The 72,089-nt window shown below is 32.2% G+C and overlaps 2 protein-coding genes across 15 annotated transcripts; one reads left to right on the forward strand and one right to left on the reverse strand.

Moving 5' to 3' along the window:
• Window positions 1–8,640: 8,640 nt before the first annotated feature.
• On the forward strand, window positions 8,641–20,735 carry LOC131150343 (protein FAR1-RELATED SEQUENCE 5-like). Of its 14 annotated transcripts, none has more exons than XR_009135522.1 (5): window positions 8,641–8,800; window positions 12,609–13,036; window positions 19,346–19,555; window positions 19,695–19,758; window positions 20,310–20,735. XR_009135522.1 is itself a non-coding variant. In XM_058100992.1 (5 exons), coding segments are annotated over exons 2-4 (633 nt in total). In that variant the 5' UTR covers window positions 8,719–8,800; window positions 12,425–12,509; the 3' UTR covers window positions 19,550–19,555; window positions 20,310–20,735. The 14 variants fall into 14 exon arrangements, 10 of the variants coding, with proteins under 10 accessions (XP_057956972.1, XP_057956978.1, XP_057956981.1 ...); XR_009135521.1 differs by having other exon boundaries at window positions 19,709–19,758; XM_058100992.1 differs by lacking the exon at window positions 19,695–19,758 and adding an exon at window positions 12,425–12,510 and having other exon boundaries at window positions 8,719–8,800.
• A 3,686-nt stretch (window positions 20,736–24,421) lies between these two features.
• On the reverse strand, window positions 24,422–39,242 carry LOC131150344 (pectin acetylesterase 12-like). Its single transcript, XM_058101001.1, has 12 exons — window positions 38,574–39,242; window positions 36,831–36,913; window positions 35,353–35,482; window positions 32,766–32,839; window positions 32,000–32,086; window positions 31,750–31,874; window positions 31,589–31,649; window positions 30,486–30,539; window positions 30,322–30,399; window positions 29,161–29,266; window positions 28,924–29,069; window positions 24,422–24,756 (listed from the first exon to the last, which is right to left on the reverse strand). The coding sequence occupies exons 1-12, from the start codon at window positions 38,812–38,814 to the stop codon at window positions 24,634–24,636; spliced, it is 1,308 nt and encodes a 435-aa protein (XP_057956984.1). The 5' UTR covers window positions 38,815–39,242; the 3' UTR covers window positions 24,422–24,633.
• Window positions 39,243–72,089: the final 32,847 nt, after the last annotated feature.

A 72,089-nucleotide genomic window follows, 5' to 3' on the forward strand; every position in this document is an offset into this window, starting at 1 on the left:
GACTCATACACAGGCCACCAATAACTCAGGAAGAGGGCAACTCTTCCTCCTTCGCCGAACAAACGAGCGTTCTCTCCCTTTTTCCGACCCAAGCCGACGACATTATAAGAGGTCAACTCTGCCAAGAAAGAACCTAGGCAGTTAGCAGTGACATCGCTAGTACTGCGATAGATGTTGACGTTGATCTAAGACTCTAAAGGCCAGATCTCGTATATTTTTAATTTATAGGACATGTATAATATATATACATATATATAATTATCCTTTTCTACATCTTCTGAATTTCTTTTCTATTTCAAACTCTATTAGACCGACGATTCACACTTCAATTCTCAAAATAAAATACTTCGTCAAATTAACCTTCAATCTATTCTAAGACTTAGTCAAATCGTTAATCAATGTACTCTTTTAAATAGCGCAACCAATTATACAGTACTCATTTTAAATTAGCAAATTTTGAGGACGAAATTTTTATAAGGAGGGGAGATTATGATGACCCAAAATATATATATATATATATATATATATATATATATATATGATTAAAGTACAATAATAATAAAATAATAAAAATGGTCATTGAGTTAATATCAATACAGAAGTGTTTTTCTGTAGGATCCTTGATTCCATGTTTGATGCCTAAAAAAGACCTTGTCTAAGCAAGTGCTCAGAGACCATTGCGGCTCAGTCGCTCCCTGAAAGTCGGCCTGGTCAAAATGAAATTTCATAGGATAAACAGGATAGATACTGTTTGTACACGTATATAAGTATATATACATAAAATAGTGTTTTGACAAACATAATTTGTAAAAATACATAATAAAATGATAATAATATAGCTATCATATGTGGGGCCCACAAGACTATGTGGAGTCCACATGAGTCTCGGAACCACAAGATAATGTTTATATACGTAAATAAGTACATAAAATAATGTTTTGACTGATATAATTTGTACAAATATATGATAAAATAATAATAATATAGGTATCCTACGGGAGGCCCACAAGATTGTGTGGGGCCCACATGAGTCCCAAAGCCGTATGGAGGTTTACACGAGTCTCAAAGTTATATAGGATGCATAAAATCGTATAAGAGTTATTCGAATTACGTAGGATCCATTCGAGTTTCGAAGTTGTGTGAGGCCCACAAGACCATGTGGGGCTCACATGAGTTTTCAAAATTTTAAATTTAATTTTTGTTCAAAAATAAATAATAAAATAAATAAATACTAAAAATAGTTTAAAAGTAAAAACAATGATAATGATGATTAAGAAAAATAATAAAATAATAAAATAATTAATTAACTAATTGATTAATTAATTAGGTAAGTAGTTAATTAAAATTTCATTTAATGGGAAAGGTGGCAAACACTCCCACATGGCCTCCATTCTCATCCCATACTGAACCCATACCTTACCCATCCCTTGCCCATTCTTTAATTTTAAAAAAATTATAATTTCACCAATCTCCCCACACTTTTATAAATTTCATTTTTCTTCCCAAAATTTTCCTATAAATAGGGAGCTCTCAACCTTCATTTTTCACAACAATTTTCCAAGGAAGAGAAAGATTAGTGAGTGAAAGAATTTGTGGTGGAGAGAATTTTTAAATAAGTTCTCAATCACCCACTATTTCCGATCTCATTTCTTAGAGATAGTTACAGTATTCGTAAGGAAGAAGGTAAGTAAATTTTGATTATGTTAGTTTTTTTTTATTTAAAATTCATACCCGAGTTTATTTTATAAGTAAATTTCAATTATATTAATTAGTTCCACAAAATTTTCATGAGTTTATTTTTACGCATATTTAATTATACAAATTCTATCTTTAATATACTTGCATCTATTTTTAGGTTACGAAATGTTCTAATCCCCTCGGGTAAATTTTCAGTATTTCTTTCTATTCAAAAATAAAATTATATATATTTTTAAAACAAAAATTATGTAGCATGAGTTTATTTTTACGTTGCATTTTTTTTATGAAAATATGAGTAAATATGAGATTTTTACGATATTATTTTAAATTACATAAATTATAATAAGATGATTTTAAAACCCCTTATGGCAACGAAAGTTCAAAATTACAGATGCTCGATTCCGCAGCTTAAAGTTTATACGGATCAGAGTGCACCTACACTGTTTACAGAGTGGTTATTTATATTAGTGAATTTCTCCTGAGTGCACACCTGGTTCCGGATCAGGACTTAATAAGGAAAATCTTACTTAAAGTTTATGTATGTTGATTTAATTTGGTCGGCCAGCCAGCTAAGTCCAGTCTTCGGACCACACAACCCAGTCATGGGGGTAAACATGACTTACGGCAAAAAGGCCTAAGGGTGATTTTTTTTTATAATATATGTTTATACATATTTAATTACGTGTACAAAGTTACTGATGATTTGAAGGAAAAGTGTAAGTTTACGTGAAAATGATCATTCTGGTACTTAAATGACGATCTAAGGAAAACGTATAAGGAAAAGTATATGTATGTTTATCATTAAATATTTTTACAGTTTTAAAGTTAAAAGTTTAATTTCGCAGTTATAGTATATGATTATAAAAATTTACTGTTGAGATTGATGACAAAAGTTTTATGTAGAAATTTTTAAATTTATATTTATTCTAAAAATAGTATTGAAGTTATAGTATTAAATATTGTTTTACAAAATTCTTTAAAAGCTCATTTTGGCCACACACTAATAATAATCTTATTTACTTATTGAGCGTCGTCTCACCCCAATTATATTTTATTTCAGATAACTCTGAAAGACATGTCGGAAATCAAGCTTAACAAGCATGCGGGTGGGGATTAGAAAAATAAAGATTGATTAGAAATATTAGTATGATTTTAGATATTTATGTTAGTGTAATTTTTCTTCTTTTGAAATAAATGATTGTAATATGGATGATTAGCGCTCTGGTTTAATAATAATTGAGTTTATTTGCTTCCGCTGTAAATTAATGGTATAAAGTTAATATCCCAGACCCCTCGGGGTTGGGGTGTTACATCTTTGGCAGCACTTTGACAAGAACCAGATCTCCAGCTTCAAATTGTTGTGGTCGTCTCCTTTTGTCAGCCAATTTCTTCATGCGTTTCGATGCTTTTTCTAACTGAGCTCGAGTGACTTTGATGTTTTGCAACCAATTTTTCATGAATTGGTATGCTTTCGGACAATTTCCTTTGTATGGACCATCTAGAGTGTGCGAGAGAGTCGGTTGTTGACCTGTCACGATCTCAAAAGGACTTTTATTAGTTGCAGAAGATTTCATGGAGTTAAAACAGAATTGTGCCGTGTCTAGTAAAATAACCCAATTTTTCTAATTGGAGTTAACAAAATGTCGCAAGTATTCTTCTAACATCCCATTAAAACGTTCGGTCTGACCATCTGTTTGTGGGTGATAGCTGGTGGACAGATTAAGGTTTGAACCCATCGAGCGAAAGAGTTCACCCCAAAATCCCCCCGTGAATCTAACATCCCTATCACTGATTAGGCTTTCTACAACACCCCAATATTTCACCACATGCTTGAAGAATAGCTGAGCTGTCTTTTCTGCTGAACATGGCTTCGAGACTGGTACGAAAGTAACATACTTTGAGAACCGGTCAATCACCACCAAAATTGTGTTATACTCCTCTACTTTTGGCAACGAGAAAATGAAGTCCAAAGAGACACTCTCCCATGGTTTGGCAGGAACTAGCAATGGCTCTAATAAACCTGAGGTCTTCTTTCTTTCTACCTTGTCTTGTTGACAAATCAAGCAAGTTTTGGTATAACTCATCACATCATCTTGCATATTCGACCAATAGTACCCCTGTGTAATCAATGCATGGGTTCTTCGCCATCCCGGATGACCAGCCCACAATGTATCATGGCACTCTTTTAGTAAGGTTTTGCTCAAGTTTCTAGCTTTGGGCACATAGACTCTCCTGCCTTTAGTCATTATCAGTCTATCTTCTACCCAAAATTGTCGTGTCTTCCCTTCTTCCATTAGTTTGCTCAGGGACTGCGCCTGCTGGTCTGTACTTAAATGTTCCCTGATAAGATTCTTCAAAGGTAATGCCACCCTACTAGTTGATAGATGACTAATGAGTTTCAATGCTGCCAATTCGGTTTTTCTACTTAAAGCATCGGCCACTTCATTCGTCTTCCCTACTTTATATTCAAAATCAAAATTAAATTCAGCTAGCTTCTCCTACCAACGGGCTTGTTTTGACGTTAGTCCAGGTTGTGACAAAAAGTGAGTAATTGCCACATTATTGGTTTTTACCACAAATTTGGACCCAAAGAGATAATGCCTCCACACCTAAAGATAGTGTACCACCGCGAGAAGCTCCTTTTCCTGTGTTGTATAGTTCCTTTCAACACCCGATAATTTTCTACTTTCAAAAGCAACAGGATGCCTTTCTTGCAAGAGAACTCCCCCTAATGCAAAGTTTGAGGCATCTATTTGCACTTCAAACGACTTTGTCACATCAGGAAGGATTAGCATAGGGTCTCCTACAATCTTTTGCTTTAATTCAACGAATGCTGATTGACACTCTTCTAACGACTCCCATGGTACCCCCTTCTTCAGTAAATTTATTAACAATACAACTCTTCTGGAGTACCCCTTTATAAACTTTCGATAGTAGTTGGCTAGGCCCAAGAAAGATCGCAGCTCTCTAACGAATGTAAGTGCTCGCCACTCCTTGATGGTTTCTACTTTAGCTGAATCCATCCGTATATGGCCCTCCTCAATGATATGCCCCAAGAATTTAATACGCTTTTGAGTGAAAGCACACTTCTCCTCTTTTACATATAACTGATTTTCTTTGAGTTTTTGAAAAACCTTCCGAAGATGATCTTTATGTTCTTCTAAGGATGCGCTGAAAACCATTATGTCATCAAGGTAAATAACCACAAATTGATCAAGGTAGTCCCGAAAAACCTGATTCATTACAGAACAAAAGGTAGCGGGTGCATTTGTTAGCCCAAAAGGCATGACAAGGAATTCAAATGCTCCATACCGGGTGACACAAGTGGTCTTTAGTTGATCTCCCTCTACAATGCGCACTTGAAGATATCCTGATCTCAAGTCCAGTTTAGTGAAATATATAGTTGTACTTAACTGGTCAAAAATATCAGCAATCAGTGGAATTGGATACTTGTTGCGAACCGTCACCTTATTAAGAGCCCGATAATCTACACATAAGCACAAACTACCATCTTGTTTCTTTTGGAATAACACTGGGGCCCCAAAAGGTGCTTTTGAAGGACAAATAAACCCTTCTGCAATTAGATCATTCAGTTGCCTTCTAAGTTCAGCTAACTCCGGCAGCACCATTCGATAAGGGGCACGTGCTGGCAGCTTTACTCCTGGTAAAAGCTTAATTTCATGGTCAATCTGTCGTCGAGGTGGTAAAACCCTAGGTAGCTGATCCAGGTTCACCTCCTTGAACTCTTCTAAAACTTCCTTAGTCTCAACTAAATATTTAGCTATCTCTGCATCTTTTGAGACTATTGGTAGAACCACGAAAGAAGATTCTCCCCTTTTTACTCCCTTTTTGAATTGGAGGGCTGAAAGCAACTTCCTCTCATCAAAATTGTTGTAGGCTGTGGGGACCGCACAAGGTGTACTTCCCATTATCACAAGACAATCCGCAACTGGGATCGGCATTAAATGTATCACTTTAAGAAAATTCATCCTCAATACCACATCAAAGTCATCGAGGGGTGCCACGGTGAAATCAACTGTTCCAAACCATGACCCCATTTAACAAGCCACTTTAGGTGCCACCGCCACTGTGGTTAACGCTTGAGAATTCACTGCTTTTAACTTGCCCACATCCTTATCTACTTGCAATTCTAACCGTTGAACTTCAAAATCAGCAATGAAATTATGGGTGGTCCTTGTATCAATCATGACCTTGATTTTCTTTCCATTTAAAAGTAGATCAACATACAGTAATCCCTTCTCCTGAGACTTGTTGTGAACTACTTGGCGCTCTAATGCCCCCAAAAATCTCAATACTCCCACCATATTCTGTTGTTCTTCTGGGGTTGCTGTCGGGGTTTCAATTTCCCCTCGAAGGGCCTTTAAAGCATTCAAAGCCTTACGTTCAGGGCACTCCGTCACTCGATGCGGACCCATGCAAAGAAAACATGAGATCGGCACTCGACGCTATCCACCCCCCGTTTGTCTACCCTTTCACTCTCTATTCATGGGTGCTCTTTTATCTTTTCAAGAACTATTTGTTTCCCTATCCCTTCCCCCATATGTGGGCTTATACACTTTACTGAGTCGAGAATCATTATTGGCAGACGTAGGGAAATTTCGCTTCCCATAATTGTCTGAAAAATCATCTAGCCATTTAGCAGCAACGAGGGCAGAAGAGAGATCACCAGCACCTTGTCGACATAGTTCATTCCTTGGTCATGTCTTCAAACCCCGAAGAAAATGAATCAGTTTATCCGATTCGGTCATGTCTATAATATCCAACATCAAGGCTTGGTATTCTCGTACATAACTCCTTATTGAGCTGGTTTGTTTCAATTCCATTACTTTGCACTTTGCTATGTACTCCACATTTTCTAGATGGAATTGGGTCTTCAATGCATGTTTCAACCCCTCCCACCTGTTAATGACACATCTATTATGCTGAATATCATTCCATTTAGTTCTCCACCACAATTTTGCATCCCCAACCAAGTATACCGTTGCCATATTTACCCGGTCCATTTCTAGATCCACTCGTGAGCACGTGAAATAGTGCTCCATATTAAAGAAAAAATTGTCCAGCTCCTTTGCATCTCGCGTACCCCCAAAACTTTTAGGTTCCGGTACCTTCAATCGAAAACCCTCACTTGGATCTGCAACCGACCTTTGAGCTATCTGTGCCACTGCATTCACTTTCACCATCAACTCTTGTAAATCCCTCTGCACCTGATCCACGGCACTTTGGACATTGCCCATCTCCTTCAAATCTTCTTTCAAAGCAGTAATAGACTCCTTAACATCTTCTGCAAGGAAATCAAAATTATCTGTTAACTCCCGTAAGGAGGCCTCAAGCTCTATTGGCTCTCCCCGTTGGGACGAAAGAGATGGCAATATGCCCTCAATATGTTCCAGCTTAGTCTCAAAGACTTCCAACTGCTCAATATTCTTCTAGAAGGCCTCAAGCTCTCTTGACCTTTTCTCTACGGATTTCACACGTGGAATGAATTTTTCAAGTCCCTCAAAGTCTCTCTCCAATTTTTGATACCCCATAAAGATTTTCTCTAGGGCTTTGTTCAACAGCCTCAAGCTCTGTTGGCACGCTTTTCTCCTTTATCAATGTTGCCACCAACCCTTGGAGCTTACCGCACGTTGTCTCTAGGGTTACAAGCTTTGTCTCAAGCGCCTCAATGCACTCCACTTTTCCTGACTTGTTTCTCATATAACCCCTCATGGTGCTCGCACACATTGTGCTCTGATACCAACTGTCACGAACCCCCAAAACTGGGACTCAAGTAAGGGCCGTGTGGCACTTGTTGAGAGCTCTCCCTCGACAAGTCAGCCAAATCTCACTTGTTCAAGCCTGCAAGCACGAGCACCAGGTGAGTCTCAATACTCAAGGAAAACAAGGAACAATAGGATTTCACACGAGCAATATATTCTTATACACCGAATAAGTCTATAACAATCAGAGACATCACAATCCAAGACAACAAAATACCACAATGAAAATAACTATTTGTGTTATTCAACTACAAGAGAATCACCATACAAATGATAACACAAATAATAATATATTCATTCTAAATTCCTGGAGAATACAATTATAGCAGTATCTCTCTCCCCTTTTTCCTCATTACATTGTCACTCCCTAACACAAAGCTTTATTCAATGTTCAATATTTAATGTATAATTTTATTATTTTTTTTCTAGGGTTCACTTAGCTTGCATTTAATTTATATTGAATAATTTATAATAATTAATAACTAACCATTTTTTTAGAAGCTTTGTGATGGGGAACTAAAGTTAGGGCTTTTTGTTTGAATTGCGTATTTGTAAAGAAGGATATTTTTTAGAAAAAATAATAATACAAGAAAAAACATATTGAAAATTATACCACCTCAATTTTATTCATAGTAGGGGTAATCGTATTTTAGTAAAGTTTTTTCTTGTGAAATTTTGGTTATATTCATTAAACCAATGGGTATATATAAATTTTACTTTTTGATCTATCATGGGCTCATTGAGTTTAGGTATATTTAATATTAATATATGATTTAAACTATATCTAAGAAGTTTATTAAATCAATTATACTTATGATTCGTCGTAGCATTTATACCTGATAATGCAAATCTACTCAAATAATTCATGACGTTTAAGATAGATAATCAAATGAATGAATTGTGACTCATATTCAACTTGTTGATTATGTTATTAGATGTGAATAAGTTTAGATGGATCAAAAATTCGATTTGAATAAACAAAATTTCTCTACTTTTTTTGTAAAATTTCGTTGATCATATTATGAAAAAATTATATAAGAATTATAGAAAGCCCATTTAGACAAATTTTGAGAAGAGGCCTAATGGGCTTGATTGGGCTGGGCCTATTCGAGTACCGGCCCAACTTCACAAGTAACCTTACAAAATGCTTATGCAACGTGGCGATCGCTGAGGAATCCATGCGTGCGGGCCATCTCACCTGCCGCCACTCTAACAGGATCCGTCCTCTTCCGTTCTTCCCGAAACCTAGAAGCAGCTCACCCTCTCTCTCTCTCTCTCTCTCTCTCTCTCTCTCTCTAACTGTTTAAGCTTCAATCTCAGTGAGTTCGTTCTCTCTCTGTCTCCATATTTTCGTACAATTGTTGAATTTCTTTGAAAATCAGTGCACTGTTTGAGCGTTTGAAGTCTTCGATTGGCATTTGGTTTGAGCTTCAACGCAGATTTACATTCGCGAAAAATAACTGTTTACGCTCTCTCTTAGGGTATCTCATGGAAATGAATAATGATAAACCGTGGAACATACACACGGAGACGGTCACACAAGTATATGTGGTCTGGAATTTGGAATTCGATTCTAAATTTTTTTATTGGTCTGAACATGGGTTGAGGCGGTAAGAATATATTTGTGGCGTGTAGGAATACGAATTTGGGATTGTGAATTGGAAATTACGTCAATTTGGGCAAATTTTTTATATATAATTGTTTGAAATTTTGTCCAAATTCACACAATATCAGTTCATAGACCCAGAATAGTGTTTCCAGATGCAACTTCCATAGAACTTGATTCATTTAAATGGAATTGAATGAAGAAAAACAGTGTGAGAGATTTTTTTTTTTCCGTTATTATTGTTATTATTTCATATATTTGGTTGCTTGAAATTTGAACTCTGTATGTAAACGCCATCTTGCTAAATTACCTGCATAGTTGCACCTTCCTTTTTGCAATTTTTCTTAACACTGCTCTTGGGAGCATGGAGTCCAAAGCCTGAACTCCATGCTCCCAAACACTGCATCACGGACTTCTTTTTCACAGTTGTAAGTTGTAACAAATTTCACTGGTCCGAAAGTAACTCGACATGGCAATGTAGCATTTGTGTTCATGACCTTAGACTGGCCAGGGTTTAAGTGTCCATGGTCAAATTCGTTCATGGGGTTTGCCTCTTTCTATGCATATTTGGATTTGAATTATAGGAAAAATTGTGGACTGAGTTTAATAGCCCAAATCTGAGGATTTGAAATTATGATGAGGAATTGTGATGTTGGGTTTATACCACAGTCCACATCACAGTGGGATTTAGGCATTCATATTCCAAAATTAAATCCTGGTATTCAAAATGTACTCTGAATAGAAAATGGTATAAAGTTTTTAATTGTATGAGCTGCTCCCTAGTGTTCCACAAATAAACTGAATTATTAATCTTATAAACCTTTTGAACCTCGTATATTACAATTTTTTTGTTATCGAACAACTGTATAATCTGTGGTTTAAATTATTTTCACTTATCTCTATTTTGTCCTTTTTAATGTTATCCACTATCCTTTATTATTTTGTCTTTCTTTCTTGTGTTGTTTTTTCCCACTTCAAACATCAGTTCCTTAATGATATAGAAGACTAGTGTATGTGGTAAAGATTTGTTACATTGACATATGGCCAAAGGTGCTTAAATGGTTGCCCTCAATGTTGAAACAAGATTGACTCGGAAAATGATTTAGATTTTGAGTGTTTGTCCATACTGTAACTTGTTGAAACTTAATTTATTATTGAAAATGAATTTGCTTTGGAAAAAGTGCAAGAAGAAATATTTTTATTATTCTTATTTTATGTAAATATGAGCAAGCAAAAAGATTTTAAACAAAACTGAATTGAACTGAAAGGATAGCCTTGAATTGGACCAAATAGAGAAAAAGATCCATCCACAAATAATTGGGATAAAGGCTTTGTTGTTGTTGTGATCGTTTACAAATGAATTGGTGAAGCATTCGCCGCTTATCATAAACAATTTATCTCTATGAAGTAAAGGCAAAGTGTTTATTGTATAATTCTAAACAAGATATTTATATCATATTAATTAAATACTTAACAAAGATCTTCTTTAAGTGATTGTTTAAACAAAGTTGAATATAATGGATACTATTGTTAATCAGTTAGGATGTTTACCAATATTTCTTAAAAAGAGAACAACAAACAACAACTACTACTACAAGAAGCCTAAGCCCCACCAGGTGGAGCAGGCTACATGAATCCTCTTGAATTGATTTATGTTGCTCTTTTTCTTCTATTTTTTAGTGTACATATCTAATACTAGGACTTTGAATTGTAGTCAAACTTTCACTTAGGATTACTATACAATTTTTGCATGATAGACGATCCCCTTTCCTAGTTAAGAAGAAATTTATTTGGCTTTTATTTAAACCATTTTTGAAAGTTAAAATATGTTCTTCTCTTTTTATGAAATAGGTATTTTAATATAACCAAATCTTATGACATAGCTAAATTTAAAATTGTATCACCAGTCTCATTTCTTAAGCAACATTCTTATAAATGTTTCTAAAACATGCTTGTTAGTTTCGCTGAACCTATTTGTTAATAGTCTTGCAAGTTAAGAATGCTTTTTCAATATCATAAAATGAATTGGGAAAGTTAATGGGGTGTCAGGCGACCAAAAATGACCTTTAAACAAACTGAAATTACCAATTTATGGATAAAGACATCCTGCCACTTCAATTTAGTATACTGAAGTTATATTCTTTTTATTTATTTTCTGTGGCAAGTGTAAAATTTTTATTGAGAATAAAGGAAAATAGTGCAATTAGTCTTATCTTCTTCCTTCTTAGAACTTATGGGGACAATCATCAATAGAATCAACATAAGACAATGGTCTATATTTGTATAATTGCTAGCAAAAAAATTTTCTACCCTATTAGTTTTTCTTTAAACATCAATTGTGGTACAGCAGCAAAGCTAATTGTAATTACATTAAACATCTCACAAAAGATCTAATCCTCCTAAGATTTTCATTTTGCTTCCCTCACTACCAATTAGCTGCACCAAAGTTCTTGTTCATTCTCATTTTTGGTGGAAATAACCTTTCATGCATCAAGATGAAGAAAGAGCCACATCGTCATAAGGTTGCATTTCCTTGTAGTTTCTTTCAGCTCGAATGTTGTACACTCTTGCTGCAAACACCACGCTCTTGATCACAGTAACCTTGGAGCAAGCATTCAAGGCACTGGCCAGTCCTAATAACACTTATCGAGATAATGTTCTATGCAGCTATGAGGCTTTATTCTCTATGAAATAATAGGCAACAATATTTTTTGGCCTGGAGTTAAATTATTTTGAGCTTCTTTTCATTTTTGCATCTTTTGAGTTGAAATAAATCAGTTTTCCGTAATGGTACAATTTCTTCTCTTTATTGAATATGCTAAACCATCATAACCTTTCCTTTGAGATGTCATCAATTTCATAATCCTTTTGTTTTCTATCTCATCCATGTAACTATGTAAGCATACTTGCTAACATCATGCGGCATGCATGTTACGTAATGACAGTAGTGACTACATTATAGTCATTGATCTCTTTTCCTCATGTAATTGCTCTGATGTATGGGTGGTGTCCTCTTTGATTTTCATCTGATTGTTAATAATCAATTTAACGTGGTAGTAATGGTCAACATAGCCTAGTTAGTTTAGAGGGGGAGGGTTTGGTGGTTGAGATAGAGAGAAAAGAACTTAAAGATTTTACTATCAAAAGGTTTGATATCGTTTATTTTCCGTTGCTGCACTAGCAACCAAATGGAACATTTTAATACTTAAATGCTTTTAACATTTGAAAAATTCCATGTTTACGTGCCCATTTTTTATGAAGATGAACTGATGAACTCTAAGAAATTGTTTTATTTTGTTACAAATCTTGACATTGTCATCTTATCACTGAACTTTAGGCTAGGAGTTTTATCTTTCAGCCTCATTCATCTTCATCTCAGAGGAGGATCCAGGCTTCCCTTAATATAGTGTCATCATTAAATAAGTACTTCTATTGGAGAACTCTTTTTCACAAGCATCAATAACTTTTTTACTATTTTTTATTCAATTTTAATGGTTATACCTCATAATATTGTGTGACAGTGGATATGCAGTTTCCAATAGATGATGGAATTGAAAGGACAGAGACCTCTGCTGGAGGAGAAGTAATTTCATGTGAACGTGAAACAAATCAAGAACCATTTGAAGGCATGCTGTTTGAATCAGAGGAAGCTGCCAAAGCATTTTATGATGGATATGCTAGACGGATAGGGTTTTTAACCCGTATTTTATCATCTCGTAAGTCTGAGCGTGATGGGTCAATTATCTCTCGTGGACTTGGTTGTAAAGGAGGTTCAGATAATAAAAAAGCAGAGCGCATTCAAACTCAGAGGCGGAATAAGAGACGAGAAGGCTGCACTGCAATGCTTCTAGTGAAGAGAGAGAAGCCTGGGAGATGGATAGTTCGGAAGTTTGTGAAGGACCATAATCATCCCTTGGTGGTTGCAGCACAAAAGAGTCATCAAACTTTTGTAAGCTTTCTTGACCTTACCCCAATTGCTTTTTTATACTTACTTTTCATCGCTTCACAATTTATTTTTGATAATTTCATTTTATGTCAAATCATTAGAAATCTTTTCCTGTATAAGTCTGCTTAAAAACAATTTTTTTTTTAAAATAAATTATTACATTGAATTGGTAGCTCACCCACAATAGTTTCTTTGAAATAATTAGGCAAGGCTGTTTCTTATATGATAAATATGTTGGTTATTTGTAGTTTAGAAGTATTTTGATTGGAAAAAAAAAAAAAGGAGTGCTAAATAGTATGCAATGAACATGATGAGCAACAAATTTGAAAATTAGATTATACCCAAAAGAACTCTGCCTGTGATGCACTTAATGTCCTAATTTTTTCACACACAGACGGTCCCAAACCTGGGTAAAGGAGGAAGGTTGCGTTAGGTAGCTGACAGCCAACGTAAAATTTGTCAAATCACTATGATATGAATCCTTACCAAATATTTGTTGGGACGTCCCCTATGAGGGACGCGTTGCACTTGAACCACCCGGATGTAGCGAAAAGTGAGCGAGGGTGGGTTAGGTTGTCGCCCCGAAGCAATGTGCTGTGTCGGTGCCCGAGTACGATGTCAAATATGCGAAAGTTCTTGCATCATTTTGGACGTGGGCAAATAAAAACGTTAGTTCAGGAAACTAGGATTAGATTAGCAACTTGGAATATAGGGATACTTACGGGTAAAAGCATGGAAATTATGGATACAATGACTAGAAGAAGAATTAATATAATTTGCCTTCAAGAAACTAAGTGGGTGGGGGAGAAAGTTAGAGAAATCGATAAATCAGGATTTAAACTTTGGTACACTGGAAAAGAAAAACATAAGAATGGAATAGGTCTTATTATAGACAAAAACTTAAAAGATAGCGTTGTGGATGTAATTAGAGTAAGGGATAGAATTATAAAAATCAAGATGATATTAGGACAAGAGATAATAAATATCATTAGTGCTTATGCTCCTCAAGTTGGCTTAGCAAAAAATCTTAAGAGACAATTTTGGGAAGATATGGATAGTATTATGCAAGGCATACCAGGGACGGAGAAAATATTTATAGGAGGAGATCTGGAAGGACACGTTGGAAGAGATAATAAAAATTATGAAAGGATACATAGAGGATATGGATATGGAGACAAAAATGAGTCTGGGGAGATGATCTTAAACTTTGCCATGTCATATGATTCTAGTATAATGAATACTTACTTTAAGAAAAGAGAAGAACACTTAATAACCTTTAAAAGTGGACAAAATAAAAGTCAAATAGATTTTTTTTTAACTAGAAGGGTAGATCATTTATCATGCAAGGATTGTAAAGTTATTCCAGGTGAAAGTCGAATCACACAACATAGTCTTAGTGTTAGATATATGTATTGAAAAATGGAAGAAAAAGGATAAAATAAATCAGTATAAGAGAACTAGATGGTAGAACCTAAAAGGAGAAAATATAATAAAATTTAGAGATAAAATGATCAAAGATGGGGATTGGACCATAGAGGATGTGATAGATACAAATACTCTTTGGAATAGATTAGCTAGCTCTATTAAAAAATAGTAAAAGAGATTTTAGGTGAATCAAGGGAAAGATTCTTGAATAGCAAAAAGAGTTGGTGGTGGGATAAAGATGTACAAAAAATTATAAAGACAAAGAATTTGGTATAAAATATGGCAAAAATGTAGAAACAGAGATAATTTGAAAAATATAAGTAGGCAAGAAAAGATGCAAAAAAGGCCGTTAGTGAAGCTAAATATAGATCATTTAATAGTTTGTATGATAAATTATGTACAAAAGAAAGGAAAAGAGATATATTTAAACTTGTTAAAGTTAGAGAAAGGAAGAGTAAGGACTTAGGAAATGTAAAATGTATAAAAGGTGAGGATGATATTGTCTTGGTTAAGGACGAAGATATTAAAGAAAGATGGCGAAGTTAATTTAGTAAGTTGTTTAATAAAAACCAAATAGAATGTTTAAACTTAGAATTTTCAAATGAGGAAAAGACTAAAAATATAAGATTTATTCACAAAATTAGAGTTAATGAAGTTAAGTTTGCACCAAAAAGGATAAAAAAAATGGAAAAGCTATGGGACCAGATAACATCCCAATTGAAGTTTGAAAATGCTTAGGTGATAACGGAATTATATGATTAACTAATATATTTAATGCAATTGTAAAAACTAAAAAAATGTCAGATGAATGGAGGAAAAACACTTTGATACCTACATACAAAATTAAAAGAGATATTCAAAATTGTAATAACTATCGTGGAATTAAACTTATGAGTCATACGATGAAACTATGATAAATGGTAGTTGAACAAGATTAAGGTTAGAAACGAAGATCTCAAAAAATCAATTTGGTTTTATACCTGGGAGATCTACCACAGAAGTTATTTATCTTTTAAGAAGATTAATGGAAAAATTTAGGGAAAAGAAGAGGAGCTTGCATATGATATTTATTGACCTTAAGAAAGCATATGATAGGATACCTAAGGAAGTTTTATGTTGGGTTTTAGAAAAAAAGGGTGTATGTTGTAAATATACTGATGTCATTAAGGATATGTACAATGGAGTAATGACTAGTGTAAGGACTATAGATGGAAAAATTAGAGAATTTCCAATTACCATAGGTGTAAATCAAGGATCTGCTTTGAGTTCTTATCTTTTCGCTTTAGTGATGGACCAATTGACTAAGAGTATTCAAAAAGAGGTTCCATGGTATATGTTCTTTGCTGATGATATTGTATTAATTGACGAAGCTAAAGATAGAGTAGAGACTGAGTTAAAATTATGGAGAGAAGCTTTGGAATCTAGAAGCTTTAAGATAAGTAGAAATAAAACAGAATATATGAAATGTAATTTTAGTAATGATAGGAGGAATATTGGAGATAAAGTTAAACTTGATGATAAAGAAATAAATAGCACTTGTAGATTTCGATACCTTGGATCTATTATGCAAGCTGAAGGAGAAATTGAAGATGATATAATGCATAGAGTTAAAGCAGGTTGGGTAAAATGGAGAAGTGCTTCAAGTGTGCTATGTGATCGTAGAGTACCCTTAAAATTGAAATTGAAGTTTTATAGGACAGCTATAAGGACCAGCTATGCTATATGAATCAGAATGTTGGGTGACGAAGAAACATAATATCCAAAAAGTAAAAGTTGCCGAGATGAGCATGCTTAGATGGATGAGTGGTATAACATTGAAAGATAAATTAAGGAATGAATATATTCGTGATAAGTTAGGTTTAGCTCTTATAGAAGATAAGATAAGGGAGAGACGACTCAGATGGTATGGACACTTGCAACGTAGGCCACATAGTGCACTTGTGAAGAAGAGTGACTTAGTTACTGTGGGGGGGCAGTAGAAGGGGTAGGGGTAGACCTAAAATAATTTTGGAGGAGACAGTGAGTAAGGATTTAATATCCTTAAATCTATCAAAGGAAATGGTTCATAATCACATAAATTGGCGGAAAAAGATTTATATAGCCGACCTCACTTAGTGGGACTAAGGCTTGGTTTGGTTGTTGTCGTTGTTGTTTATACCCAAAAGAACCTAGGTGATAGATTCCATCCTTTTGCTGGCAATATGTTGGGTGATTTGTTGAGCCTATTCTTTCTTTCTTTTTCTTTTTCCTTTTTCCCAATGTGCACTTAACTGAATATGGCGTGGTAATAAATCAGGCTTGAAATATACAAATCCTCATCCAACCATATGGATAATTGTTTGAGCTGACCAGCCAACCTAATTAAAATTAGAGACCACTCTGAAGTCGTATTCTGCAAAATAACACTGCACACGCATGTGCACAAATTCGTGGACTGGCACAAGCACACACTTTTGGGCTTCATGTATTCCCAACATCTTTATCTGATCACAAGAAGTATAACCACAATCTAATGATGATTTTGCTAGTAGGAGACCTCATAAGAGATATAAATTTGAAATGCCTTGAACAGGATCAAGAATCGTATGAGCTAATGATCTGGATTGATTTCAACAACGTTGGTCAGCGATTGAGTGCACTAAATAACATATGGATAATGACCAAAGTAGCAGAGGAAAAAGGAAATTCCAGGGGGGGAGTTGGAAGTGTTGTCCTTTGTCTCACTCAAATGGGACCCTAAAAGACTCTCCTTGAATGAACTCTCATACTTCCCTCTTGTACCATAGGGAGGTGCATCCTTAGTGGAAAACCTGGTTATAGAGTAGAGTGGTTGATTGCGAAACACGTGGAGTTTTTTAATAGTTTTTGGTGGGTGCAGTGGTGACTGGTGACCTTTTGCTCTGGCATAACGTGGAACAACTGGTTACTCTAGTGTAGAAAAGTGGTTTAATTTCTTTTCTATATAATCCTACATTCCCAAACCATTTAAACTAAAGAACAAGGGATTCTCATCACTACAATCTTAAGCATCTTCTTATTTTGCATGGAAGTGATCTTCTGAGTGAACAACTGTTGAAATCAAGTTCACAAGGTCCCAGAGGGTATTGTGATTGTAGGCAAGCAAGGGCCTAAAAGATGAAATATGCTGGAATTTCTTGAGGATCTGTAGTTTTATTGATTCCTGTTAGATGCAATTGTCTTGATCCTTTTTTTTTTGTGGTTTTGGCAAAACAAGAGTCCCGTCAGACTTATGCTTTATCTTAAGGACCCATTTACAGCCAACTAAAAAGTCCATCTTTGATTGGCAATTAAGGCTTTTAATTCATCCACCATAGCTGCACGCCAATGTGGATCTTTAACTTAAGTAGAAAAAGAAGTTTTCTCAGTGTCAGAAATAGAGGATATTCTGTTAAGAATTTACTTGGCAAGCTTCAAAGAACCATGATATCAGTGTACTCCACGTGTATCAGTATTGACATGTGAACCTGCATGATGCAGCTGGTGGTGAATTATCCATCCCGAGGAACTGTTTTGAAGTAATCTTTTCAAACTTTGCAGAAAGCTTAGTGTCTAGGGATCATTTGAAACCACTTATAGAAAGTACTTTTCTGGAAAAGTATTTATCTAAAAAAGTGTGTATCTAAAGCTAGTTTGGGTTTACTTATTATAAGTACTTTTTCAATTAAGTACTTTTTTCAGAAAGATATTTTCTTTGAAAATGCTCATTTTGTTAAACAAAAAAAAAATTAGTTTGGAAAAGGACTTTTTGAAATTAAGTATTTATTTAAGTGTGGACCAAACACTACCTATTGACATAAGTACTTATAAGAAGTACTTTTATGAAAAAAAGTACCTATTTTATAAGACGTTCCAAATGGGAGCTAAACTCAAACTGGTTGCAGATGAAGTGATCAACGGTCACAGCATGTTCTGATGATTGACTGATGTTATTTAGTATGCATTGTAGCAGTATGTAAAAAGGGAGTGGACATATTAAAAGGCCTAGTGTGTTGAATTTGATAAGGCAAGCATGCTCTTACATTATTCTGTAGCTTGGAAATGGCTAAAATGTTTATGTTTCCACCTTTTTTGAATTAAAGGTTAGTCTTTGATTTAGTTTAGGCTTTTGGGAGGAATAACTTTCTACTTAAATTTATAATGACTATTTAGGAGGAGAAAGAAATAGAATTAGTTAATCTAATATAAAGGCACTATTTAAGGTGAATGATTGCATACTAATGATAAATTTGAGGATCACTATAAACTGCTTTAGTTTTCTAAGAAACCTTTTCTGGCAGTAATTGTCATGGATGACCTCAAAAGCATGAAGAAATAGTGGTCTTAAGTAGGTTGACCAACTTTTGAGAGAATGAAAAAGAAAATGTTAAGTTCATTCAGTTAATGCTAATAGAACAATAGGAACAAGAAAGAAAATAAAGAAGCAATTCTTAGATTATTATAGATACACTATTTTGAGATGAAAAAACCTATGGGAATAGGATTAGGTGGTCATGCTTGCAATTCTTCAGTCTAGCACTGATAACTGGTAACCAAGAATTTATGTCTTAAAATAGACAAAGATTTTATGTTAATTTCTGTCTACTCTTTTATTTATTTATTCTTGTTTGGGTTGTTGAGGGGGTTGGGTTGGGGTTTACTTTCATTTTAGGATGCTTTCTTAAATGTTTCTACTGAATACTCCCTATTGGATCATGGCATTGGCAGATGATGGTCCTCTTTTATGGAAGCCTTGCGTAATATGTGTGATGGTCCACCAGCTAAAAAGAAGGAAAAAAAGGAACAAAAACTCTGCTTCAATATTTTATACCTCAATGCTTCTGCATTGGTTCTATATTTTATAACTTTTTTTAATACTCAATTTTGTAGGATGAGAGGGATAAGAAGATCCAAGAATTAACTGCAGAATTGAGGGTTAAGAAACGTTTAAGTGCGGCATATCGAGAACAGCTGCATACATTTATGAAAGAAGTTGAAGACCATAATGAACATATATCATCAAAAGCTCAAGTTGTTCTTGATAATCTAAAAGAACTTGAAGCTAAAAGGCAAGAGCTTTTAGACCGTAGATAGTGGGGGGTGAGTATGCTAGTGTTTTCTTATGATAATAGATAATCATGCATGCAGCTTTAACTTAAAAAAAAAAATCATTTGTGTGGCTTCTTGGTGTGTTCCTTAATCCTTATTCTGTTTCTTCAACTTCTTGTTTCCTTTGGAGACATTTAATTCCAGGGAATCCAATGTGCCTGCTGCCTAGAATTCCCAACCTTAACCAAAAACAGGTATCTAGGCTTCCCAACTCAGATTCCTGGAATCCTTAAAGATTCCCTGAACCAAATGGTTAGCTAGTGTTTTAGTTGCTTATCTCATCATATTTGTTGATCTGAAATTCACTGAGATTCCCTGAACCAAACGGATAGTGTTTTAGTTGTTTTCTCATTGCACTACTTGATCTGAAATTATGTATATCTGGGAGCTTGGCAATATTGGTTCTCTCTTCATTTTTTCCCCCTAATGTAACACTTTCACAATTTTCGTGGAAAATTATCCTACTGTATTACTTTGACTTGAGTTTAGAATCATGGAACTCAAATGTATTGAAGGATATGAAACTCCTATGAGTTGTTAAAACCCTTGTTCTTAATAAGAATTTCAATGTTAAAATCCCTTATGTAAAGGTTATTTGAATCATTTAATTGGACTAAAGACCATTAAAATGGAAGTTTTGCAGATGGTAACGAGTTAGGGTCAAGCAATATGAGTTGGGTCCATACCGGCCCCGAACCTAAGCTGGCCTAATCAACTGTATCTAACCCGAGATTTGTTCCCACAGGTTCACAGAAAAAGGGAATGTGTGAGACACTGCCAGGATGGCTATTTTAGAGGGAAAAGGATTCATGGTGATTCCATGAGACCTTCAGTGCTCGTGGGCACCAGTCTCTGAAGCTTCAAAGATTTCAGTATTGTGTAGAAATCTGTGTTTAGATCGACAGCAGGATAATTCGGCAAGGTTTAGTAACATACATACATGTCTGGGCAATGAGGATTACACTAATAATAGGTTGAACCCCATTAATGACTTCCAGTGCAGGGTTGCTTTTATGCAGGGGTTTTATGAATTGATGCAATTGTTCTTCAATTTGGCCATCAAGATGTTGTAACTATGGAATCAATATTAGTATATGACGATGGATTTTTATTTTAGTGCTCTGTGGTGGAATTAATAAGAAGTTCCTGCAAGAAGTACCCTTTCTTTCTATGTTTATTTCTGTTGGGGGTATGTGTTTGGGAAGAAGAGAAACTTTCACCTGTGCAGATAAATAGTAGTGTTATTTTCAACCATGATGGAAGCTAATCTGTCCCCAATTGTGGGGATGGTGATGGAGGAACTGCATTGTAGCTGATGCGTTTGTGTTTGTGCTTTCTCGAGTCTTGGCTCTTCTCAGATTCCTAGTGTCAAATGGAGCAGATACGAGCAAATTTGCCCAGTATTTAAGAACCCTTAGGGCTAACACCATTGCGTTTGAGTTTAATACATTTCTTGCCAAGAGTTTTAAGAAAGAATAAACAATAAATTGAAGAAGAAAATCATTACTGTTGGCAATAGTGATTTTGCTTCTGATATGTTTTGCTGTTTTTGCGTTTCAGAGCTTTGTATTTGTCTCAATGTTATTGTTGTCCAATCATCTCAAAAATCCCCTAGAGCTCAAGGCATTACTTTGATGAAAATAATGTTCGACAATACACATTGTTTGGAATGGAATAAGAACAAAAAAAATTATGACGAATATGTAAAATTAGAAAGATAAACTTTGTTCTATTCTGCTTTATTTTTGCATATGAAACAAATTAAGGTATGGACATAAGCCTTGCACACAATTGTTTACCAAACTAAAGTTTACCTTTACAGGTTAAATTTTTTAGTGCAATTTATCTTGCGATAAATTGTTGGACCTCACCGAGAGGATATTAATATTAGCACGGCTATATATATATGACCATATGTATGAACTTAGCTTGATCTCAACTTAAGATGTTAATTTATTTTGATTCTGTTTTGTCTTTATCCCTACTTCTAGAATAGCTTTTTGCATGTAGAAAAGAATTTTTTATCATTAAGATTATGACACAAAATAGAAAGAAATTACTTGTTCTATTTGTGTTTTTATAGATTTTAATTTTTTACGTACCAACAGTTTTAATGAATTACTAAATTGTTGGAGTCTATATCCTTGAAAAATGTAGGATCATGATCCGAGTGGTCAAAGTTGGGTTTGAGGGTGTCACTGTGTGAGATAAATATAGAGAATTTTTTAAAGTCAATTAAATTGTTCAGTCGTACTTCATTGAATGACCTATGTTTTTAAATTAACTCTTATTATTTTAATATTGAGATGATACTCCATATGCGTGTCTCTTCCTATCATTATTTGAGCTAAGGCAATCACTAGGTAACCCAAGATATCAAGTCCTAAAAATTAGTCACTAATCTCGCAACAAAAGCCCCTAAGAAAATACATACATCTTGAGGGAAAAAAAAAAAAATTGGCACGCCCAAAACAAACTTCTCTTTACTATTGCAATCAATTCAACATGACACATTGATCAAATTAATGTTATATCTCATTACTATTGGGAAGACACTTAAATGAACCTTACATGTGAGACCAATGTAGGGGTCAATCCCATGTCCACCCTAGCTTGGATTGGATACAAATTTTGAAATTTCTACCTCCACCATATATTAAAACAATAAGAAAGAACGGTACTAATTGTCACGAGTCTATAATATCCTAGGCTGATATGATGAACAGACAAGACGTGAGATTCACATGAAATTTGTGGTCTCACGCCCTACATGATCGCCACGTCAATCCCTCGCATGACAAGGAGTATCGGTATCCTCCTAATACAACCAAATCAAACGTAACATAAGCAACAAACGGAGCTCCAAGACTCATGCAATCATCAACAAAAGCCATCATTGTCGTCATCATCATCATAAAGTCTTGATCTTCCACCACGAAAGTGCATCTGCTTCGCCTCCTATGGTCGTCACTGCCGCTGACCTCTATCCCCAACTTCCAGTAAGCGTCGTAAACCTTCACGGCGATGCTCCCCTGCTTCACCTCAATGTGATAGGCCTCGTGGGAGTAGGCTTTACTTAGACCCCCTTTGGAACTCGGAAAATTAAAAATATAAATTTTTTTTACAAAATTAAAGGGACCCTGAGTGGATTAAAAAGAGATAGCAAAAAAAGAATTGTACTTAATCATGCACTACTTATGATATGTGAGATAATAACAAATAAAAATTAATTAAAGTTCTAATTAATAGAATTATTTACAAAATAATCTTTTTTTTTACGTCCCGAAACTTCAATCTGTACAAACCTCTGGGACCCATCCAAACAACACCAAACCAAAAAATGAAAAAAATTAAGTCAAAAATAACTTTACTATTAATACCTATGCAAGCCTATTTTTAAAAATAAAAAATAAATTCCAAAATGAGGGAACTAATTCCAAATGAGATTCGAGTGATTTTTTAAACCTCAAGAGTACTTTTTTCCTAACCTCAGGGGTCAATCCTTTTTGTCAAGCAGCTAATTCTTTGGATACACAACCCTAAGGTTAAAATTTGATCAATGGTATGGGAGATGGTTGGCTTTTCATGAACTACCCTACTGTTTACTCCTACTAGTTATTTAAAAAATTCAATCAGTTTCATGTAAATTGCATAGAAATGATGTGTGTTGTTTTCATCTTTCAAGTTATCAACAAATTTTTCGTGACTTGTTTTGAATGAAAGGTTTATGGATGAAATAAAAATAAAAATATATAATAAACAAATCAATTTTTCATTGTATTTTCTCTCTTTCCAAATATAGTTAAACATATAAACTTATTCGAATGTGATTGAAGAAAAGAAAACCCAACAGCTATTATTACAGAAAAAATAAAATTAAAAGGGTAAAAAACGCATAGCTCTCGTATTGTTTGGCAAAAAGATAAGAATCTAATATAATATTTGGTAAATATATATTTTTTGGCAAACATTAAAGATCCGTTTGGAAGAAGTATTTTACGTGGGACAAAAAAAAGGAAAGAAAAATAAGGACGAAACTCATTTTCCTCTATATTTTCCTTCTCTAAATACTATCAAAAATGAAAGTTTATTTTAATATGACTAAAAATTTTAAAAATAAAAAATATATATATTAATGGTATAAAATCAAATTTTTACTTATAGATTGGGTAATTTTTTTTTCCCACATTTTCCTTGATAACCAAACATGAAAATAAGGATTTCAAATGGGATCAAAGGAGAGTCTAAAATTTTTTAAATCTTAAGGAGGTCTCTTGGATTTTTAAAACTTCAAACACCTTTATCCTTTTATCAAAACTTAGAAAGGGTCAATGCCTTCATCTAAATGAAAAACTTATTCATTAATTTACCATATATCTATTGTCTTTCTTAAACTAAACAAGAAAGAAAAAAGAAAACTTCTTTTCGTTTTCTTTTTCCTTTTTCCAAAGGGATTAATAAAAGCTCTCTCTCTTTTTGGCTCTCGCCAAGTTCAAGTGGAAGGAGAGAATTGGCTTCAGAATGGAGACTTCCCTAGAGAAAATTTAAGCCTGCATCTAAGCTTCCCCTGGTTCTTTCCAAAATCAAAAACTCCAAACAAACAAAGGCTAATGCTTGTGAATTTTGTAGTGCCAAACAGTCAAAGACTTGTATATGACTGGAAATACATGGCAACCTGTACAATTTAAATTTCTGAAAATTTAAATGTTGATGGTTCAGTCAGTTATGACAAAAATAATGTAGCCGTTGGATAAGATCACCGGTGCACCCTGTTTAGCTGCAAAGATCATCAGAACAAGAAGCTGCATCCACACTCTGAAAAATTCTTATATATATATATATATATATTCTTATGAATTTGAAACAAGACCAATATCAATATATTGAGATTCAATACTCACTTATAAATCAGAAAGATTGTGATAATGAGAGATACTTTTCACGAAAACCCTTTATATTATACTAATAAATCAATGTTAATAATTACTAGGACTGACGATTTGAAGGATGGTACTAAAAATGAAAATACAAAGTATGAGGACCAAGCATTAGGAGCTGCGGCAATATCATCACTTCACTCGCTTGAAGACTAGGTTGTGACAGGTTTTACCACAGCCTTTACCATATGGACACTCGGTAACATTGACATGTGCTCGATCAAAATACCAATTGCCAACAGACTCTGCAATTGTCTGCAAAATGGAGAAATGGAGAAAATTATAATAATTAATTACATTTATAAACCTACTTCAAGCACAAAGAAGTACAAAACAGAAGGAAAAAAAAAATGCACAAGATTGGTCCAGAAATGGTATGCTTTTTCCTTTTTTTCTTTATGGGCGGTCTTTTTAAACAACACCTTATTCCTTTCTACGTGAATCTGAACTTTCACACAACAGAAATTCTACAAACTCGGAATGTAAAATTTCAGCTTCTGTCCAACTAGCCATGGCAAACAACACCATATTATAAATAAATATATATATATATACACACAACAACAACAACAACAAAAACGAACAAAACCAAACCTTAGTCTCACTAGGTGGGGTCGGTTATATGAATCATTTTCCGCCAATTTATGCAATCATTGACCATTTCTTTTGATAGATTTAAGGATATTAAATTCTCACTCACTATCTCCTCTCAAGTTATTTTAGGTCTACCCCTACTCCTTCTACCGCCCCACACAATAACTAAGTCACTCTTCCTCACAGGTGCACTATGTGGCCTACGTTGCAAGTGTCCATACCATCTGAGTCATCTCTCCCTTATCTTATCTTCTATAGGAGCTACACCTAACTTACCACGAATATATTCATTCCTTAATTTATCTTTCAATGTTATACCACTCATCCATATAAGCATTCTCATCTCGGCAACTTTTACTTTTTGGATATTATGTTTCTTCATCGCCCAACATTTCGATCCATATAGCATAGCTGGTCTTATAGCTGTCCTATAAAACTTCCCTTTCAATTTTAAGAGTATTCTACGATCATAGAGAACACCAGAAGCACTTTTCCATTTTACCCAACCTGCTTTAACTCTATACATTATATTATCTTCAATTTCTCCTTCAGCTCGCATAATAGATCCAAGATATCAAAATGTACAAGTGTTATTTATTTCTTCATCATCAAGTTTAACTTTGTCTCCAATATTCCTTCTATCATTCCTAAAATTACATTTCATATATTCTGTTTTATTTCTACTTATCCTAAAGCCTTTAGATTTTAAAGCTTCTCTCCATAATTCTAACTCAGCCTCTACTTCGTCCCTAGTCTCGTCAATTAATACAATATCATCTGCAAACAACATACACCATGTAACCTCCTTTTGAATACTCTTAGTCAATTGGTCTATCACTAAAGCAAAAGGATAAGGACTCAAAGCAAATCCTTGATGTATACCTATAGTGATTGGAAATTCTCTAGTTTCTCCATCTATAGTCATTACTCCATCGTACATACCTTTAATGACATCGGTATACTTACTACATATATCATTTTTTTCTAAAACCCACCATAGAACTTCCCTAAGTATCCTATCATTTGCTTTCTCAAGGTCAATAAATATCATATGAAAGTCTCTCTTCTTTTCCCTAAACTTTTTCATTAATCTTCTTAAAAGATAAATAGCTTCTGTGGTAGATCTCTCAGGTATAAAACTAAATTGATTTTCTAAGACCTTCGTTTCCAATCTTAACCTTTATTCAACTACCTTTTCTCACAATTTCATCGTATGACTCATAAGTTTAATTCCATGATAGTTATTACAATTTTGAATATCTCCTTTATTTTTGTATATAGGCATTAAAGTGTTTTTCCTCCATTCATTTGGCATTTTCTTAGTTTTTACAATTGTATTAAATAAATTAGTTAACCATATAATTATGTTATCACCTAAGCATTTCCAAACTTTAATTGGAATGTTATCTAGTCTCATAACTTTCTCATTTTTCATTTTTTTTAGTGCAAACTTAACTTCATTAACTCTAATTTTGCGAATAAATCTCATATTTTTAGTCTTTTCCTGATTTGACAATTCTAAGTTTAAGCCTTCTATTTGGTTTTCATTAAACAACTTACTAAAGTAACTTCGCCATCTTTCTTTAATGTCTTCATCCTTAACCAAGACAATATCATCCTCACTTTTATACATTTTACATTTCCTAAGTCCTTACTCTTCATTTCTCTAACTTTAGCAAGTTTTAATATATCTCTTTCCCCTTCTTTTGTACCTAATCTATCATACAAACTATTAAATGATCTATATTTAGCTTTACTAATGGCCTTTTTTGCATCTTTTCTTACCTCCTTATATTTTTCAAAGTTATCTCTATTTCTACATTTTTGCCACGTTTTATACCAAATTCTTTTTGTCTTTATGATTATTTGTACATCTTTATCCTACCACCAACTTTCTTTGCTATTCAAGAATCTTCCCATTGATTCACCTAAAATCTCTTTTGCTATCTTTTTAATAGAGCTAGCTAATCTATTCCAAAAAGTATTTGTATCTATCTCATCCTCTATGGTCCAATCCCCATCTTTAATCATTTTATCTTTAAATTTTATTATATTTTCTCCTTTTAGGTTCCACCATCTAGTTCTCTTACACTGGTTTATTTTATCATTTTTCTTCCATTTTTTAATACATATATCTAACACTAAGATTCTATGTTGTGTGGTTAGGCTTTCACCTAGAAAAAATTTACAATCCTTGCATGATAAACAATCTACCCTCCTAGTTAAAAAAAAAATCTATTTGACTTCTATTTTGTGCACTTTTAAAGGTTTCTTCTCCCCAAACTCATTTTTGTCTCCATATTCATATCCTCTATGTATCATCTCATAATTTTTATTATCTCTTCCAAAGTGTCCATTCAGATCTCCTCCTATAAATATTTTCTTAGTCTCTGGTATGCCTTGTATAATACTATCCATATCTTCCCAAAATTGTCTCTTAAGATTTTCTGCTAAGCCGACTTGAGGAGCATAAGCACTAATGATATTTATTATCTCTTGTCCTAATACCATCTTGATTTTTATAATTCTATCCCCTACTCTAGTTACATCCACAACGCTATCTTTTAAGTTGTTGTCTATAATAATGCCTACTCCATTCTTATGTTTTTCTTTTTCAGTGTACTAAAGTTTAAATCCTGATTTATCAATTTTTCTAACTTTCTCCCCCACCCACTTAGTTTCTTGAAGGCAAATTATATTAATTCTTCTTCTAATCATTGTACCCACAATTTCCATGCTTTTGTGGTGAGCGGTTGTGTCAAGAAACCATTGAGATGTGTTTGTAACAGTAATCCTTTCTCAGTTCTCCTTTTTAATCAGTGCCATTTGAAATGTTATTTAATTTTAAACTTTGGCAACTAAAAAGACCATGTTTTTATAGGCGGTTTGAATCTGGTATAGCATTTAAAGATACATAATCCACTGTTAAGAATTTGTATAATTTTCTTCATTCTCTTTGTTTTCTATCCATGAAATATTAAATTTCTTCTCCAAATTATTTTTAAAAAAAATTAAAATACAAAAGGGGGTATGGCGCTACCATGTACCTAGTCTACAATGAGCAGTACTTGCTTTTCAAAGTTTACATCATAAAATAATACTACATTGATGCATATATGCTTGCAGCACTTAAGTGCACACCTTTTCTCTTCTAATTAGGTAATCTCCTTCATTTATTTAGCATTTTACTTGAGTATTGCTGAAAATCTTGGTTCATCAACCTCTCTTTCCCCAACCCAAATATGCTTGTGCACACAAAAACTTCTATCAAATAAGTGCAGTTCCTCCCATTTTTTCTGAACAATAAGATCAAATAGCATCTTCCCCAAAGACTTTAACCAACTTCTTGTTCATTTGTCCATGAATTCTTCTACACTAATGAGTCCAAGGCGTAATCCTTGTTCACAATCTCTCAAACATCCTACGTCATACTAAAAAATATAATTGCCTGCCACAAACACCATATGGCAGTTGCTTTATATGGATCTTTGCATCTAGCTTCATGGTCTCTATTTATCCACTGCCTCGTCCATACATGTCAAAGAACAAATTCCTCATCTTATCCAATACATAACTTTACCCTCAACTACATACTAACAATGAATGCATTGCTTATTATTTATCAAGTTTTTGTAGCATTTTTTCCATAAAATGAAGTTAAAATTCCATGGAGCATGCGGTTTTTTGGGTGATAAGTGATAACAAATACTTAAATAACCGAAGGGTCCACATATATGGAGAAAGTAATATGATGTAAATAATCTATAAAATATTTTCCATGTTGAATGTTGTATGAGCACTACGTAAGGCTACTAAGTTTGGGTGTACCTTCTTTTGAATGCGGGGAGAATCAGGAGAAAACCATGTATCTTGCCGCTGAGTTTGGCAGTGACAAAAGCAAGAATTTATAAATAAACCATTCTGTCTAGACATTGAGAATTTTTTTACAGCCTTGCGCATTTGCATCCTGAAGCCTGCTTTAAAGGAAAAGAAGAAAAAACTCCATTATGTACATGCATTACATCTGAATTCCCTACAGCTTTAGCATATAGGTATACTAATCACCTTGAAGAATCTTTATCTGTGGCGGGTTGCAATTTTTGTGGTCTAATTTGCATGATTTCCAATGTCCAAAAGGATCAGCTGATTTTGGAGCCAAGCTGGACTGGATCTGAAGACAGAAAAGAAAACATAAGAATAATCATCATGCATGAAATCAAATGGATGAATGATATGTTTTTATTCAAGGAAGAAATGGACAATAGAATGGAGCAGAAAAGCAGAGGGGCCCGGAAAAAAATTGCTTGACAAGAGGTCCCATACCATCCATAAAAGCAATTTAATGTTTTCCCTGGAACATTGGCCACTTGAAAGGAATGCCCAACCCACAGGGGCGGAGACAAACAATTAGTGTGGATAACCAAGCATGTGCACTACATGGGAAACAAGCTAGGAAACACAGGGCCAGACGGGCAAAATTTTCAGAAACAGTTCTTGAAAAAAAAATTCTTCTTTTTTAAGATAGCAAAAGAAAATTCATTAGAAGGAAAAGAACTACAAAAGAATGAGAAGGAAACAGTCTTCAAAAAAAGTATAAAAAGAATGCGAACAAAATGACACCATTCCCCAACTTTATCCAGATTTTGAGCAGAGGAGAAGTCATATTCAAGAGAATAAAGAATGGGAATATGACCATCACCTCAATCATCTCAACTCTCAAAATATTTAAGCTGAGTTTCTTCATCAATTAAAATAATGACACCTTTCAAACAAACCACTTGATTTTGCAAAACATAAGAATCCTTCCTTAGCAATGAATTCTCAGCTTACAATTTTCCAACAATAAACCATCATGACCTCCAACAGAACTCTCCAATTATCTCCCTTTGCATCTTCAGATTCATTTACCCCATTCTTACAACATTAAAGTCATTTTTGTTCGTTATTTTTTTTTTTTTTTTTTTTTTTAAAAAAGGAAAACTTCATTGCTTTTTTTTGCCAATTTCATTAGGTGCATTGCGTCCTTCACAATGCAGAAAATATTTAATGGTCTCCAATAAATGATTTGTATTTAGGAAAATTATTAGCACTATTTTCAAAGATGCTCCGCTGCACGTATTTTCTTTACATTTAGCTTTTACAAACAATGAATAGCCAACCTGTAAATTTTCAAAAATAATCGACCAAAATACATTGCTATGTAGCATTAAAAAAAAAAAAGATTACCTGCCACACATCATATGCTGCATTTAGAAGAAAAAGTGGAGTCTTCACATTCGCAATCAAATTCTGAGGGAAGAAGCACTGAAAGAGAGAGAGATTTTAAATTTTTATGTATTATTATATGCTACTAAAGTAATTTTTTGGAAATCAATAGTACAGGTGATTACCGAAGTTGAATTCTGATGACTGGTACAAGTCTCAGGCAGATTCTTTTGGACTCCCTGAAATTTCATATGCATACATACCCATGATCAGAATTACAAAATTCTGTAAGATAGTGAAGAGGGATCTTAAGGCCAACATTTGGCAAAATGAATTATGAAGACATTTCCACTCCACCTATTCATAATTTGCTTGGGTGGCCTGCTAAGACTAAGATGCTCAAAATAATTCAGCCAGAACATAATTTATCAACATTTCAAGAAACTCTGTCCAAAGCACTTGAACGCTCAGTCCTTTCAGCAAAATGTCTTCAATAAAGTATTGAGATGAGTGATATAATTACTGTAAATTGTGTGATATAATTACTGTAAATTCTATTATTCCATCAACATCAAAAAATCATGGCATATAGCACATGACCTAGATGTAGGATACCTATCCAGAAGTTTTCAATCATGTAGGCGAAATTATCAAAGATTTGACCTTTTCAAACTCCGTCTTTAACCCACTAGAGGCTTGGGAAACAAAGAGAAGATGCATACAAACAAGATATCCAGCAACTATGTATCAATGTGATATTTGTTGATTGTTCATGTGAAATTTTTAGTTCCAGCTTCATGAGCTACTTATTAGTAACCTTAATAACCAAACTTAAGGATGGCTTCTTTCAATAAAACAAAATAGGGATCTAACTCATAAGATTATTTTCAGAAATCAGCAGCTTGGTGTTCAATTCTTATTGCTGAACAAAAGAAAAGGATCATTTTGATAGACAGGAATGTATATCAGTGGTCGGGGAGCCAAGATAAGCATCTCAAGAAGCACATGCCCTTGGTTCAAACCCCAGTAGGTGCAATCACTCCTTGGGGCCAACCATAGCCATTGTAGTTCATTTTAAACTGGTGCAATGACTGAGGGTATTATGGTGCTTGGAATAGCTGGCTAATTTACAGTGATGCTCTCTGTTAATTGAAAAACAAAACAAAACAAAGCAAAACAAAAAGAGAGACAGACAAACAAACAAACAAGAGGATAGTATGGCATGTCATCCTGGATTGCAGCATATTAAATAATCAAAGCTGCAGAACTAAGAATTGGTGCAACATACCTGTAAGCTAACAACTTGTTCAAACATACCTCTAAGGGTCCGCCCACCAGATACATCAAGTCTAAAACCACAAAAAGAAAAGGAATTGAATTAGTTTTGTCTTCAAGGAAATATGCTTCAGTAGAAAGTCATGCATGACAATTAAGTATATAGCATATTACACATCAAGGAATAATCCAGCATCACTTAAGCATTTGACTTTAGTAGTATTTGGAAACAAATCCCGAAACTCATCACAGTGTATTATGGATGCTAGACCCCCAGCAGAGCATCCAGAAAGAAGAGCCTGAAATATATCATTGGTACAATTTAATAAGGGTGAAAAATTATACATATTAGTGAAAAATTATACATATTAACTATTAAGTGTCAAAATAACAAAAAACTTGTGGGACAAGCAAATCAAATAACCTGGTCAGCAGAGCGCATGCCTATTGACATTAGTTCTTCCATAGCAGCTTCCCAGATATTTTGTCCTCGGAAATAAAGCTGAGCATTCTGAAAACAGAATCACTGTGTATAAAAATACAACTGATAATATTAAAACTGGACACAACCAGCAACTCAAATGATCAAATCCACCAATTAAAAAGGTAAAGGAGTATCTTTTCCACAAAAGAAAATTTTGACCGCACCATGCAAACAAAAAATTCCCTAATTATGAAACTTGAGTTGTTTGTGCATTTAAGGATTTAAATAGTATTTGAGTAATTTAGACAGCATCTGCATGGAGTATGGTAGTTAACCGAGAATACTCCATGTTCTCTGTATAGGAAAGATACATGGAACTCCATCTGTTATGTAAAGATGGTGTCCAAAGGGCCTCGGACACAATCATTTCAAAAAAAAAAAACTGAAACCATATCAAGCATCAAATTCATTTTCAAGAGTCACAAAATTATTCCAAATTAAAATTTTAAAATATAATGAGTGTATGCACACATTCATGTGGGTGTGCAAGTGAGTGTTAGTAAAATCATTTCATATTAATAAAATTATACCAGGGCAATCACTGAAAAAAGATTATTAAGGGATGATATTTTCTGAAAGATACTAAATCTTTAATGATGTTATCCCATGAGAACTCCTTAAATAGCCCACCATTTTTTGGAAAACATTATATGCATAAATAATAGAGTTAAAAGAGGAAAATTGTTAATAGCAGATTTCCACTAGCCTCAATTTGACCATCCCCACTGAAAGATGCACCATCACAATAACGAATCCTGACTCTGTTCCAGTTGAAAAAATCTGCAATCAAAAAATCCTCTTCAGATATGTTAAATAAATATATAGAATTACCAAAGGCAAACAGCAAAACAAAAGCTGGTACCACATATCAACATAACAACAAACAAGGCTTAAGTCCCACTAGATCAGCTACATGAATCCTCTTTCACCACTCATGCATAATCTAAGGCAATCCTTTTCAAATGGAGGTGGTAAAGACCTTACTATCCCAGCCCAAGTTATTCTAGGTCTACCACTCCCAATCCTACTACCACTAACATTAACTAGTTCACCCCTCACTGGAGTGTTATATGCACGTTACAAGTGTCCAAACCATCCTAGACACCTTTGCCTTTTCATATCTTCTAGAAGTGCTACACTTAACTTACCACAACTGTATTCATTCTTTAATCTATCTTTTAGAGTTATTGAGTTATACCATTCATCTACCTTAGCAATCTTATTTCAGCAACTTTTTTTTTTGGATATGTTGTTTCTTAATTGCCCAATGACATTCTTAGTAAGTTTATTGCAAATTCTTTGGACTCTCTACTTGGAGTATTAAACACCAATGACTATTCTTTCGAATATATCCTTCATGACGTCTATATATATACCTACTAAATACTCCCTCTCTCTCTCTAGAACCCACAATACAATATCATCTTTCTCTTGGTCAATAAAAATTCAAAACTATGTGCACATTTCTCTTCTTTTCCCTAAACTTTTCCTCTAATCATCTTAATGCATAACATCTGTATTTGACCTCCCATGCATAAAACAAAACTCATTTTCAGAAACCCTCATTTTTAATATTATTTTTTTGTTTAATTACCCTTTCCCAAAATAATTGATGCTAATGCAAAAAAAATCTCAAATTTTTAGTCTATGTTTAAGCTTTCTACTCAGTTTTCACTAAACAGTTTATCAAAATAGTATACCATCTTTCTTTTATAAATTCTTCTTTTAAGTAAAACACTAACATCCTCATCTTTTATGCATTTGATACTGCACAAGTGTTTTTGTTTATTATTTAGTATCCAAATCATTACATGCCCTATGTAGAGCTTCACAAATAACCTTTTTTCCTTCCCGACTTTTGTTGCCGCTTAAACAGTAATTTTTTACATTTTTGCCATATCTTAAATGGTAAACCACATCCCTTTTCCCTTAACTACTTACGGATATCTTTAAAAACTAGCATTTCTAGTCAATAATCTTAAATAATAAACCACATTCTTTAAAAATGTAGAAAAAGTGAGTATTTAATTTTCAATGTTTCCACATTCTTGCCGTATCTTAAATGGTAAACCACATTCTTTTTTCCTTAACTACTTCTGAATATCTTGATGCTACCACCAACACTCTTTACTAGTCATTTATCTTCCTATAAATTCACTTAGAAGTTAAAACTTCTTTTGCTATCTCCTTAACAGAACTAGCTATCCTACTCAAAAGACTCTGTGTCAATGTTATCTTCTATTCTGCAGTCAACATCTTTTATCATTTCAACAGTAAATTTTATTATATTTTCTCTCTTTAGGTTTCACCACCTAGTTTTCTCTTACATTGATTTCTCTTCCATTTTTTAATGCAATATAGAATATTATGTAAACAGCCTCTGGCAAAAATGCAAGGTAAGACTGCATACTATAGATCCATCGTCTAACCCTTCCCTAGATCCTGCATACACAAGAGCTTTGTGCATCGGGCTGCCCTTTTACATCTAATACTAACCTTCTATATTGTTTAGTTAAACTTTCGTCCATAATATCTTTACATTCCTTGCAGGATAAACAATCCACCCTCCGTTTCCACTTTTGAATCCTATTAAGTGTTCTTCTATCTTCTTAATGTGCATATTCATTGTTATTAGGTAATATGACATAGTGAAGAAATCTAAGATCATATCACCCAAACTCATCTCCATATCCATGTTCTCCATGTATCCTTTCATAACCTTCATAGTCCTTTCCAACGTAACCACTCAAATCCACTCCTATGAATTTTTTCCCACTCCAAAGTATCCCTTCGACAATATTATCCGTAACTTCCAAATGGTTCGTCTACCTTCACGATTTATTAATAAGGATCATGTGCTAATCTAAACCTAGTCTCCTAAACTAGCTATCATTTGTCACCTTACACCGCCCTATTGTTTTCTTTGCAGTTCATCCTTTACAAAACCAACCATTCGATCTAATAATATATTCATGCATATCATGCTTGCCAATTTTCAACCCAATCTGATATATGTAAGATATGTAACAGGACAATCAAACAACTATTTTGATTTACTATACATATTTACAGGGTAATATTCAATGTTATTAATAAAGCACAACTATTATTTTAATTTACATATTTAAAGGTTAATATTCCATATTATTAATAAAATAATAATAACATCCAATCAACTTTAAATTTTTTTTAACATGATCATACAAATAAAGTATTGAACCTAAAATTGATTTAATGCAATATAAACTGCACAAAAATATATGGTATAGTGTATAAATTTAAAAATTTTCTACCTGGATTTTCATTAGGTTGATTGCTCAGTATTCCCGTAAAGGGTATTTGCTTCTCCATAAGGTTCGATGAACCATGGCGAGTTCTTTTGCGGTAAATACAATCTCTAAGAGTAGAAGACCATCCCCCTCCCTGCATGCATACAGAAACCCATTAGACAAAGTGACAATTAATACATTCACATATCGACTATTGTAACATCTAAAATTTCATCTTATTGACATTTACATCTCTCACTGTAACCTGTAAGCCTAGAAACATTATCAAAATGATGAGTAACTCACATACATGGATGATATATGTCAGCATGGTACTGACCCAACCAATATCTAGTAGGGAATGCTTCATAAATATTACTTATCCAGTTTTGACAGCCTACATAATGCAAACAAATTCATTATTCTTATTTTCATCAATTACACATTTTAAAACTCTCTGCTTAGATTTTGATTACTGAATCCTGATAGCATAACTATTGGCTACATTTACAGATGATGTTTTGTAACAACCCCACCCCCCATCCCCCCAAATAATTTTTCCACTGCCCTCTGGTACTTTAGGCACCTAGCTGGAGGAACCAAAGCAAATACCCAAACAGTCTGACCTAATTAGGTGAATTTAAAGATACATCATTTTTCTAACTTGTAGTTGAAGTGAATTTAAAGATACATCATTTTTCTAACTTGTAGTTGAAAGACTCCTATCACAGAGTCAAAATCTTCTACCTTCTTGTAAATTTCCATAATTTCATATATTAGATAATAAGCACTAGGGAGGAGAATTAGAAAATATTTCACTAAAAAATAGAGTCAGTAACATAAAGATCAAATTCTCAATCTCAAAATAGACATTGGTATTTTAATTATTTTAATTCATATCCTGAAGTTAGTAGATTATCAAACTAGAAGCTGGGATCTTAATTCATATCCTGGATTTAGCAGGTGAGGTACTGAGGTCACAGGCCTTCCATGCCCTACATTCACATATGTTCAGTGCACCTTGCAGTGAGAGTAATTGCCTGAATAATGGGAATATTCAGTACAAATTCAACCATGATTATTAATAATTAGTAAAACTATATGCGTTAGTCGGTGAAAAAAAAAAAAAAACAACATATGGGTTATCATGTTGCAGAAAAAAAAAATATAAGGTGCAAATGTGCGGTACAAAAGGGGGGAAAAAATCTAGTCTATTTTATCAGGCATGGCAACATTAACAGCATATAACAACCACTTCTTTAAACTGGCATGACTTTTAGTACCCTGTTTGATCTCAGTAGTTATGAGGTGAAGGAAAGGAGAATGTCCCTGAGAGACTATGTGTTTTCCTTCCTAAGCCATGTTGAATCATTTTCCCTTCCTTTCCATCGCCTTGGTCCTTCCAAGATTCAAACAGTGGCCAGAGTGAAACATAGAACATTGAACCACCATCTATTTAGATTCTAAAATGCAATTTCTCAGAAGCTGCCTCACTTACAAACCTCCAAATCGACGAGCCATTTGTTTTTGCCAGATCCAAACCCACGATCAATATGGTAAGCAGGTGGCGTTCCATCCAAACAGACTGTATCATTGGAAAACATAAATTTTAGTAACTTTCAAAATCATGAGAGAAGGTATTCCACAGAAATCGTGTAAATGTAAAGGCGATGAGAAAAGGAATATAACTTGTTGGGTGAATTCAAACAAAATATAATACAAAATTATATTAATTGTTTACAAATCTATAATCAGAGACTTTGAAGTTTATACTCCCCAAAGTGTATCAAAAGGTAAAAGAAGATCTGCATTTGATTTTAGTAACTTACAAAAGGCATGTCCCAAGAACTGAGAGAGATGATGAACTCTATTTTTAAAAATGAATGAAGTACCAGATACTCAGATAGAAATGTTGAATTGACTATAGACATGAAAATCAACATGCCATCTGTGTTTGACACTCCCTAATTCATGGCAAGTGAAAGATTTAACTTAGGATTGAGTTTGGAGCCACTTTTTGTGCACCAACTTCTCCTTTTAAAAAGTAAAAATTAGGTGCAACATGTAAAGTAAATAGCTCTCAGATTTTAAAAAGTTAGGGCCTGTTTAATTGTGGAAAACATTTTCCATTTTCCATTTTCCATTTTCCATTTTCCATTTTCCATTTTCAAATTTTTCAAATAAAATATTTATCTTATTTTTTAGTTTTTTGAATTCATATTTAAAAAGTAGAAAATAAGGAGTTTGTTTAAATGTACAAAACAATTTTTCATGTTTATTTCAAGATTTTAAAACAACTACAAAAAAGACAACTTGTTTTTCAACTTTCTAAAAATTATATAAGGTAGTATCTAAGATCAAGGATTTTAGGGCTTGAATTTAGATTTTTGTAGATTTATAAGAAACTCGAAACATAATCCACACAAATTAAATTTTAAGATCCACATTCCATACTCCCGTGCACAAAGCAAGCAATAGAAATCAAGAAAATAATTTTAAAAAATGTTCTCTAACTTTTTTTATATAAATTTGGAGAGTTAGAAACAAGATGGCATTTTTGTAGTTATTTAAAAAAAATGAGAAATGGAAAAATAATACTATTTGCACAAGTAAGTAGCGTCAATACTTTTTTTTTATTTTTCGTTTGTTTCGTGTAAGCGTTGTAAAAAAAAAAAAAAAAAACCTATTTTTTTCCCTTTTTTTTTTAAAAAAAACTAAAATGAAAAATGAAAACTATTTTCCACAACTAAATCAGCCCTTACCTTTCAGCCTTTTTGGAAAACTTTCACAAGTTGCAAATTTGGAGCTTTTAAAACTTTATCCACACAGATTATTCAATTTCTTAGGTGCCTTTAATTTTTTAAAATAGTACAAGATCATCCACAAATTAATTACAATTCTTGAAAAAGATATATATATCCATTTCGATCAATTTAAATATTTTAAGACACCTTACTACCGAACACTAACAGTTTCTTTCCTCTAAACTCAATTTTTTATGCTAGTCTACAATTTTTTTTATTGATAAATCTTAATCCACTACTCCTGCCGCTGAAAACCAATTTTGAATCTAAAATCACTTTAACATGCGCATGTTATTGCAATTTCCTCCAACCCTAATTTTAAATTAAAAATCGCAATCATAAATGTTCATTTAGAAACAATTTTACAGAGTAAATTTACTTTAAACATGTAAACATGTGCTTAAGAGAGAGAAGGAGAGAGAGAGAGAGAGAGAGAGATACCGGCTGATGATTCATCTGATTCTTTAGGATCGCGAACTCGAATGAGGGTGAGGTTGACCATCAGAGCTCCGGTGGCCGCCGGCCTCCTAACATAAGTTGCCGCCGGCAACTCCGAGTGAGAGAGCACCACCTCCGGGTAACCGCCCCACCATCCGCTCAAAGACGCCTCATTTACGATCTCGCCACCGCACACACACCACTCTGCGGCCGCGAGCAGCACCACCGCCGCCGCCGCTAGCATCTCCGCTTCTCTTCCTCCTACTAGAAACAACACAATGCTCCTTTCCGGCTTCACATCCGTCTAAATATAATGAGGAAAAGCGAGTCCACTGGACTACCATTTCTGGCTGCCACTGGCAGTGAGAAGATCTGTAAAGTCAATGGCGAAGAGAGAGAGAGAGAGAGAGATAGAGATAGAGAGAGAGAGAGAGAGAGAGAAAAGCAATCAAAAGGAAGAAAGAAAGAAAGAAAAGGAGGAATTCAATCCACCGAATTTGCCGTTGGATTCTTTTTTCTTTGTTTGTTCGATTTTGATTTCTTTTCTTGAGTGGGAAACCCCAACATTTGACGAGAGAATTGAAATTGACATTGACATTGGTTGTTTGCTTTCCCTAGCACCGGCGAACATGATGACCTGCCATCCATTGTCTCCCGCTCTATCCGGCTTAAAAAAAGAAAATTATATATAATAATAATAATATATTATTATATATTTTAATATAAATTTTAAATCATCATCATTAATATTAGAGTTAAATTATTAAGATATACTTTTATTGATTTATTATATTATTATTTATAATGCTAAAAATAAAATAAAATATTTATTATTGTGCAAAAAATATAATTTTATTGTATAATAAATATACACGGGTACATAGAGTTTTTTCCTATTTTATTATTAAAAAGAAATAAAATATTAAATAATACTCTTATTGAAAAGAAATTTCTCAAACTAGTACTCACGTAATGCTGCAAAAATTTAAACAAATCTCGTTGCACCAAACTGCAAGATTTAAACGCTCAACCTAATAGGGTGGTGACGCGTGACACTGAGAAAATCTCGCAGGTTAGTCCTGTGAGATTTACCGGCTGTGTTTACTCTTCAAAAATTTAAATTTAAATAATATATTATTATGATATTAAAAAGAACTTATTTGTATTTTATTATGGAAGTGTTTGTATATATTCAATTATAAGAAAAGTGATTATCCAATAATTAATTATTACCAAATGCAATCTGATCAATAAAATAAAATAAAATCCTCACATAACAGAAATTATTGATTATAAACAAGTATTTTGTCATAAAAATTTGGATAAAATCCAAAAAAAAATTCAAAATATGACTCTAACCCCTAAATTTTCAAAAAGAATACTAAAAAATTTCTGTTAGTCAACTATTAAGTGCATGTGGAATAATAAAATTTGTCCTTAATAGAATGATATTTTAAAATGACATTAATTTAGTAAAAAATATATATATGTGATTAATATAATGATTAAAGTCAAATAAGTGGATTAGGGACCGAACAAAAATTTCGAATTGACTGTTTTGATTCTTTGGGTCAACTAATTATATAAGTATGACAAAATAATTTGTATTATTTCAAAAAATTTTAAAAATATAATTGGAAAAAATAAAATTTTTCAATAAGTTATAATGCTGCAAAATGTTTATTGGCTGTAATATTTAAAATTAACAAGTTTACATTATAAAATAAGTAAAATATAATTTAATATTTTTAGAGTCAAGTAATGTATCAAATATAGTATTAAAAAAATGTAAACTAAAATTTCACTGACTTTATCAAAGTTACTATGTTATTAATAGTCTTCAACAAGACTAAAAAATAAGAACCAATCAACCGATGCAAACTAATTTATTCATAATGACAAACTATTATCGTAAAATTGGATTATTAATCAAAAGAATGTGATATTTACAAACATTTAAAAAAAATTAGAAGATATTGATAGATAATCACGAATCTAATTTTACTTACTAAATTGGTCGTAGTTAAATAAAAATGAAAGAAAATTATTTCGACTTATCGAAGTGGGTAAAATCCTTAAAAACCATACTTCACTCGATCTAATATATATATAGCTCATACTCCTATTATTTTATATATTATTTGTCATAAACTCAAAAAAAGATCACATTATTATTTGTTTTATATTGTCAAGATAAATTAAAACCGAATTTATAATTAGTGTACAAACCAATCAACAAGTAGTAATTAAGTGATCTAAATACACTTAACAAAATAATAGGGTGGTACCGATTCTATGAAATTAAAGTGATTATTATGACCTTCAGCAATCTCAGACACTTGTAGATGTTGTGATACCATTCAAACTTAAAATAACAAAAATTTGTTATCCATTGTCATTTTGGGTAAATGTTTCCGCACTTGCAACATATATATAACTGTTATGTGTCATTTTTTACATTTGATAGTATTTAATTATTTGGAGCAAAGGTCAAATCTTTCACTGTTTAGTTAAATAAAAGTTATTTTATTCATCTCAATTTAATTTGAAAAATTATATAAATAAACTTCAAGAGTATGAAGTGTGCACAAGACACATGACTATACAAATGAAATGAAAATAATCAAATATTATACAAGTGAAATGAAAAAAATCAATGATATATACAAAAGAAATAAAAATAATCAATACTATACAAATAAAATCAAAATAATCAATGATATACATACAAATGAAATGTAATGAAAATAAGGCTAAAGTACTTTGTGCCGCAGCAAGGTCATCTCCGAGGTCGTGGTGGTTGTTGTCTGCGTCTGCCCTCTCCCTGCTGGTTATCTGCATTAGGTGTCCTGTCCCGTCATCCTGGATGTGGATCATCTCCGCCAAGAGGTACTACATAATCATCATTCATGCGGAGCACACGCGGTGAGAACTGATATGATGTCTCGGGACAAAAACGGGGCGGCATAGCGGGTGCATCGACTTCCTCCCCATCGAAAAGATCGTCTAATAAAAATGACATTGATCGGGTAGCAACAGAGTCAAATGCAGCATCAGTCGGTCTACTCGACGGTCTGGCAATATCAGCTGTAGTGGAAGGCGCATACGATACTGACGGATTGAACACGTACTTTGTCTATACAACCGGTGGCGAGGAGGACGACTAGAGGAGGCATGTCGTCCTCCTCGTACTGGAGCTGGTCGACCTCCTCATGCTAGTACATTAGGACGACCTCCTCGTGTTGGGATCCGTCGACCGTCCTTATGGACGAGGTCCAATGCAGCACTCATCAATTGGCAGATCACAAGATTGGACGAGATCTGGTTGGCCTCAATGATTATGTCAGCCTGCAGTATATGAAAATATTTTATTAACACATGCAAATCGTAACGTATACATAACAAAATGAGTTGTGGGTTAAAGTCTTCTTACGAGGCTCAAATATACAGCAGTGGTCCTGTTGGTGAAGCGGCGTGTGATAGACCTATACCAAGTGAAGTATGGGTCATCTAAACGTATTGAACCGTCCTCCGCCACTCCTGGTACGATGTAATCTCACCAATGCTCCCACGTAGTAACGGATATTGCGTACGTAGTCGACCAGTCTGTGACTCCTCGACCACGTCCATCCATGTCGTGGAGGTCATCCCCAACTATATCTACCCCCAACGTCAAAAATCAGTCAGGAATGCCCTGTCGATGTAAAGACCCGAATTAAAATTATTAAAATAATTAGAAAAAAATAAATAATATAATAAATGAACAGATTTAAGGAATAGTATGGAAAAATAATAATAAAAAATAAAATAAAATAAAACAAATTATTAATTAATTAATTATTATTTAATTGAATTAATAAATTAACTAAACGATATTTAATTGAATTAATAAAATTAAGTAATTAACTAAGTAATGTTAATAATTACTTAAGTTACATAACATAACATTTTAATATATATTAATATAATATACTATATTATTATAATATTATATATATATATATATATATATATATAAAATAATAACCATCCTGAAGCTTAGGAGCTTCAGGAGGTGGGTAGATTTTAAAAAAAGGAACAGAGAGGTTCACGCCCCCCCCCCCTCTGAGATTCTCCAGTGCGCTCCAGCCACCTCCATCTCCATCTCTCTCATTCTCTCAATTTCTAGACAAGTTTGTGGCGAATCGGGAAACGGAAGGTGCCGTTGGATTCCTGGTTCCGCTGCAGACATTTCTATTGGAGTAGATTTTTCATGGAAACAGTTTAGGTACTGCTTATAGGGAAAGGTAATTTTTTTTCATTTTCCCAATTTCACTGTTAATATGCGGTTAAATCGACAATTAGGTACCATAACGTGGTCCTAATCACGGTTGTCGTCATTTTGGTATAGGTAAACTTCCAATTAGGGTTTTCTAAACCCTACTCCAAAGCGAGAGTGAGATTTGAGAAATTTAGAAAAATAGTTATATTTGCGGGTATTATTATATATTTGGGAATTATGGTCTTAGAAAATATTTAAATAAGTATTTTATTTAGGATTAATTTAATGGAACTAGGGTTTTTAAACCAGGGTCCGGGTGAGCGCCATAGGTATTTTTGGAGTCCCTGTTGACGTAGTTCAAGAAATAAGGTAAGGGGGAAAATATATATTAAATCATAATTTTTATGAATTTAATGAAAAAATGAATTGTGTTATATGTACGTGTATATGTTTCGGTATGGGTAAAATGTCAACTGTTTAAATTATATATATTTTTTTGAGTTTAGTGCTGTTTATTATATATGTATATGTGAAAACGAACTGATGAAAGTAGAAAAATATTTTTAGAGTAATTATGTAAGAAATGAAAGGTATTTTCAGTATATAAACATTAAATGTTGATTAGCTTATTTTACAGGCAATGTATGAATTTTATTGTTAAATTGTGTGGCATGGGTAAATGTAAGTTGTGTGCAAATATATGTTAAATGTATGAGATGCAGGTTAAGTAAATAATGCATTGTGAATAAAACATGATATGGACTATGTTGTTTGTGAGTGTTAATGCAACCATGTAAACAGCTGAAAGATGTTGGGTAATTGTGTAACAACTGAAAAATGTTTGGTAAAACAGTTGAAATATGCTAGATAAAACAGCTGAAAGTGGCTGGGTAAATGTGTAACAGCTGAAAAATGTTGGGTAAAACAGTTGAAAGTGACTAGGTAAATATATGACAGTTGAAAAATGTTGGGTAAATGTATGACAGCTGAAATATGCTGGGTAAAACAATTGAAAGATGCTGGGTATGAAATGAAATGAAATGAAATGAGAAATGAATGAAATGGAAATGAAATGTGAAATATGAATAATGTAAAATGGGAAAGAGTCACTTAAAGTGAAATGCAATGCAATGTTAAGCCATGAATATGAACATATGTGTATGATTGAATAATGATAAAAAGAATGATGTATTATGATATTAGAAGTATGTATATACGTAGAACATATTACGATTGGGCGAGACGTACCTTTCGCCTAAGGGCTTGTTAAGTAAGGCAAGTGCACTAGTAGCTATAGATGTGACAGTAGCCGCATAACGTACTAGGGCAGAGGAAACCTACGTGTATGGGCAGGTAGATTTCCCTATCCTTAGGGCCTTTGCTGATAAACTTATGTATGAACTGTGTGAGTATGAGATCAATTTATCACTTGAGGGCTTACTGAATAAGGTGAGTGCCCTGATATGTTTTAGCTGTGACCTTTGGGTTGCCTAAAGTAAAGGGGTGCTACTTGTATGGGCGGGTAATTACCCATATCCTCGGGTAATCTCGTGAGTTAAATATTCGCATGTGTTTGATTAGGTTCAGGGAATGATTTAAGAAATTATGTTAACGATTTTCAAATGTTAAATTTTATGTTGTTATATAAACTCATGTTAGTCACACACTGTTTTAATATATTGTTTCTTCCATTACTGAGATATGTCTCACCCGAATATAAATGTATTTATTTTTCAGGATTTCCTCGAGATCGAGCTTTGAGAGCTCGAGGTTTTTATAGTATTATTAGAAAATAGAAAAAGAAAAAGGTATATTTCTATGTTAGTTTTGGAGAATGTAAAAATTTATGTTTTATGTCTTTATATTTTAAGGTTGTTGAGTAAGGAATGATTGTGAATATACTGAAATGTTTTAGGAGTTATGTTGATTTATGGAAATGCAGGTAATGGATGATTTATTAAGGATTATAGTTAGAATTAGTAAACTCTGGTGTTATGTTATATGGAGACTATGATTATGTTTTCCGCTGCGCATGTTATGGATTATGATTTATTAGGATATGATTAGGTATAACGCACCAGACCCGGGTTGAAGGGTTCGGGGCGTTATAGTCAATACCCGAACTATCGCATGACTCGATCAGGGAGATACCACTCAATAATATGAAAACATATGTGTGGCCCTCGACGGTGCTCCAACATGACTTAACGTACTGCATATCATTCAGTCGTGTCTTCACACATGCAGCGAGAAGGTGGGAGCATGGAAAGTATAACGCTTGCCACTTCCCACACGAGCATTCATGCATATCCTAAATGCACAGAGTTTGCACGTTGTTTCCTTTATGAGGTCCTAACTGCGCAGTTGTGATGCTCAAAGTACCATTAGACTGGTTGAACGTCGTCACGCGATATCCGGTCGCCTTCAACTTCCTTCTTTCCATCGCTAGCAATATATGAGGAGTGAATGCATTTCCTTTCGATATTGCGTTACGAGCAGCCTCCCATTGGTTGTTGAAATAATGTGCAATGTGACAAAATGTTAGTTACACAAGGGCAGTGATTGGGAGGCTACGAGCGTTCTTCAATACGGCGTTGAAACATTCGACGAGATTAGTTGTCATGTTCCCATACCTTCTGCCACCGTCGTGGCACAGAGTCCATATATAAGGAGGGATCTGATCAAAAAACATCTTCATGGGTTCCCCACCCTCATCGAATATCCTCTCCATCCACATGTTAAACTTTCTTACCTGATGCTCCTTTCCCGCTTGCTCAGTCATTTGCTTAAGATTGACACTGTGCACTTTTGTGCTAAAGTTGTTGACCACGTGTCGAAGGCAGAACCGGTGGTGGGCACGTGGTGGTTGCCAATTGGGATTGCGATGCACTACAGCAAGGATCCCTGGCCTATCAGTAATGGAACGAAGACAACACAGAAACCAATTGCATGTGTCCAAACTTTTCTCTTGCATAATAGTGAATGCAAAGGGAAATATTTTCCTATTTGCATCCGAGCACGTCGCAATAAGGAGTTTTCCCTTGTACTTACCATACAAGTGTGTCCCATCTACACATATAACAGGAGGACAGTAGGGAAAACCCTGAATAGATGCTGCGAACGCCCAAAATATTGATGCAAATGTTGCGGTCTGATCACTACCTAGTATAGGAGTCCACCTCCACTTGACAACAGTGTCAGGATTATACGCGCACATTGCTTCCATCCACCTAGGCAAAGTCTAATAATACATCTCTCAATCACCGAATACTTGGGCAATTGTCTTCTGTTTGCCCAACCAAACCTTCTTATATGAGATGGAATAGCTGAAACGACGATCTATGAACTCTTTCAATGTAGCGATTGATGTTGACGCATCACCCCTTATCATATTCACGATCTCGCTAGCAATGAGAGACGACGTGATTTGGTTATGGTCTTGCGAGAGAAGTTCGTTCAAGCATGTGTGCGTACCACCATATTGAGTGATTTCGAAAAATTGATTTTTTTTATGATACATTGCACGCACTCTCCAACCGCAATCGAAGTTCTTACACCTAACAACCCATAACAGCGGGGTCGACTGCACGATGTGGAAGTCATGGTGCGATCGAGCGTGGTATATTCGCATAGCCGCTATCAACTGATCTTTCGACCCGAATAGCATCCCTTGACTCAGCTCTGACGATTCATCCCAACGAGTTACCCATATAGGAAGCTCCTCACCACGTGACAAATCTGCAGCATCTACGTCAATTACACCATACATAGGAGGTTCGTTCATGAACTCGGCGTTATACGTGGCATCATTCGTTTCACCGGGGGGTGGGTCGACATCATTGAGGAACTTGTTCGTCCCTTCACCAATTTCCTGCTCGTACGTGTAACACCCCGACCCCGAGGAGTCTGGGATATTAACTTTTTACCATTGATTTGCAGCGGAAGCAAATAAACTCAATTATTATTAAACCAGAGCACTAATTATCTATATTACAATCATTTATTTCAAAAGAAGAAAAATTACAGAAGCATAAATATCTGGCATCATACTAATATTTCTAAACAATCTTTATTTTTCTATCCCCACCCGTATCCTTGCTAAGCCTGATTTTCAACATGCTTTTCAGAGTTATCTGAAATAAAAATATGATTGGAGTGAGACGACTCAGTAAGTAAATAAGATTATTATTAGTGTGTGGCCAAAATGAGCTTTTTTTAAAAAAAATTTCGTAAAACAATATTTAATACTATAACTTCAAAATTTCTTTTAGAATAAATATAAATTTAAAAATTTCTACATAAAACTTTTGTCATCAATTACAACAGTAAAATTTTATAATTATATAAAAATTTTATAATTATATACTATAACTGTTAAATTAAACTTTTAACTTTAAAACTGTATAAACATTTAATGATAAATGTACATATACTTTTCCTTATACGTTTTTCTTAGATCGTCATTTAAGCACCAAAATGATTCTTTTCACGTAAACTTATACTTTTCCTTCAAATCATCAGTAACTTTGTACACGTAATTAAATATGTATAAACATATATTATAAAAACCACCCTTAGGCCCATTTGCCGTAAGTCATGTTTACCCCCATGATTGAGTTGTGCGGTCCGAAGACTGGACTTAGCTGGCTGGCCGACCAAACTAAATCAACGTACATAAACTTTAAGTGAGATTTTTCTTATTAAGTCCTGGTCCAGAACTAGGTGTGCACTCAGAAGAAATCCACTAACATAAATAACCACTCTGTAAACAGTGTGGGTGCACTCTGATCCGTATAAACTTTAAGCTGCGGTACCGAGTATCTGTAACTTTGAACTTTTGTTGCCATAAGGGGTTTTAAAATCATCTTATTATAATTTATGCAATTTAAAATAATATCGTGAAAATCTCATCTTTACTCATATTTTCATAAAAATATAACGTAAAAATAAACTCATGCTACACAATTTTTGTATTAAAAATATATATAATTTTATTTTTGAATAAAAAGAAATGCTGAAAATTTACCCGAGGGGATTAGAACATTTCTTAACCCAAAAATAGATGCAAGTATATTAAAGATATAACTAGTATAATTAAATATGCGTAAAAATAAACTTATGGAAATTTTGTGGAACTAATTAACATAATTGAAATTTACTTATAAAATAAAATCGGGTATAAATTTTAAATAAAAAAAAAACTAACATAATCAAAATTTACTTACTTTCTTCCTTACGAACACTGTAACTATCTCTAAGAAATAAGATCGGAAAGAGTGGGTGATTGAGAACTTATTTAAAAATTCTCTCTCCACTACAATTTTTTTCACTCACTAATCATTCTCTTCCTTGAAAAATTGTTGTGAAAAATGAAGGTTGAGAGCTCCCTATTTATAGGAAAATTTTGGGGAAGAAATGGAATTTATAAAAATGTGGGAAGATGAGTGAAATTATAATTTTTTTAAAATTAAAGAATGGGCAAAGGATGGGCAAGGTATGGGTTGAGTATGGGATAGGGATGGAGGCCATGTGGGAGTGCTTGCCACCATTCCCACTAAATAAATTTTTAATTAATTACTTTCCTAATTAATTAATCAATTAGTTAATTAATTATTTTATTATTTTATTATTTTTTTCTTAATCATTATTATCATTGTTATTAATTTTAAACCATTTTTAGTATTTATTTATTTTATTATTTATTTTTGAATAAGAATTAAATTTGAATTTTGAAAACTCATGTGGGCCCCACACCACTTCGAGACCCAAACGGATCCTACGTAACTCCAATAATCCTCATACGATTTTATGAGCCCTACACAACTTCGAGACTCGTGTAAACCTCTACACGACTTCGGGACTCATGTAAGCCCCACACAGTTTTGTGGGCCCCGCATAGGATACCTATATTATTATTATTCTATCATATATTTTTACAAATTATATCAGTCAAAACATTATTTTATGTACTTATTTACGTATATAAACAGTGTCTTGTAGCTCCGGGACTCATGTGGACCCCACATAGTCTTGTGGGCCCTACATATGATACCTATATTATTATCATCTTATTATATATTTCTACAAATTATGTTTGTCAAAACACTATTTTATATATATATACTTATTTACGTGTACAAACAGTGTCTATCCTGTTTATCTTATGAAATTACATTTTGACCAGGCCGACCTCCAAGGAGCGACTGAGCCGCAATGGTCTCTGAGCACTTGCTTAGACAAGGTCTTTCTTAGACATCAAACATGGAATCAAGGATCCTACAGAAAAAAATACTTCTGTATTGATATTAACTTAATGACCATTTTTATTATTTTATTATTATTGTGCTTTAATCGTATATATATTTTTGGATCATCACAGTACGTGTCATCTTGTAAATGAACATCATTCGTGATGTTCATCCCCTCGTATAACACGTTGTTTGCAATGGCAAACAACGATCCTAGTTGTTTTGCTGGAACTTCTTCGCAAACACCATGATCATCCGTGTCAATAATAGGTCTTTCGTACATGTGCGGCTTGAACAAAGATCCCGGACATTCGTTCATATCCACAACAGGCATCCCACCAACATCTGTACTCGTGTATGGATCTGCATCTTCTTCCTCCGCTTCAACCACATGCTCAATAGACGTTCCCGTATGCCCATCCGCGGCGACACCCATGTAAGGAATGTTTTTAACATATAATTGCATAGTCAAATATGTCATCCCTACGCAGTGTGCATCCAACACAATTCGCAGACCATAATCATTAGTTATGAGAACAACCTCATAGATGAATGTATCATGATGCCCTTGAATCGGGTATCTTGCGGTTACCCACAATGCATATTGATTTGGATCAATATGCAAAAACTTGTATATCTTCGTATACGATTAAGTTAATTTACACCTATGGCCAATTAGAATCGGTCGAACTAACGGAATACTATAACTAACACCGGTTGGTCCGGTTATAATGTGACCCCCTATGTACAACAATACCGTCATTGGAGTATTGCTTGAACTTCCTGCCATTTAGATCGACGCTCGGGAAAGAAAAAAGACCTATGCAAAATAACAATTGTATATATAAGTGATATATTAAGTCAATAATAATCAAGAATTATTTTCACTACGTTCATGTGCATGCAATCTTCCCTAAATGTTTCACTCGGCACTTTAAAAATATTTTTGCATGCATTTATGACTTTTCTAGGAAAAGTCCTATCGAAATTTCGGCAGCATGCCGTCTGTAATTTGAACATTTACCCATTTTTACAATGACCATAAAACGTTTGCAAGCAATGTAATGACATAGTTTGAGCATGCGAGAACCTATAATATCTACCAGCATGCAATTCACATCACTGCATTAGCCATCCAGGAGGCATTCAGATCAAAATGTCACCCGATTTATAATTATTTGGACACATAACATACAATTATTAAATTAAAAAAAAAAACATTAAGGTTTTTCTTTCTCAAATTTATTTTTAATTTTTGGTTGGATTAAGAATTAAATAAGTTTTATTAAAAATAAGCTACTTGGTTTTTAATTTATAAATGGAAGTTCTAAACTAAATAACTAATTTTCATCCCTTCACTTTATCACATAAGTATCAACAATCTTCATACCTAACTTAAATTGTGTCATAAGATAGAATATTCAAGCAATTTGCTTTGGTTATTTCTTAAATTGTTTTCTCACCCTACTACTATAAAATCTCAAAATTTTATAATAAATGTTGCGGCTCATTTATTTATTTATCAAAGTAAATTAAATGAATATAAATAGTGGACTTTAATTTTTTAAATGAGATAGACCATATTTGATTGTGCAAGTTAAATTTAGAATGGTTGTGCAAATTAAATATCATCTTAGTATATAAAATATATACTACTATTTGATGAAAATTTTATTTGATCATATTTGCGAATAAATCAAGCTATTTACAATATACTCTATTAAATATTTTTATGGTGACTTATTTAAATTCTTTTAAATTTAAATTTAAAGTTTAAAAATTCGAAGAGATAAAATTAAACTAAAAATTATATTCAATTTCCAAAAGTAAAGAGGTGGCTCCTTTAAAGTGAAAGTAATGATTAAATTAAACTTTACGCAAAATTTGAGTTGAGCATTAGTGTCGCGACGTCCCGGTTGCGCGTGTGCCCCGGGCGGAGAAATTAAAAATTAATTTTTAATTTTCAAGGAAAAATAAGAATATCGGAGTCGTCACTAACCTTTTAGTGTGGTTAGAACACATGATTACTACCCTGTTAGGGGTAGAATGGGTCTACGTTACCAGAGTTAGGTTCGGGAGTTCGGTTACGCGAGGGGAAGGTACAAGCACCCCCTACACGCCCGTTCTTACAAACGGTACCTAATTAATTTGAAATTATCCCTAAGTTAATCTAATAAGTCTTTAAATTACTCCTTTTTATAAATTTATAAATACATATGAAAAATAAATAAATAACTAAATAAATATAATATATACATATATATTCCCTCAAAGCTTAAAGGTACGTGAAGCCCGAAGGCTTATACCCCCGTAATAAAATTATAGGGATAATAATTAAGAAAATACATTCCCAAATTTTAAAATTATATATAAAATTTTTATTGGAAAATACTAGTATGGGAGGTTTTAATATATATATTAATAAGATAATAAACTAAGAAATTAAATTACCATAATACATGTAATAATAATAGGGATACATATATGCTAAAATATTACAAATATCAAAGTAAGTAATAAAATACCATGACACTATATATTAAGACACTAAAGATACTATAAAGAAAAAAATAATTAATACTAAATATATCGAGATACTAAAAATAATTAATATATTAAGAAACCAAAAATAATTAACACAAATGTATTAAGAGACTAAAAAAATAATTAATACTACATATATTAAGATGCTAAAAATAATTAATACTAAACACATTAAGATACCAAGAATAATTAATATTAAATGTATTAAGATATTAAAAATAATTAATACTAAATATATTAAGATACCAAAAATAATTAGTACTAAATATTTTAAGATAAAACAATATATATATATATATCACAATACATAACTATAATACCATAATAACTACATGTAATAAAGGAAATCCTAAAAATACCTAAAACAATGTAAACTAATCAAAACCCTAAAATATATATACATGGAAACACCTAAAGCCCTAAAATTAATATATAGATATACAATATTACATATGGAAACAAATCAATCCTAAAATTAATATACCAAATACAACAATAAGTATGGGAGCAACTAATGCAATTAAGGAGACAAATCAACCCTAAAACCAATATGCAAAACCACTAATGAAATTGGGAAACAATGCAATCCTACAATTAATGTGCAAGCTATACAATATGAAGACAAATCAATTTTAAAATTAGTAGGTATTTACACGATTATGAAGATGACACCAAGATAATGAAATTATGGAAACACTTAAGATTTAGTATACAAGCCATATAGAAATAAATTAAATCTTAGATGCAGAAACCAATAGAAACTCTAAACATGCTTAAATAATAATAAACATAATTATAACCCTAAATAGTAATATACTATATATTAAATATATATATGACAATAAGAAAATTAAAACTTAAACAACAATGTACAATATTAAATACCAATCACACATATACCAGAAAACTTAAACTTTAAATATTAGAACCCACATATAAACATTTTAATAATAACACAAGATAAATATATATAATAAAAATAGAAATTCTATAAGGAAGACAACATGAACATAATATTGATAAATGTGTATAATAGCAATAATAATAACCATATACAAAACCACATACCATAGACACCTACCCTTAAATATTAACTTCTAAACAAAATCAAAAAATATGTATATCTATATGTACATATGCCTGCAAAAATAAACAACCATTTTAGTGTTTCAAAATATACCAAAATAAACAAAGATGTAAAAATAAAATAAAATAAAAATAAATAAATAAAAAATGCATGTGTGTGCTGTGTGTGTGTGTGCAGTGTGTGTGCTGTGTGTGGGTGTTGCAGTGTGTGCTGTGTGTGTGTGTGTTTTTATGTGTGCTGTGTGTGTGTGCAGTGTGTATTTTGTGTGTGTGCAGTGTGTGAGTGTTGCAGTGTGTGCTGTGTGTGTGTGCTGTGTGTGTGCAGTGTGTGTTTTGCAGTGTGTGCTGTGTCTGTGTGTTGCTGTGTGTGTGTGTTTCTGTGTGTGTGCAGTGTGTGTGTGTATATACAGCAGAGGGGCAGGGAGCTCCTGGAGAAGAGAGGCCGGTGGAGCTTACGGCGTAGGTGGTCCTGTGGTGGCGAAGACGATGGCGGCAGGCTGAGCTCCTTGTGGCCGTGGAGTGGTGCTGCCGGTGGAGATGGTGGCTGCAGAGAGGAGAGCTGTTGTCGGAGGATTGGTGGAACGTGAGGATGAGGGAGTGAGAGAGGGAGCTAGGTGTTCTTTTTTCCTTTCTTTTTTTTGTGTCTACGCCCCCCCTCCTTATATTAAAAAAATTTGTGAAAACCCTAAAAAAAACTTCCTTTTTGATTTTATTTTTCTTTTTTCTTTTTTTTTTTTATGCTTTTATTCTTATGGTAATAATGAAAATGGAAATAATAATAATAATAATTATCATAATAATATTAGTATCAATAAGGTAATAATAATAATAATACTACTACTAATAGTAAATAATAATAAATAATTATAGTAAAAATAAAAATTAAGATACTATTGGTAAAATGATAATAATAATAATATTAATAAAAATAAAGTAATAATACTAATATTAAAAGTAATAAATAATAAAAATGATAACATTACTAAAAATAATAAAAATAATAATATCCAAAATAAGATACTAATAATAATAATAATAATAATAATAAATAATAATAATAATAATAATATATCAAAAACAATAAAATAAATGAAAAATAAAAATAATTATAGTAAAGTAAAAATAAAATAAAGATAATAAAAGTACTAGTAATAATAATAAAAATGAAAAATAATAATAATAATGATAATAAAAATACTAGCAAAATAATAGTAAAGTACTAATAGTATAGGAAAATAATAATAATAATAATAATAATAATAATAAGGTGATAATAATGAAAATAATAAGAGGGGGCCCCTTGTTCTATTTGGTTAGGGCAAAAATAGGGTGTCTACAATTAGGAAGTGACTCAAATTATCAAAACCAAATATATTTATGTAATATTAAATAAATTGCACTGAACTTAGTAAAAAAGAATTTAGTTCAGCTCACTTGCACGGGAAGAGTTAACTAGAAAATTTGATAATTTTATTTCTTTTGCAACCAATAATGAAACCATTAAAATTCACTTGCAAGCATGTAAAGTAATTTTATTAATTGAGTCTACCTCTCCCAGCAACTTATTTAGTTAATATTATAAAATTAAAACAAATGAGAAACTTAATTGAACAAGCAAACATGAAATAAAAAATATAAAAAAACAAATAAATAAAAACTAACCTTCGTCCAGATGCAGCTATGAACCGAAAAAATCCAAACCAAGTTATGAAACAAATCCAACTCAATGCAACAAATTCAAACTCAGTAAGTAAAACAATGAAACTCAATGATTCAAGTTTTTGCTAAATAATAAATACCTACCACATTTTCTCCCTTAAATAGCTTTCCTCGCCTTCGAACAGTCACCTGTGCCCAAACGGTCACCTGCAAGCTCAGCTGAACGGTCACCTACAATCTCCCATCCTCTCTGCACTCCTGCCATCTCTCCCTTTGCAAACGGTTCTGAGCGCTCGGGAGGAAAATGGGCAGATGAAACAAATCTGGCAGGATGGACCTGCGAGATTTTTCATGTGTCATACAACGCGCCATTTCAGAGACAAATCTTGTAGGCCTATCCTGTAAGATTTCTACCACGCATCATAAGTTTGGTGGTTCTCTTTTTAAATCTCGTAGGGCGAAGTTGCGAGATTTTCTGCATTACTATTCTCAGCTTTTATTTTATTTTAATAATAAAACAGGAAAAAACTTCGGGTACATATATATAATAATATAATATAATAAAATATGTATTATAAAAATATATGTAGGGAGATATATATTGTATGTAATATTAAATATAATATAATATATATTACATAAATATAAATAATATTAAAATTATGACATCATTGAATATATATATAATACATTAATATAAAATATGTATTATTACTAATATTTACAGTATATATAATAATATTATGACAAATAAAAAGTAATAGATGGTATTCAAATATAAAATACTATGTTGTAATTGTAGTTTAATTATTCATTTATTATACTATTATGCAGAACCATAAAATAAGATAAAATTAATATTGTTAATAAAAATATATTATAGTACAATTTACTAATTATATAATATGTAAAAATAATAATGAAATGTCATTGTGTAATAAAATATAATGTTATAGTGGCTGTTTTATTATATTTTACAACAACAAACCCAAGCCTTAGTCTCATTAGGTGGGGTCGGTTATATGAATCATTTTCCATCAATTTTTGCAATCATGAACCATTTCTTTTGATAGATTCAAAGATATTAAATACTTACAATCTCCTCCCAAGTTATTTTAGGTTTATCTCTGCCCCTTCTATTCCCCCCCCCCCAACAGTAATTAAGTCACTCTTCCTCACAAGTGTACTATGTGACCTGCGTTGCAAATGTTCATACCATCTGAGTTGTCCCTCCCTTATCTTATCTTCCACAAGAGCTACACCTAACTTACCACGAATATATGCATTCCTTAATTTATCTTTCAATGTTATATCACTCGTTCATTTAAGCATTCTCATTTCCGCAACTTTTACTTTTTGGATATTATGTTTCTTCGTCCCCCAACATTCCAATTCGTATAACACAGTCGGTCTTATAGCTGTCCTATAAAACTTCCCTTTCAATTTTAAGGGTATTCTACAATCAAATAACACACTTGAAACACTTCTCCATTTTACCCAACTTGCTTTAACTTTATGCATTACATCATCTTCAATTTCTCCTTCAACTTGCATAATAGATCCAAGATATCGAAATCTACAAGTACTATTGATTTCTTCATCACCAAGTTTAACTTAGTCTCAAATATTCCTCCTATCATTACTAAAATTACATTTCATATATTCAGTCTTATTTATACTTATTGTAAAGTCCTTAGATTCCGAAGCTTCTCTCCATAATTTTAACTCAGTGTCTACTCTGTCCCTAGTTTAGTCAATTAATACAATATCAACTGCAAACATATACCATAGAACCTCCTTTTGAATACTGTTAGTCAGTTGGTTCATCACTAAAGCAAACAGATAATGACTCAAAGCAGATCCTTGATGTACATCTATGGTAATTGGAAATTCTCTAGTTTCTCCATCTATAGCCCTTACATTAGTCATTACTCCATCGTACATATCCTTAATGACATTGGTATACCTATTATATTCACATTTTTTTTCTAAAACCCACCATAGAACTTCCCTAGGTATCGTATCATATGTCTTCTCAAGGTCAATAAATATCATATGCAAGTCCCTCTTCTTTTCCCAAAACTTTTCCATTAATCTTCTTAAAAGAAAAATAGCTTCTGTGGTAGATCTCCCAAGCATAAAACTAAATTGATTTTTTGAGACCTTCGTTTCTAACCTTAATCTTTGTTCAACTACCCTTTCTCATAGTTTCATCGTATGACTTTTAAGTTTAATTCCATGATAGTTATTACAATTTTGAATATCTCATTTATTTTTGTATATAGGTATTAAAGTGTTTTTCCTCCATTCATCTGACATTTTCTTAATTTTTAAAATTGTATTAAATAAATTAGTTAACCATATAATTTCGTTAACACCTAAGCATTTCCAAACTTCAATTGAAATGTTATCTGATCTTATAACATTCCCATTTCCATCTTTTTTAGTGCAAAGTTAACTTTGTTAACTCTAATTTTGCGAATAAATCTCATATTTTTAGTATTTTTCTCATTTGACAATTCTTAGTTTAAGCCTTCTATTTGGTTTTCATTAAACAACTTACTAAAGTAACTTCACCATCTTTCTTTAATGTCTCTATCCTTAACCAAGACAATATCATCCTCACTTTTTATACATTTTACATTTCCTAAGTCCTTACTCTTCATTTCTTTAACTTTAACAAGTTTAAATATATTTATTTCCCCTTCTTTTGTACCTTATCTATCATACAAACTATTAAATGATCTATATTTAGCTTCACTAACGGCATTTTTTGCATCTTTTCTTACCTCCTTATATATTTCAAAGTTATCTTTGTTTCTATATTTTTACCACGTTTTATACTAAATTCTTTTTGTCTTTTATGATTTTTTGTACATCTTTATCCCACCACCAACTCTATTTTTTATTCGAGAATCTTCCTATTGATTCACCTAAAATCTTTTTTGTTATAATTTTAATAGAGCTAGCTAATATATTCCAAAGATTATTTGTAAGAACCCGACTCAGGAATTTCAAATTTAATAAATAACAAAAGGGTAAAAAGGTAAATTTAGTAGGCTTCGTCGACGAAGCCATTGTTCTCATCGACGAAGGCCCTCATACTTTTCATCACCGAAATTCAGAGCCTCGTCGACGCAGAGATACCAAACGAGTTATAAAATATCGGAATAGGGTTCATCGCCGAAGGAATCAGTTCGTCGACGAAATGTGTAGATGATTTGTCGACAAAGGCGTCGTCTCATCAACAAATTGGACCGAGTCAAGGGTCTATAAATAGGATATTTTGATGCTTCATTGCCAAGAAAACTCAAAACCTCTCTCTCTCTCTCTCTCTCTCTCTCTCTCTCTCTCTCTCTCTCTCTCTCTAAAACTAGAATCTCTCACTCTCTCTCTCTCTAGGGATTCAAGCTATCTGTTACCCGAATCAACGATCTAACGTTACCACGTGGATCAGGAGGAGAATCTCTACGTTTATAGCGGATCGAAAATTCGTTTTGAGGATTTTTGGGTTTTCTCCCAAAATTGAGGTAAGTGTCCGATTTCGTTTTCGTTTCGGTAGATCTGTAGGGAATAGTATTGTAAGGAAGTATTGTTCTTCGTTGTTCAGGTTTTGGTACCTCAGTTCACTGTTTTGGAGCCGTAGAGTTTGTGTTTTGGTTTTCGGATTAAGGTAAGGGGATTATGTTTATATCATTTATTTTTGAAATCGGGATTGGTAAACATGTAGTTTACGATTGTATATATAATTTGGCTACTTATTTGGAAAAATTTAACAAGTGAAAATATGAGATTTTCGAGTTACTATTTTGGGAAAATCTGAGGGTTTCGGGTATCATCTATATTTTATTGGAAAATCATATGTTGTATAAAACTGTGATATTGAGATGACCGTACCTATATCAGTAATAAACTATGTTCTTGAAATGAAAACGATATGATTTGTTGTATACCAAAAAAGTGTGGAATGAACTGTTGTATATAAAATGTTTTAGGTTTGTAAAACGGTTGTGATGGCTAATTACCGTAGGCTGAGGGGTATAGGAACATAAGTTCCAAAATTGTTCTAGGTTTTGTGAAATTTACTACTTCTCGGCTAATTATCGTGGGCAAACACCATGTCTCGGCTAAATACCGTGGCCCGTGGGTAAGAGTGTCCGACTCTATATTCGAGGGTGTGAAATATCGCCGGTTTGTTCCGGTTGGTCACCGATGGGTGTGAGTTGATACCGTATTAGCAACAATATCTCTGTGGGGCTTCGGCTAATGCCAGATTATCAGGTGCTCCGTGTAATCTGACCGGTTTTGGCCGAAGAGTGTGACGACCGTATGTTTGGTATCGTATGTACTGAAATTGGATTGTGAAAATACTAGGACTATATTGTGTTATGTTTGATGTCGAAATAATACTTGTATGTCACACACTGATATAACATGTTTTATTTCTTACTGAGAGGTGTCTCATCCCAAATATACAAATGTTTTTCAGGTCCTTCGAGTAGCTGAAACCAGCGTCCAAGCGTTCGGGGGCGTGGTTGTCGGTTAGTTGCGTATAGTACTTGTGTAAGTACGGATCTTGTAACTGAGTTGTCATTATCGGGTTTTATAAACACCCGGGGTATGTATGATATTTTGGAGCGTAGACTCTAGTTATGTATAGACTCTAGTATGGTACATTATATGTATTAGAAAAAATATTTTCACTATGTATTTGATGTGTATGTATGCGTATGTGATTGTGTATAGGGTACGTGTACCCCACAAGGACTGATTCTCATTCAGTATAGTATCATGTATGTTTTAAATGATACAGAGACATGTTAGGTTCCTAAATTCACGCCTGGGGCCCATTTGCGGGTTCGGGCGTGACAATTTTATCTTTAAATTTTATTATATTTTCTCCTTTTAGGTTACACCATCTAATTTTCTTACACTAATTTATTTTATCTTTTTTCTTCAATTTTTTAATACATATATCTAACATTAAGACTCTATGTTGTATGGTTAGACTTTCACTTGGAATAACTTTACAATCCTTACATGATAAACGATCTACCCTCATAGTTAAAAATATATATATATATATATATATATATTTGACTTCTATTTTGTCAACTTTAAACATTATTAAGTGTTCTTCTCTTTTCTTAAAGTAAGTATTCATTATACTAAAATCATAAAACATAGCGAAATCTAAAATCATCTCCCCATACTCATTTTTGTCTCCATATCCATATCCTCTATGTATCATTTCATAATTTTTACTATCTCTTCCAACATGTCCATTCAAATCTCCTCCTATAGATATTTTCTCAGTCCCTGATATGTTTTGTATTATACTATCCATATCTTCAAAAAATTTTCTCTTAAGATTTTCTACTTAACCGACTTGAAGAGTATAAGTACTAATGATATTTATTATCTCTTGTCGTAATACCATATTGATTTTTATAATTCTATCCCCTACTCTAGTTACATCCACGGTACTATCTTTTAAGTTTTTGTCTATAATAATGTATACTTCATTCATATGTTTTTCTTTTCCAGTGTACCAAAGTTTAAAACTTGATTTATCAATTTTTCTAACTTTCTTCCCCACCCACTTAGTTTCTTTGAGGCAAATTATATTAATTTTTCTTCTGTTCATTGTATCAACAATTTCTATGTTTTTACCCGTAAGCATCCCTATATTCCAAGTTGATAATCTAACCATAGTTTCTTGAACTAACGTCTTTACCTACCCACGTCCAAAATTATGCAGGAACCCTCGCATATTTGACACCGTACCCGGGCGCCGACACGACGCGTTGCTTCGGGGTGACGACTTAGCCCACCCTTGCCTTTTTTTCGCTATGCTTAGGTGGTTCAAGTGCAACGCATCGCTTGTAGGGAACGCCCCAACAAATATTCTTTAAGGATTCATATCATAATGATCTAACAAATTTTACGCTGGTTGTCAACTACCTAATGCAACCCTCCTCCTTTTCTCGGGTTTGGGACCGGCAGTGTGTGAAAAAATTAGGACATTAAGTGCATCATAGGCGGAGTTGGTTGTTTTATTATATTAGTAATTTATATTATTAAAATCATTAGTACAAATATACAATAGTAAATTTTACTAATTATGTAATATAAAAATAAAATTATAAAATACTAGTGTAATAAAATATAATATTATGGTCATTCTTTTATTATATTATTATTATATATTAAATAATAAATTATATTATGGTGCCATAATAAATATTTTTATTTACATTTAATAAATTACATATTAAAACATAATACTTATAAAATATAAGATAAAATACAATATTAATTGTATAGTTAATACAAAATAAAAATAATAAATATGATAAAATATAATATTCAAAGTATGATCAAGTACATAATTATCAAAATGATTTTATCATTAAAAAATATTTATTATATAAATTAATAAAATAATATTACATACTAATTATATTTATAATATTATTATTTTATATTAAATTAATTGAATAATTTTTGTATACTAACTAAACACATTTCTGATTTTTATGTATGTATAAACTAAACAATATAATACAATTTCAATTTCAATTATGTGTTGAATCAAACATGGTAGAGGAATCTCACATTTCGTTTCTGATTCCAGTGAATTCCGATCCCGATTTCAACAATGAACCAAACGTTACCTTAATTTTTTTTTCTCCATTTTTAAGATTTTCTAGTGGATGTTAGATTTCATAGAATTTACAATAAATAAATTATGTTTAAAAAATATAATCAAGTTATAGTAATATTTAATTGGATGGTTAGGGTTAAACAACTTATTTGATTGACTTGCAATTCAACTCGTTAATAGTTTAGAGTAGTCTTGTTTAACAAGCTCGTAAGCAATTCATTAAATAAGAACATGTATGATATTATTGTTTTTCGATTTTCTATTTCTATGCATTGAAGAAATAAATTATAAAAATATCTTGTTTATGTTATTTGTTTTTTATTTCTTTTGGAAGTTTATAGTTGTTTGCAAAAAACAAATTGAAAATTAAAATTTTATGATTTTCAATTATTTTGGTAATCTATTGCTATAAATTTTACTATCCAAATTTTTTTAAAAATTAAATCATTCATTTTATACATTTATAAATATAAATAAAAAAATGATACTATGAATTTAAATATGATTAAATAAAAATGTAGATCAATTTCAAAATAATAATAATAATGAAGTCAATTAAAAAATATTTTGCTATTATCGTGTTTAATAAAATTTTTATGGTAGAGCATCTAATGATCCAAAAAATAATTATACGAGATTAGTGGAATGATCTTTAATAATAATAATAATAATAATAATTGCAATATGATATGTATATATAAGGTGGAGGCATTAAATACAATCTATTATCATATTGCAATTGGAATTGGAATCCATCATTTCCCTTTCTTTTAATTAATCACCTAATTAATATATATATATATATATATATATATATATATAATACTAATATTATAATATAACATGGTTATATAAGGTGGGGGCATTAAATGCATTCTATTGCAATTGGAATTGGAACCCATCTCCAATTCAACTTTCTCGAATTCGCCTCCTCCCCTTCACATTTCTCCCATGGCCGAATTGCATGCTGTCTCTCTTTCCTCACAACCTCCCTCTCTCACTTTAAAATTATTTTCCATCTGTAAGTCAAATAAAAAAACGAACATCACTAAGAGGTCCTGACTTCAATTCTGAGTAAGTTAATTGGAACAAATTTTTAATTTTGGGATCTTAAGCACCACTCAAAGGCTAAGATAAAGAGTACAAATTATATTTATTGTTTTAAAAATTTAACCGATTAAATTGTAGTATTTGATTATATTAAATTTTTGAAAATATTCTTGAAATTAAATTAAACTGCAGGATTTGATTAAATTAGATTTTTAGAAATATTACTGCGATTAAATTAAACTGTAGGATTTGATTATATTATATTTTTGGAAATATTCCTACGATTAAATTAAACTGCAAGATTGGATAATATTATATTTTTGGAAATATTCGTGGAATTAAATTAAACTACAGGATTTGATTATATTATTATTTTTTGAAATATTCTTTAGATTAAATTAAATTGCAGGATTGGATTATATTAGATTTTTTGAAATATTCTTATGATTAAATTAACTGCAAGATTTGATTATATTAGATTTTTGGAAATATTCCTGAGATTAAATTAAACTTCAGGATTAGATAATAGTAGATTTTTGAAAATATTTTTAGGATTAAATTAAACTGCAGGATTTAATTATATTAGTTTTTTGGGAATATTTTAGAACTAAGTTAAACCGCAGAGATTTGATTAAATAGATTTTTGAGGAATATTTTAGAATTAGATTAAATTGTGCAGATTTGATCATATTGATGTTTTTAAATATGTTTGAAATTAAATTTAAATATGTGAAGACGATTATACCTACATTTTTTTTTAGAATTTAACTAGTTAATGGGAGCGTGTGAGTCTATGAATATTAAGATAATTGTAATTCTGAAGTTGAGCTGATTAAATTAAGAAAATATGATTTCAAGATTTTGAGCTCCGAATGTCATGGGCGTTGGTTTAGAGATCTTAGCAGACATCATTTTAGTAAGTAAGTAAGGGGAATAAATTATAATATATATTTTTAGGAAATTAACTGGTTGACTTAAAATATGTGAAATTGAAAATACTATATATGGTTTTGAAAAAAGTATGTTATGGATATTTTCCCTTTAATTATTATATTATGAATATCAGACAAAATTATATGGCATGAGGAATATGAAATAATGGATTTATATTGAGAATGTGATTGAAACTGAAATATGTGATTTGCACTAAGAAATGATATTATGATATATATATATATATATATATATATATATTGAAATGTTTTATTTAGATATAAAGATATGAGAAACCAAATATTATTTTGTATAGATATGATGATATGAGATTATGATACAAATATGTTTTACTGGAAAATGATGAAATGTGATATACAGACATTTTTATTGAGAAATGATGAAATATGTGATATACATAAATGTTTTACAGAAATGATGAAATGAGAAATACAAATATGTTTGATACTAAAACGATGATATAAGAAATAGATATATGTTTTATACTAAAATAATGATATATGATATACACAGAGATGTATATATTGAAATATATACAGATATGAGATGAGATATATGCACAAATATGTGTTATGCAGATATGATGAAATTAGAATTATACAAAAATGATGAGAATGATACAAAAATAATGAGAATCATACAAACATGATGAGATGTATAAACATGATGAAATATGAATACAAAAATGCGAAAATGAGAACCTTGATGGACCATAAATATATAGAGAGCAGGATATCATTGCTAGATATTGTGTTAGTGCAACCACACATCTTGAATTGAGTGTGGCGAGACAATCAATTGGGTCTAAGAAGGGTTGTGTTACCCCTAGGGTCCGGACCAGGATTGGTTAAGTCAATCGTACTACAGGCACAAACATATAATATAGTTTTGACCTAACTTGATAAGCCAACCACAGTTAGATTCCACTTTCGGGCCGCACAACCTGGTCATGTGGGGTGAATACATGATGATGTGATGTGAATATCATCATAATTGTTACTCATTACAGACGTGATAATTATATGACAAATATGATAAACACTCATGAGTTATAGACGCGTTGTGTTATATATGAGTAAATGCTCATGAGTTAGAACTTGTTTATGAAAAGTGAAAATGAAAGATAATTGTATATCTTATATATGATGAACAACCATGAGTTATAGACGTATAGTGCTATATGCTGGTGGATACTCATGGGTTAGAATATGAATATGGGGTATGAAATGAGGAATGAAGAGTCATGAGTTACAGACGTGTTATGCTATATGTTGGAGGATACTCATGAGCTGGAATATGAACATAAGAAATGATATGAAAACCTATGAGAATATGAGCTAGAATCTGAATATGAGAAATGAAATGAAAGCTTATGAAAGCATATGATATATGTGACGCCCCGATTTTCGTGCCAATTTTTTTTATAAACAATAATAAATAAATACTCACTCGTCATCAACAACATTCTCAAATCGGCCACGTCAACAATCCTATTATCATTCATATGACTCGACCTGCATTGGGTACAGGGTAAAAAGTCATTTTATTTATACAATCTAATAGCGGAAGATAGTACATACTTAACAACTAGAATACAATACACAGAGTATCAACATACACATATATATACATTACCATCTCATACTAAAAAACAACTCAACTCTAGGGGAATTACACCTCCCCTAGTCCAAAAACTCACCCTGTGTGTTAGAATCTTAGCTCCCTAAGGTCTTAGAGCTCTATCGACTGACCTATCTCTGTTCCCTAAAAAATTTAGATAATTTGGGTGAGACACATTTCAATAAGAATGAATAAATTATTTACAGTGTGTGGTCATATGAGTTCAGTTATAACACACTTTACTTTTCAAATCAACATTTCATCTGAGAAAAATACACTAATAAACATATTCTCATAATCATATAGCTAGACAATACAAGCTTTTATAAGTTTAAAATCATTCCTCAAATTCAATCATTTCCAACACATATTTACCCGCAAAGTTCTTGAGAATAGGGAAGATTACCCGCTCATACAAGTAGCTTCCATCTGCCCTAGCACATTATGTAATCAGGTATGACCACATCTGATACCTATTAGGGCACTCACCTTACTCAGTAAGCCCTCGAGCAGAGAGTTTCACTTCGCCTCAATTATTTATATTATTAACTGACATAGATCCATTTCTCAATTTTATCATTCTCTATTTCTCATCCACTATTTCTTTCATTTTTCATTTTAGCTCATTTTATAATTCTTTCACTTTCCGTTTCCATTTTACTATTCGGCTCATGAGTATCCTTGATATCTAGTACCAACAACGCGTATGTAACTCATGGCTACCCTGAGGATATTTCTTTCCAAGCCATGCTTCCCTCTATGGTCAAGGTTGTGTGGCCCGAAGTCTAGATCTAACCGCAGTTGGCCGACCCGGTTAGATCAAAATATCATATCACATATCTCGCATCTGTAGTACGACTAACCAGCCTATAGCCCTGATCTGGACTTAGGGGGCACAACAACTTTACTAAACAGTTTAGTCGATTGTCACGCCACACGCTCCAAGAGTCCATGTGATTGCACTACACCACTAGCAACGGTATCGTGCTCAATATTACAACCCATCATTAGGATTTTCATAACCATCCATCAGGGTTATCTTTACCACATACTCGCAATCATTATACGGTATTAGCATTTCATCAATCACATTTCAATTCTGTATTGCAGTATTCATATTTTCCATTTTCACATTTTACTCTATACGTTTCAGAATTCACGTTCTCATTTTCACGTTTCAATATTTCCATATCAATATACATCATTAATCTCATATCATTATATCTCAATTCATCTTAATATAAATGTTCTCATCATTTTCTGTGCACATTTCATCATTTCATAATAGTATATATCGTGTTTCACGTATTTTAACATTTCTCAAAGTACCAATATCTGTAATTCGCAAAATCTCATTTTTCATGCAAATCATTTCTACTCACGTATAAATACCATATCTCATTATTTTCTATTAATCACATAAATATTTCTCATTTCAATATTTTCTTAGAAATTACTCCTTGTTAAATTTCACATTTTTCAATATATGTCATATGTCACACAGTTTCCATCTAATATTCATAATATATTAATTTCACACTTCAAAATATCACAATTTAATATTACTCAAATACCACACAATTTAATATTATATCTGCAGCGCTCACCTGGACCCTAAATTTCAAAAAATCTTACTTCAACCTTAGATGCTTAATATTTTAGTATTTCTAAATCAACACTAATTAAATAATAATAATGAGCCCCTCAATAACCATCTTATCCCAAATTTGGGGTTATGCCTACGACGATCCCACGAGAAATTCATTCTGCTTGACTTGTAGAGAATTATCCCTAGATTCTCGTGGTGGTGTCCGATCGTCAATTGGGTTTAAGATTTATAAGAAATTGAGGTAAAATGAGAGATTTAGCTTACTACAGGAGATACGCCTACACCGCTCCTACCACCAATCCGCTTCGGTAGAAATGGCAGCGACGGAAAATGGAATCCAGTGGTATCTTCCGATTTCTGATCAGGCGAGTATTCCTCAGGAAAAATGAGGAGAGAGGGAGAGAGAACGAGGAGAGAGATAGAGAGAGAGAGAGAGAGAGAGAGAGAGAGAGAGAGAGAGAGAGAGAGAAACTGTGGGGAGGAGGGCTCTGCGCAGGACGACAACCTGAAGCTTCTTTTGAAGCTTCAGGAATGATTATATATAATAATAATAATAATATTTAATTAATATTAATAATAATATATTTTTTAATAAAAATCAAAATAAATTTTAATTATTTTTTCTTTTTTATAAATTTAATTAATTAATTAATTTATTATTATTATTATTTTTAGGAATCACCCCACTAATATTATATAGCAATTTTTGGGGTTATTATAATATATAATTATGAGAAATGATTTGAAAGCTTATAAAACTATGTTTTATATATATAAATATAATCATTGAAATGAATGTGTTATGATATAACAAAACTCATGTTGTCACAAACTGTCAATAAGTTATTCCATCTTACTAAGAGGTGTCTCACCCAGAATCTAAACATTTTAGGAAATCATGACAGACAAGTAGAGAGAGCTTTGAGGTAGAGGAGATCTTGTTACCCCAGTATTCAGGATAAGTATTTAGAGCTGAGGATACATTTTGTATAACCCCTAGAGTATTTTATGAATTTTGGGGGATATATATATATATATATATATATATATATATATATATATATATATATATATATGTTGAGGTTATAAGACTCTGGTATTGTATATGAGATCCAAACACTTTGTGTATTTCGTTGCATAGATTGTGTGTATTGATGGACAGACTATCTAGTACCCCACTTCGGGTCGAGTTGTATTGATATATGGTATCAGAAATATTTGATAGATTGATTATTATTGTTTATTGTATGGAAAAAAAATCGTACAGAAATCAGGTCATCACAAATTAAATTTTGAAAGTATATAGCAATTGAGTAAAATTATTATAATAATTTTTTTATTGTAATATTTATTTTTTATGTGTATTATTAGTAATTTTATAATTTTAATCATATTTTTATAATATTATTTGATTTAAAATAAAAATTAATATTTTTGAATCAAGTTTTAAATTGTATTAATCTTATAAATGTCAATCAAATAGGTTGTTGATTTCTAATTTTTAGTTTTTATTTATGGTATTGAGGTTTTGATTTTAACTATTCTATAATTTTTTATTGTAATACCAAATGACCCCTTAGTTTTTTGAACATCTTTAATAGTTTTTGTAATTTTTTTTTTGCTTATTTCTTTTAATTGATGCTCAACTTGTCTTGTTCGTTGATATGAAACAAGTTTCATCTAACTTGAGCTTAATTTGAACTTAAATAATATATTTTAAGCTTAAAGAGTTGACTTATATAATATTAAATAAAAAGACTTAAATAATATGTTTTAAGTTCGGTTTAGCTAGCCTTAGTTTCTTTCAAAGCAATTAAATTGGACTTGAGCTAGTTAAAGCTTGACTCAATTAGATGATTTGTAATCATCATGATTTTAGTAATTTTCTCGACATTTTGTACTACAAAAGTAGAGTTGAACATAGTATAATAACAATAACAACAAAACCAAGTCTTAGTCTCACTAAGTCTGTATTTTAAATTTGTTCAAATTATTTATCTTTAATTTTTTTATAATTTTATTTCAATTGTTGTATTATGTTTCAATATAGAAAATTACAAAATATGTTTAGATCCAAATTTTAAAATTTTAACGACCAAAAGTACATTCAACTTTAAAAACATGTCGTGCAGATCCGAAAAAAATAAAAAGAACACGTCAATTTACATGACACGTTATTATTGAAGAATTAGACAAAACAAAAGTCAACTTCTCTAGAAAAAAAATAAAACGTCTATAGGTACTTTAGTATTATGAAGTTTACACACTATACGTGTTGAATTTTTTAAAAGAAAACTTAATACGACATTTTTTCAAAACTTTAGTTTTAGTCTTACTTTCACTTAAATTTCGGTGAGAAACTTAAGTGGAAATCAAACTATGAGAAAAAACTAAAATGCATGTATATATGTAATCAATGGCGATAAAAAATAAGAATAAAGCAATTTTGAATAAATTATTTCCTATTAATTGATAGAATAAAAATTAAATGTAAGATTAATCCAAATTTTCACATTCTTCATTAGTTTTGCATCATATAAACACCACGCCAAAAATAATAATCAAGATTTGATAGTTGAAATAACCGAGATAAAATACATAATAGAAATTTAGAATATAATATTTAAGCAATAATAAAGGTGAAATATTAAAAAATTAAAATAAATATATGTTTATGTCATTTGTTATTATTAATTTGTAAATAGATAAGACAACATGATTATTTTTAAAGGAAAAAAAATGTCGAGTGATTAACAAAACATAAACGTAAATGCTACTAAAAAAATATTATGCGTTACTGCAAGAAATGCTTGGAACGGACGAAAAAAAATTAAGTCTTTTAGGAGAAACTTGGTTCTCCTATCATACATTTTTATTAAATGAAAACATAACAAATAGTGAGTTTCATCATATTATACGTGAAGCCTATCGTGTTACTATTTGGTGTGTCTTCATTGGACAAGATAGCTCGATGAGAAGACCATGTTGATCCTCCCGAAGGGCATCATTTATTTTTTATGTAATAAAGGATCTCAGATCCTCTATTTACGTGTTGGCACACTTTAAGAAAATGTGAATTTTGAAAAAAAAGATATACTATATTTTAATTTTTTTAACTAGAGTAAAAATAAAAGCAATTTTTTTTTATAAGTAAACAAAATACTAATTGTTTCTGTTTAGTTATTTTATTTTATATCAAACAATTTGTTGGTACTTTGGTCGTTATGTGAACAATAAAACATCAAAGTTCCCAAGTCATTTTTTTCTCGTAAATTTCTTTTGTTTGGTTGCGACAAAAGATAAAGAAAAAATTATTATAGTTTGAAATAGGAAGAAAAATTGAAGAACATGAATGGGAGATGATCTCGTGTTTGGTAGGAGACACGGACAAAATATGAGACCAAAAAAAGAAATAGTAAATTTGTAATTGTAGGTAAGTCAATTTTTTCGACTTTAAACAAGCATAGGGAAAGAAAATAAATTCTAGACTCAACAACCGATTTTACCTTATTGCTCCCATCAAAGAGTAAATATTATACTTATTATTTTCTCTTTTGCTAAACAACTAAAGTAGGTATTCTTCTTATTCACTTTCATTTTCTTATGCATATATGCCAGTAAAGTGAATTCCTTCTAATTTTGTCTTCTCCGTTTTGTTCTGTTCCTATTTATTACATCACTCTCTCTCGTAGACAAATAATACATATTGTTAATTAAGAAACATATAAAAATATATATATATATATATATATATATATATATATATATATATATGCATATGAAGACCTAAATATTCTATTGTAATATAAATTCATTACTCTATTGGATTTACATAATTTTTTTAAGATACAAGATCAAAGTTCAATATTTTGATGAAATTTGACTCGTGTATTTGAAGGGAAGATCAATAATATGTAAATATGAATCTATTCGAATTGGATATTAAAATCAATTTGTAGATTAACCGAGCTATCGATAAAAACCGGTGAGCTCGATTTCGTTTTTCACAAAAATATTAAACCAAAAGTTTTAATTCACTTAATTTTTAGAACTTTTGATTTAGGTAATTGAAGTCATTGGGCAGGTGCCTAATATGTCTACTAGCTTTGGGCTAAACAAGAGCAAGATAGGGCTTGGCCCAATAGACTGGATCATGTTTCCCCAAATGAGTTAAGGCTGACCCAATGCAACCCAAGCCCAGCCCATAACTTTAGGGTTGGCTGACCTACCCAACACAAAGTCACTAGGCTGGCAATTAAGTTGAAAATGTAGGTTGTAATGTGTAATGATTTAATCCAATTGAACCAAAAGTTTGGGTTAAGTATTTTTGTGAATGAAAATCGATCCAAATTGATTTTTAAATCATTAAAATTTTTCTTAATTTTGATTTAGTGTTTGCATTTATACTTTATTTAAGTAAATGTAAATTATTATATAGTAATGTATAATATAAATAATATATATATTATAAATAAATACATATATTGGATCAATTTAGGTAATCGTTAGTTTATGAACATAAAAACCAAAAAATGAATAAAAAAATAAAAATTATAAAAAATCTTTTTTATTAGATAAAATTTACAAATGTAAACATGAATGAATTCCAATAAATAATTTTTTGAAAAATGATCTAAATTCAACAACTTTGCATCACTTTCTTTCTTGATACTTATATAATATAAAACTAATTTATTTTATTAGTTTTCTACTTTCTTTGTTATTGATTTATATTTGCGTCTACTAAAAGTATAGAATCAATTTAAATTTATAATATTTGAAAATATAGAAATGTATATATCGTATTATATTCTGTTTACATATAATATATACATTAAAATTAGCATAAATGATTGAAATTATTTTTAAAATATTTAATATAATATATATAGTATACAATTTTTCTCAATTAAAATTATATATTTAATTTTATTAATATTATTAAAAAATATAGAATTATATATCATGCTATGTTTCTATTTATGTATATTATATACATTAAAATTAGAATAAATGATTGTTTTCTCACTTACTTTCCACCATAAGGTTCCAATATCAAAATATTACAATTATATATAATATATATATTTATATATAAATATATAAACACATGTCATTTAATAAGTGCTCAACTTTCCATATGTTATAAAATAAAATATTTAAATTTTACATTTTAAATCCTCATTTGGTTTGTATTTGTATTTGATATGCCCATAATAAATCACGCTAATAAGGGCAGGTCAACGCCTGTCCCATACTTTCTCCAGGTCTGACTTTCTGACGAGTGATTAGCTCCGACCTAATGAAGAGGAGGAGAGATTCACGCCAACGCCCTTAAAAACCGAGTAATAGGCGCACGCACTTATGCTGGAGAGCAATTCGCGCCCCCACGCAACAAATCCGAGCCAACCAGCGGTTAACTCAAGCCCCTATAAGAAGGGATTGGGAGTACAAGCAAAGGTAAGTCACATAACACTATTCTACTGTTGCATTTAACCTTCCTAAAAGCCTTCCTCTTACTTAGGCATCGGAGTGATCCCCCGGAGTACACCCCGGGTCCTCCAAGCCTTTGTTCTTTTCTTCTTTCAGGTCAACGAGAGTCGAAGGAGCATCCTAACTATTTTTTTTATCCCGCAACAGTTGGCGCCGTCTGTGGGAAGTTACTTTTAGGAGGCGATATTATCTGGCTCTCGACTTTCAAACATTCAAGCAAATGCCGACCTCGCGCAATTCTACCTCCTTCCCTGATACCAAAGAACCATCCCAATCCCTCCAATGGACCTCCGACTCATCTGGTGTTAGTAGGGAGGAGTTCCTTGCC

This window comes from Malania oleifera, chromosome 3, assembly GCF_029873635.1.
Source record: "Malania oleifera isolate guangnan ecotype guangnan chromosome 3, ASM2987363v1, whole genome shotgun sequence".
Lineage (NCBI taxonomy): Eukaryota > Viridiplantae > Streptophyta > Magnoliopsida > Santalales > Ximeniaceae > Malania > Malania oleifera.

Excerpts from the sequence above, each read along its gene's own strand:
- LOC131150343 (XM_058100989.1), top strand. Across the intron at positions 13,037-19,345 it reads AAAAGAGTCATCAAACTTTT|GATGAGAGGGATAAGAAGAT; the intron begins GTAAGCTTTCTT and ends TCAATTTTGTAG.
- LOC131150344 (XM_058101001.1), bottom strand. The coding sequence starts at position 38,814 with ATGCTAGCGGCGGCGGCGGTGGTGCTGCTCGCGGCCGCAGAGTGGTGT. Across the intron at positions 31,875-31,999 it reads GCATGCGCTCTGCTGACCAG|GCTCTTCTTTCTGGATGCTC; the intron begins GTTATTTGATTT and ends GATATATTTCAG. Across the intron at positions 29,070-29,160 it reads ACAGATAAAGATTCTTCAAG|GCTTCAGGATGCAAATGCGC; the intron begins GTGATTAGTATA and ends CCTTTAAAGCAG.